The sequence below is a fragment of the Alosa pseudoharengus genome, unplaced genomic scaffold, assembly GCF_046254945.1.
Source record: "Alosa pseudoharengus isolate Yale_2024_CS ecotype anadromous, Long Island Sound unplaced genomic scaffold, YU_APseudo_1.1 YU_APseudo_1.1_scf_3, whole genome shotgun sequence".
In the NCBI taxonomy this organism is placed as follows: Eukaryota; Metazoa; Chordata; class Actinopteri; order Clupeiformes; family Clupeidae; genus Alosa; species Alosa pseudoharengus.
This window is the reverse complement of record NW_027468718.1, coordinates 34205309-34268087: the sequence shown is the minus strand read 5'-3', so window position 1 is coordinate 34268087 and position 62779 is coordinate 34205309. Positions and strand designations below refer to the sequence as shown.

The window sequence follows — 62779 nt, the reverse complement described above, 5'->3', positions numbered from 1 at the left end:
TTTTGTTTGACCCAACTACCAAACACTGCTCTTTTACTCTTAGTATTTCCAGAATTTCTGAATTTCCAGATCAAATTTGGAACTGGATAGATGTATTTGGTGTACTTCACCATGTGAAGGAAAAAAAAAAGTCTGCAATGTACAGGTATGGTCTTATGCGGTATGTTTGGGCAGTATATTCTCTATGTATACGTACTCTAAATTATCCTCTAATCCTTCGCAAAAATATTAGGTTACTATAGCATACCAGTTAGAATACTATTAGGTTACTATAGCATACTGCAGCGGCCTGTAAGGCCAGGGGTGTAAAACGCAGGACGCAAATGCAGACGCCGAGATGGGAAATGGATATACGGTTAGAATGTTAAGATTAGTCAGCAGCACAAAGCGGTAGGTAAATCTCAGTAGTCAGGTTCAATACCAGTAGTCAGGTTCAATACAGATGAAACAGACAAAAATAATAATCAATAAGAATCCAAAAATTCAAGAGTTTTTGAAAAGAGACGTGACACGGAACGACAGGGCTGAAACATTTAGAAAACTAGATGTACCGCAGAGCGGTACAAAATATGACCGCCGCCCAGTCCAGCACATGTTTTCCACAAAAATAAGTCACGCTGAAAGGCATATATGATTCTAACTGTCTCACTGAATTGTATTATGCACACTCAATTCTCACTGGTATCTGCTAGACAACAAGTACCAAAACATGATTAGTTCATAGATTTCACATGCAATATACATTTTATACAACCCCACCCCCATCTTGCCTGTTCATAATTCTGAGAAATTCTTGAATTGTGTGCATGTGTGCGTGTACATGTTTATGTTTATGTGTGTGTGGGTGCTTGTGTGTTTGCCTGTTTATGTGCCTGTGTGTGTGCATGTGCATGCATGCGTATATATGTCTACTGTGTGAGTATGTGTCATACGTAGGATTACTGTGAATGTATGTGTGTGCGTGTGTATCTGTTTATGCACATGTGTGCATATGGAATGGGTTTACATGACCCCTGGAGGCAAACATACGCAAAAATAATTGGTCATCCTAGGCCCTACGGTTCTCAAGATATTCACAGAAAACTGTGTCTGCCCTACCCTCCTTTCGGGGGGTCCAGTCCAGCAGGGGGGATACAGATCAAAACGAGGAGGTAAGGAGGTTCCATGCTATCCATGTGGGGTTACATGCCCACCAAGTTTCGTGTACCCCGGTCTTACAGTGTCCCGGGAATCCTTGACATCATCATGACACCTCCTCATAATAAGTCAGAAAAGACCCAGAAACAAAAGACAACAGGGTGATTGAGTAACTTAGAACAGGATGCAGGACTCAATCAACAGAAAGCCAGGAAGTGCAGTAACAGGCCAAAACTTGGCGTGGACAGAGGGACCTAGTACACATGACCAACACGGTATGACAAGGAACAGGAAACATACTGTAGAGATTCCTCGGATCCTGGACCAGACTGTGACTCATACACTATATCCTAGGGGAAAACATTTTTACATATGTGTAGGACATTGAGTAGCCTACAGTACATTAGTGTGTAACTGGTTCAAACATTATCAGATCATATGATGGCTGGATGGATGGATGTGTTATGACAATGTGATATGTGATATGGTTTTGAAAGATCTGAGGTGTAGTGTTTTTTTTTTAGAAAAAGAAAAGAGAAAACATCAAAATTGAGGGAATTGCCAGCAATTTAATATGTTGCAACTATTGAGGTTTAAACATGGAAAAGTACAGATTTTTTGTAAAATGCTGCGACATTTAGAAATTCAATTAGCAGTACACTTACCGGTAGTTACATTTCTAACCATCTGGTCCTGGATCTTATAAAGTCTCCTTTAGTCAAATCCAGTGTTGGGAGTAATGCGTTGCAAAAGTAATGACATTACTGTAATATATTGCTGTTTGCGGTAACGCGGTAATGTAAGGCATTACAAAAAAAACATTGGGTAATATTTACTCGGTACAAACTTCAGTAACGCGCGTTACAATGCAGTTTAACCCAAAATTAAGCGCTTGTTTTGTTTTGATACATATTCGCAAACACCACGCGAGAACAACAGAGGAGAAAAAATCTGCGCAAAATAGTAGAACGTTATCTCCTGATACTGGTTGAATATGACTGTGGCTGCAGCAGACTCGCAGGCGTACTCTATTTGCGGGATGGACATAAGCCTACTCTCATTATTTTCAGCTTGTCAGAGACAAGGCTATGAAGAACATAATAGTTAGTACACTTTGTGTGCGAAACCGAAAGATCTCTCAGCTCACGAAATAGCACAAGTAAATTAATGAAACATCTAAAGTAGTGCCACGCTAATCTTTTTGATTCTTGATAAAACACAAACCATGCTGTTGTGCATGTCAGCTTTGGGCTGTGAACTTAAATTGAAGAGAATAAAGGGATAGAAATGCAGAAAAAGATTTTGTTTTTTGTTTTTTTTTTAAACGGCGACGAAATTGTGAATTTCCAGAGCGTGTTACAACACACCCAGCAATAAGACTCCTACAGCAAAGATGCCAACATTTCCGGAAAGGTACTGGCTTGATGAAATTCATTCTGGACTCTCTATTCGACCACATAAAGACCTCGGGATACTTCGGTTTGGCTTAAGGGACCCTCTACTCACTACCACGTAAGTGTTATGTTGTTTGGAACTGTAGAAGAGGTATAAAAATAGCGTTTTGTAGGCGAAATTGAAATGCCCTGCTCACTTCCAGGCTACGAGTTGTGTGACTGAAAACGGTACAATCGAACTTTCTCAAAACACATCCGAATGACATGATTTTGATGTCAACTCAACGAATGTACCCCCAATCATCCGTAAATCGATCTAAAGTGCATTTTACTCCGGATAATTCCTTTAAGCCTAGCTCAGTCATTATGCTATACCACATCTCCCTCCATTGGAAGAGCAAGCTGCATTGAGCGTAATAAACTGCATTTAGAATGGCAAATCCATATTTCTAGATATTTTGGTGAAAGTAACTTAAAAGTAATGCAATAGTAGTGTAATGCCTTACAATTCAGAGACAGTAATATTATAATGTAACAAATTACTTTGAAATGACAGTAATAAGTAATGCATAGTACATTACGATTTTGAAGTAACTTGCCCAACACTGGTCAAATCCCAATAAATGTTCAATCATCAAGTTTGTAAGGTGATATTTCCAACTTTTCTTCTTCACTCATCTCTTTTGTCAGCTCATTTATTGTCTTTAGTAGTTTCATCTCTAACTGTTTCTTTCTTCTCATTAGGCTATTGGTCATGGATATTGCATATTGTTTATTATTGCTTTTTTCCTTTACATAGTCTTAACCTCATTTTAAAGTCATTTTCATCTGTAAGTCGCTTTGGATACAATCGTCTGCTAAATCCATAATTGTTCTTTTGGTGGCATTATAAGGGCAAAATATCTGGTCATATCCTTAACAAAAACAAACTTTTTTTGAAAGTAAAATGCATCGTTCAGCGGTCAAAGTGTATGAGTAGATGCTTACTTTATTCTGAGGAGGAGTTCAAGGGTGGCTAAAGTATAAAAAAGACAGGATCCCTCACCTTTTAATTAAAAAGGTCTGTTTCTAACTCCTCCTTTTCCTACTCTGCTCTTAAGAAATACAATGCAGGAAAACCAACGTGATTCAGTACCCAGGTAAAAAAAAAAACTATTAAAAGTATACTTTTTGAAAGTATACTAAGTACAGTTTGTACTTTTTTCGTCAAATCCAAGTGTAATGAAGTGTATTGAATTATGTATTAAGTTCAACTTAATACCAACTTGACTATACTTTGAGTGTAATTAGTGTGCTAAAATGGAACAACTTTTTTCAAACTTAAAGTGTTCTTAAGTACATTATACAAAAAGAGATTTTATGAGCATTGGAAACACAGTCGCAGTACAATTTTGTAACATCCCAAGTGTATTGGAAATGTACTTAAAAGGCATTACAGTATAACTAATAATAGTGTAGTAGTGTACTTTGAATACACTCTTATCCTCATTTCTATTCATTTGGCATGCTTCTGTAATATTTTAAATTAACTTCAAATGTACTTCCTGACTACAATAAGTGCCTTGAAAGTTTGCAGTTATGTTAATAAAAGTATAGTCTTAAGATACTTTAAGCATTATAAAGGCATGCAATTTAAGTATAATATTAGTGTGATTTAAAATTGTACTATTAGTACTCTCCTACCTATTCTGTTACATGACAAATTACACTTTGATTATGAGAAAAACATTTTATTGACATGAATGAAAACAAAACATAATATTCATCCATAACAAAAGTAAAATTTTTTTCTGAAAGTTATGGATCTCTTGAGCATATCTTTTCAAGTTAGAGTCGTAACGCGATAAAACATGCATTTGGGCGTATTATATTATTTCACACACGTAGATATTAAATGTGTGCGCGCAAATTCTCTCTGCGCGTGCACACTCAGAGGAAACTGCTCCCCAAGCATGGAAGAAAATGCTGCGAGCGAGGAGGAATCTGACCAGCGCTCCAAACAGCCACTCGAAAAATCTATGCATGTGAAATAATATAATACGCCCAAATGCATGTTTTATCGCGTTACCACTCTAACTTGAAAAGATATGCTCAAGAGATCCATAACTTTCAGAAATTTTTTTTACTTTTGTTATGGATGAATATTATGTTTTGTTTTCATTCATGTCAATAAAATGTTTTTCTTATAATCAAAGTGTAATTTGTCATGTAACAGAATAGGTAGGAGAGTACTAAAAGTACAAGTTTAAATCACACTAATATTATACTTAAATTGCATGCCTTTATAATGCTTAAAGTATCTTAAGACTATACTTTTATTAACATAACTGCAAACTTTCAAGGCACTTATTGTAGTCAGGAAGTACATTTGAAGTTAATTTAAAATATTACAGAAGCATGCCAAATGAATAGAAATGAGGATAAGAGTGTATTCAAAGTACACTACTACACTATTATTAGTTATACTGTAATGCCTTTTAAGTACATTTCCAATACACTTGGGATGTTACAAAATTGTACTGCGACTGTGTTTCCAATGCTCATAAAATCTCTTTTTGTATAATGTACTTAAGAACACTTAAAGTTTGAAAAAAGTTGTTCCATTTTAGCACACTAATTACACTCAAAGTATAGTCAAGTTGGTATTAAGTTGAACTTAATACATAATTCAATACACTTCATTACACTTGGATGTGACGAAAAAAGTACAAACTGTACTTAGTACACTTTCAAAAAGTATACTTTTAATAGTTTTTTTTTTTACCTGGGTACTGAATCACGTTGGTTTTCCTGCATTGTATTTCTTAAGAGCAGAGTAGGAAAAGGAGGAGTTAGAAACAGACCTTTTTAATTAAAAGGTGAGGGATCCTGTCTTTTTTATATTTTAGCCACCCTTGAACTCCTCCTCAGAATAAAGTAAGCATCTACTCATACACTTTGACCGCTGAACGATGCATTTTACTTTCAAAAAAAAGTTTGTTTTTGTTAAGGATATGACCAGATATTTTGCCCTTATAATGCCACCAAAAGAACAATTATGGATTTAGCAGACGATTGTATCCAAAGCGACTTACAGATGAAAATGACTTTAAAATGAGGTTAAGACTATGTAAAGGAAAAAAGCAATAATAAACAATATGCAATATCCATGACCAATAGCCTAATGAGAAGAAAGAAACAGTTAAAGATTAAACTACTAAAGACAATAAATGAGCTGACAAAAGAGATGAGTGAAGAAGAAAAGTTGGAAATATCACCTTACAAACTTGATGATTGAACATTTATTGGGATTTGACTGAAGGAGACTTTATAAGATCCAGGACCAGATGGTTAGAAATGTAACTACCGGTAAGTGTACTGCTAATTGAATTTCTAAATGTCGCAGCATTTTACAAAAAATCTGTACTTTTCCATGTTTAAACCTCAATAGTTGCAACATATTAAATTGCTGGCAATTCCCTCAATTTTGATGTTTTCTCTTTTCTTTTTCTAAAAAGAAAACTCTACACCTCAGATCTTTCAAAACCATATCACATATCACATTGTCATAACACATCCATCCATCCAGCCATCATATGATCTGATAATGTTTGAACCAGTTACACACTAATGTACTGTAGGCTACTCAATGTCCTACACATATGTAAAAATGTTTTCCCCTAGGATATAGTGTATGAGTCACAGTCTGGTCCAGGATCCGAGGAATCTCTACAGTATGTTTCCTGTTCCTTGTCATACCGTGTTGGTCATGTGTACTAGGTCCCTCTGTCCACGCCAAGTTTTGGCCTGTTACTGCACTTCCTGGCTTTCTGTTGATTGAGTAGTCCTGCATCCTGTTCTAAGTTACTCAATCACCCTGTTGTCTTTTGTTTCTGGGTCTTTTCTGACTTATTATGAGGAGGTGTCATGATGATGTCAAGGATTCCCGGGACACTGTAAGACCGGGGTACACGAAACTTGGTGGGCATGTAACCCCACATGGATAGCATGGAACCTCCTTACCTCCTCGTTTTGATCTGTAGCCCCCCTGCTGGACTGGACCCCCCGAAAGGAGGGTAGGGCAGACACAGTTTTCTGTGAATATCTTGAGAACCCTAGGGCCTAGGATGACCAATTATTTTTGCGTATGTTTGCCTCCAGGGGTCATGTAAACCCATTCCATATGCACACATGTGCATAAACAGATACACACGCACACACATACATTCACAGTAATCCTACGTATGACACATACTCACACAGTAGACATATATACGCATGCATGCACATGCACACACACAGGCACATAAACAGGCAAACACACAAGCACATGCACATGCACGCACACACAAGCACCCACACACACATAAACATAAACATGTACACGCACACATGCACACAATTCAAGAATTTCTCAGAATTATGAACAGGCAAGATGGGGGTGGGGTTGTATAAAATGTATATTGCATGTGAAATCTATGAACTAATCATGTTTTGGTACTTGTTGTCTAGCAGATACCAGTGAGAATTGAGTGTGCATAATACAATTCAGTGAGACAGTTAGAATCATATATGCCTTTCAGCGTGACTTATTTTTGTGGAAAACATGTGCTGGACTGGGCGGCGGTCATATTTTGTACCGCTCTGCGGTACATCTAGTGTTCTAAATGTTTCAGCCCTGTCGTTCCGTGTCACGTCTCTTTTCAAAAACTCTTGAATTTTTGGATTCTTATTGATTATTATTTTTGTCTGTTTCATCTGTATTGAACCTGACTACTGGTATTGAACCTGACTACTGAGATTTACCTACCGCTTTGTGCTGCTGACTAATCTTAACATTCTAACCGTATATCCATTTCCCATCTCGGCGTCTGCATTTGCGTCCTGCGTTTTACACCCCTGGCCTTACAGGCCGCTGCAGTATGCTATAGTAACCTAATAGTATTCTAACTGGTATGCTATAGTAACCTAATATTTTTGCGAAGGATTAGAGGATAATTTAGAGTACGTATACATAGAGAATATACTGCCCAAACATACCGCATAAGACCATACCTGTACATTGCAGACTTTTTTTTTTCCTTCACATGGTGAAGTACACCAAATACATCTATCCAGTTCCAAATTTGATCTGGAAATTCAGAAATTCTGGAAATACTAAGAGTAAAAGAGCAGTGTTTGGTAGTTGGGTCAAACAAAAACACACAAAGGTCAAACAAACAAACCAAAAAAGCTGACATATGTTACGTGGCTCGACCCAATCTTCACAAGCAATGTTGCTCAAATCTCATCTGATAAATACATATGGTCCTTGTCTTTCTTCACATGTGCCTACAGTTATCTCTTCCTCAGTCCTATATTGCCTTCATTTTCTGTTGCTGACTAGGGCTCGACTGTTGCCCTGTGTTTAGGCCTTGTTGAGTTGACAGTTATGCAGCTAGGTGGCTTTACACCTTATCATTGTGTTTGATCAATTGGGGGTTCTGGTGGTAGTATTTTGGAAGTATTTTGGTAAATATGTGATTTCTACATCACAGAAGTAGGGAGATGTTTAGTGTTTTGTAAATCAATGTTTGTAGCCTTTTGAAAAAGTGTAATCACTGTAAAAAGGAAAAGTCATATTATTGTAACATTACATAAAACAGTCTAGTTTTGAATGAAACACCAACGTATGGCCTTCAGCTAGTCTAGTCAGTTCAATTGAGCATTCCATTTACCTAATTGTTTTTTACTACTGTGAAAAAAGGAAAACAGGGTTTGTCGCAGTTAGTGATCCATGGAATTATGTTGAACTGATATATTTTACCTCTTCAATGAATTTATCTGACAGAATCATGTGTACTGAATCATGTGTGCTAAGTACTGAACCAGGCATGCAAAGGATCTTATGGCAAGTTTTGGTGTCACCGTTTCATGGTGTTCCCATGAGTCTTTTGCCAGAATACATGGGTTTTTATAAATACAGTTATGCTAAGAGAACAGTAGAATTTGATGCAAGATTGTGTCTTATGTTATGCTTTGAGAAGAACCCTGTTTTGTTCCGTGACATACAATATAATGGAAGTGAATAAGTGAATGAGGAGGCCTGACCTATTCATGTGGTTTGTCAAGGCTAAGACAATTTTGTCTTTGTCTATTTTGTCTCGGAAAAAACGTATATTTTACCTTGCCGTAGTAAATACTTTTCAAGGCTTTTCAATACTTTTCAGCCAAATAGCAAGAGACTGGTTATTATAAAATGTTACTATTAGTTTATCTCATGATATCCTATCAGAGACACAATCTGACTATGAAAAAATCTGCATATAACAATTATATAATCTGACCCAGTACAGGCAGACCCTCAATTTACTTGCCTTTGGTGCCTCTTTTGTTGATATAATTGACTTTCTCATTTGGTATACCCCTCCCTCTCTTCATTTATTAATGATAAAACGGTAAAAGATCATTCAAAATTATCATAAAACTTACAAAAAATTACACTGAAACCTACAAATCTGTCAAATTCAGTGTCTCCACACAGACACACACCCACCCACACACACACACACCCTGGCCTTTGATCCTGCTCCTACCCTCTCTCCCTCCACTGCTGTCTGATACATTTTTATTCTTATCACTGTCTTGTTTCTGTGTCTTTTCTGACTTTTTTTTTGTTTTTTTTTAAACTCATGTTGTAACAAACTCTCTGGTTGCAGCAAACACATCTTTTTTTTTTTTTTTATCCAAACATTTTTGATCCGCTTCGACTCAAAGAAAAACCCAATAAAGTAAAACCCAAACTTTGATAATTGTCTAGGCATGACAATCCCATGAGAACACCCACCCATGACACAGACCCTCACGCCGACACACAGGAGTCACACACCTTTGTTGAGCACATGAATAATACAAAACCCCCCTCAGACCAATTCCAAAAATAGACACACTCAATTGATAGCAAGTTCAACAACAGATAGGCATAGGCATAGTTGTACAGGGTCTGGTTCCTGTATGCGAGAAAGCCTATAGCTTTCAGAGCTTTTTCTCTTAGGGGGCCCCCACTTAGCCGCTCGCTACTAGACCCTGCATTTTCAGGAGTTGTCAGACTAGCCATGCTTACTTTGCTATCTTCACCCATACTTTTACACCGCTTTTATACTCCCTAACAACACCGCTCATAATTGCTCACGCATGACATTCCCATGACAACCCCCCACCATGACACAACTCCCAAAATAAAAAACACACAAAGCAATATTTGATTTCCCCTAAAAAAGTAAATAAAAAACCTATGGACCATGCATTACATAGTAATAGTATTTTGATAAATGCTTGAATCATATTATATTTAGACTAGTTCCTTCCACTCAGTTTGTGCTGTGCTTTTGTACACATTTCCCCCTGTTCTGTGATTTGTTTAAAGAGAGTTCATTTAAAAATAGGTTTGAATGAATTAAAAAAATGCCACATTTGACCATTTCATTGAATTATCATGACCTCAAGATGAATTCTACCTGGGCCATGGCTCCAGAAACAGTGCTTATTATGTGGCTTGCTCTGCCTGCAAGCTCTTCAAATCATTTACAAATAGTCAGAAGCCTAAGACAATGGAGATGGTGAACAGGTGTGTGAACACCACACACACCAGGACTACATGGCCTTGAAACAGCACTAACTGCAGGGGCTTGCCCTGACTACCTTGTCTTCAATTCATTTAGATATAGTCAGAACCCCAAAGACAATGGAGATGGTGACCAGTGTATCTCAGTCTTGGTCACACAACCCACTGAAAAAATGGTGTTATAATTAACAAAAAAGGCTGTGGAGGATATTTTGGTTAACTGAAATAATAATAATAATAAAAACACAAAGAAAATATCTGATACCCCCTCAAAAACTAAATAAAAACCTATGGACCATGTAGAACATGACATAGTAATAGTAATTTGATTAAGGGTAGATTCATGTTATATTTAGACTAGTTCCTTCCACTCAGTTTGTGCTGTGCTTTTTGTACACATTTCTTCTGTTCTGTGATTTCTTTAAAGAGAGTTAATTTAAAAAATGGTTTGAATGAATGAAATATACCCTCATTTGACCCTTTCATAGCTCTATCCCTGACAAGACAAAGAAACACACACACCCTCAGGTTTGTGGAATGCACAATGATAAGAAGGGGACAACGTCCAGGGTTGGACACATCCAGGTATCACTGACTGGTGAGAGAAAGGTAACCAAAACCATTTGATATACGAATGACACTTAGTTGCAACATGGTCAGACAATTAATCAATTTTGACCAAAACCATTTGATATACGAATGACACTTAGTTACAACATGGTCGGACGATTAATTAACTTTGACATGCACACCATAAATCAGCAACAATACGTCCAGGGTTTGACATATGGATCATCAATCCAATTTTGACACATCGGTCATCAATCAAATTATGGCATGTGTCATCAATCAATCAAATTTTGACAGGTGGGTCATTAATCATTTTTTTGACATAAGGTACAGCTTAGATACTACTGTCCACTAAGCATGCCATGCAGGGGCGGAGTGGCAATCGGGACAGTGGGCCGGCCGAGATGCGGGCCGGCCCATAGAACTTTTAACGTGGCCGTAAATTGTATGAGAACTATATAGAGAATTCTCCGCGAAAATCTCCGAGATGTAGGACTTCATTGTTCAAAGAAGTCCAGGGCAGTTCCAGCGTTATGGATGTCACAATTGGACTCATATTGGAAAACAAAATGCCTTAGAGTGGGGGCAAAATTAGTATCAGTGAATTAATTTGCATAACTTTTAATGTAACCTCTGTCCTCTGAATACTGAGAAATCTTCAAATTTCATATAATCAATTTCATCTTAAGAATACAAGGCATTTTATCAGCATTATGGATGTGACATGAAATGGACACACTTTTGTGAGAGATTACAGGTTTTCTACAAACTCTGTGAATTTTGAAGGAAACTGCCGAAACTATGATATATGTAGCATGAAGGAGACTTGAATGAACACAAAAAGTGTGTTTTTGAAACTATGCGTCATTTTCGTAATGCATTATGTAGGAAAAACTGGCGTTATGGATGTGACGGTTTCACGTTATGGATGTGACGTGTCTGAACCAGTCCTCGACAAACTACATAAAACACATAATGAAGTAGTGAATTTTGAAATGAAACAATTGAAATAGTAATCATGAAAAACTAGCGATGAATTTATTGCTTCCTCAGTGCCCACTAAGATCCACAGGAAGAATCAGGACAACAAGTCATTTAAAATATAATATATATATATATTAGGGGTGTAAAGATTAACCGATACGTATCGGTATCCGTTTTTAACGTGTAAGATACGGCTACATCGATACGTGAAGCCCCGTATCGGAAAAAAACTGAAATGAACCGGTCGTTATATCGATTTACTTGTTATGAATCGTTGCACAACCTTTTCTGTTCGCTCAGACTCATTTACGTTCCAAGCAGCGCGTTCATCCCACTTCCGGTTTTGAAACTATACGTGGCACGAATTGTGGGTAATGCAGTTCGTTTTTGGTTACATTCATTGCCCAAAGTTGTCAAATGACCTCATTACCCATACATCTATTGCAACTTAACCATGTGACAACTTGCACTCGGTCGGCTTTTGTTTTTCGAAATCCAGCGCGAAATTAAGCATTCCTAAACAGCAACGATAGTCTGTAGAGTAGCCTTACTTTGATGAAGGGATTTCCTTAATGTTAAATAATAATTTGGCCCTTGCTGCTAAAACGATGCATAAATTATTAGCCAATGATTTTGTTCATATTCACTCTTTTTAGTTTTTTTATTTTAGGTTTCTGCATTAGGTCTACTGTTGGAACAAAATAAGCCCAGAGAGTTCATTGATTTGTAGGCCTATTTTATTCTTGTAGGGTAGGCTAGGCCTATATGAGAAAAGGCCAAGAGTGTCTTAAGCAGTGTTTTATTTTATGTCGGTATTGTCTTACCTCAACAAGGCTACAGCTCCATGAAAACAATCAGATACTATAAAATCTATAAAGTCTATAAAAATGTATTTTTATGTTGTATTTGGCTGCTGTGCTTGACTGAAATGTAGACTATTCTTTTTTCATTTCAATACAGTATATGAAACAAACCTCAGTTTAGATAATCATATTCACACATTTTGTTGCCTAATTGACAACCATGACCATGATAATTGATAATATAAAATGAATGTGCACCTTGAGCAAATTATAAAAAATCTTTCAGAATGCTTTCCATTCTTGAACTGCATCGAATTGCATCGAATCGCATCGCATCGAATCGTACTGAATCGTTTTTTATAAACATCTTTTCTTGTATCGAATCGTGCCCATGTATCTAGATGCGAATCGTATTGTCTTTTACATGAGAGATTCACACCCCTAATATATATATATATATATATATTTTTTTTTTTTACCGTCATCAATTTTGGTCAGTGATTCCAGGGTTACTGATTCACCAGGGAACATGAAACTTGGTGGCCACTCCCCTAAATAACTAGCCCTACCTGAACCACCCAAGATGACAAAATATTTATGGTATGTTAGTCTCAAGAGCCCACATCAACCTAACCCATACCCACTCATTTGTGATTTGCACACATGAAGTACATGCACGCGCGCACCTGCACACCAGTGGAGGCTCCTTCATTGAGGAAAGGGAGGAACACCCTCCCTGAAATTTCAGAGAAAAATAAAAAATATATAAAGTGAATTACTAATCTGATAAATTACTGTTAATATTACTATTTTTAACACTTTGAATGAACAAAATCGTTCCCCTAGGTCAAAATGCCAACAGCACCCCCTCTTTGAAGTCCATTATAAACGGCTCTGACCCCAGCGGCTCGTGAATCACGTCGTTTTCAATGGCCAAGGGAGGAAGCTCCTCCGTACAGTAATTTTCAATTGCGATAGGGGGTGCTGTTTTTAGCGGCAACGGTGCAAGAACGTTATATGCAGTCATACAGCTAAGAATCTTGTGTTGAACGGAAAGCTTGTTTTTTGCTCGTGAAATAAACAGTACAATGGAATCAGAGGACAATATCCATCTTTTATACATTCAAATACAGTGCGAAAGTTAGGATCAAAGCAGGAAGACCAGTTCCAAAAATTCCTATTCCAAAAAGAAATGGTAAGGCTAGTTTAGGCTTCTGAATGCTACATAGTATGACAAATGGCTAACTGGTAACGTTAGCACAGAAAACAATCAGCTATAGCCTCTATAGCCTGCTGCTGTCCTGTCACAAACGTGGACAGTTCATTTGGTGATAGGTTAAAACATTTTTGGATAGTTATGCGTTGCTATAATCATCCAAGTTATGCCTTAACTAAACAATTGTTAAATAATGTTCTTGTTGTTAATATGTTATTGTTACTAACTGTATCTTTGGATGGTAACATTGTTAATGAATGTTTCAGACCATGATGCATTCCTGTAATGACGTCTTCAGTAACATTTGCCTTTTGAGTATAAATTCTCACTTAGCTTAACCTGTCTTTAAATTATAGCGATTTGGCTTTAAAAACAATAGCATGTTACAAATAACCACATTTAAGGTCTATTTTATTATAATCTACATTTATTTACATTTACATTTATTAATTTAGCACTATTATCCAAAGTGACTTATTGCACAACATTGCCAGTTAAAATGCTACATAGTACTGCTGCTATAAATGTGTCGGGGTAGGTGGCCTACATCTATTCACATATTGCCACTAACACCAATCAAGCGGACATTCCTTCCTCCGTTATTTTTTTAACCACCGGCCGCCACTGCTGCACACACGCACACACACATAATCCAGTTACTGTACAACAACAGTATGACACTTACAGGAAGATAATCGCTCAGATTTTCAATATTAGGCCACTTGAAAATAGGCTATGGATAGGCTAATCACTGGAGGTATTTTAATATTATGTTTGTTTTGCTAATAGTTAGGCAAGGCCTCCTTGTGGTTTTGATCAACCTGATAATCTTTGAAATGTCAATTATAGGCCTAAACACTAAGGTGAAATGCGTTGAAACTGACATGCCACTGGAACAGACGTTTTATCGGCTTTGAGGTATAACAAAGTCTCCAGTCTTGTAAATTCACATTATGTAACATCCATAATGTCACATCCATAACGCACCATTGAAGGTTTTAAAAGTAAGAAAGGGGCACAATTTGGTCATCACACTTTACATTGATATAAATCAGCTTTGCACAGACACTATGGACATTGTCGCATCAACACTGTATGTGTAGCATAAACTTTTCCTATAAAACGTTATGGATGTGACATGGCCATGGAACTTGCTGACTTAAAAACAAAAGCCTTACAAATGTAAGGAGTTGTGCTCTTAAAGGCAAGCTGAGCATAGACATTACTCTTCCCTTGCCAATCTGAAATTTGTCAAATGACACAATTTGTTTGAACCTTGGGTCCATTTATCCACTTTTTAAATATGTATAATATTACCATGTGAAAAATGTTGTTTCTGTATGGTTGCACACCATATTTATGACGTAAAAAGAGTGTAATTCTCCATCAAATTCAATCAGATCAGTTATAAACAATAAAATATAGACCTAAATGAAGATTTTAACAACAGTTCTATTTGCGTATGCACAACTTTTTTTTCCCATGTTAAGGATGACCTTTGCATGGAATTGCCCTCCAACCAACATTAATCCACTCGCTCACTTTCTATATGTCATTCATGGTTACCTGCACACTCATCTCTCCCATGCTGATTTTTGTGAAGGCTAGCCTTAATTTTTTATCTTAATTCATTTTTGTCTTATTCAGGCGTTACAGAACTTTCATGGTCACAAATAATAATAAAAAAATTACAATTTAATTTGTTTGTTTTCTCTTAAAGGACAGGTTCGGTATTTTACACTTAAAGCCCTGTTTTAGTTTATGATTAAATAGAACATTTAAGATTGAAATTTGGACACATGCTGCCCTGAGAATTTTCGGTTTCTGTGGTAGCGCCCCCCCCTCCTCCAGAACGATGCATAGGTGCACTGGAACAATCCTTCCTAAAACACATTAAATTTCAGTGTTTCACACAGAATTGGATTCAATTTGTGGCGGTAGCTGACTTGGACAGCTGACTTGGGGGGGGGCCTGTCACAGACGTTCGTGAGGGAACCCTTGCAAATTGCAATTGTAACACAGTTTAAAGGCTGCTGATGTGTGGATGCAATTCATAATGTTTTCTAAATAGTTAAAATAAAGGTTCGTACTTCTCCTTGGGACAAGCACTTTTGAATTTTGGAAAACACTTTTCCACTTCCATTTACATCGGGATTTTGCAAACATTCAGAGTCAATAAAATGAGCCCTTCAACGAATTGACAAGCAGCTGTAAGTAGGCTAAGCATGCTAAATTCGACATCCAAACAGTAGCCTATTCTAACGTTAGCTTTGAGATACTGCTTGATTGCATAACTTAACTTAGTTTAGTCTCTTCAATGTAGCCTACTATGCTGTGATAAGACCTTAGAGTTAACTTCAATGCAACAGTTTGCGTAGCATGGTCACGATAAGCAGATTTAATAGCAATTTAGCCAGACGTCTTCTATGCAATGCTTCTATGTGGCAACAACAATCCTTCAACAATCGTGAATATTTTGTTAAATGCACATGCAGAGGAGTGGCAGCGGGCTACGAGAGAGAGCGAGGCGGGGCAAGGAAAGGCTGCGTGCGTAAAAAGCGCAGCTCAATGGCAATGCAAGGATTTGATCTTATATTTAATTTAAATTAAATTACATTAAATTAAACATAAAATATTTGTATGTGACGGCCGATTTTTATTGTGTGGCGCCCCGCCACAGATTAGTTAATGTATGGGAAACACTGAACTTTCGTTTACAAAGACGTGAAACTCACCGAGTGGTCAGGGGTGTTCGCTGATATGCTCACACAAAAATCGCTGCAAAAGATGCTTTCCAACAGGTGTTTACCATGCGTTGTAAAACTGTGGAGCTATTTTTCCAAACGCCTCACACCCGTGCATTCTTCCGTTGAGAGCTTGAATAATAGACACTCCAGCCCAGTTGGTGGCGATAATGCACCTTACACCGTTTTGCCAATTACAAGCAAACCACTGGCATTTCATTGAATACACAGAAGAAGCAGAATATCGCTGTCTTGAAGTATTTTGCAACAGACAGCTAAAAATGAGGCGATTTTGTGCAGTTCCGAATTGCGGGAAAATTCGTAGCAAAAAAAAGTTGTCACAGACTTCCTTTCAACGATCCAGAAAGGCTAAAGTTGTGGCTGGAATTTCTGGGGTTGGATGTGAGCACACCTGTTGAGAATCTGCAGAAAGCTGCATTTTACTGAACTTCGCTGGAGGTCGAAAGAAATCGCCCAAAAAGCTCTTTCGCCTGAGAAATACAGCGGTTCCCACATTACCTCCTGGGACGACAGAGTTGGAAGAACTTGGGGTAAGAACTTATTTGTTATGTCCATAACCTGTCATGTTCACATCATAAGCCTAACACTAACCCTAGCCTACATGAATAATTTGGCTACATGATTTTGTACGTTTACTATTTTTTTGGCTGTGGAACTTTCATGATGAAAACGCAATGATTCATGTAGGCTATCATTCACATCGTGCAAGTTCCAAGACATTTTAGCATTAGCCATGGTTGGACGCGACAATAATTTGGATAGCGTAGTAGCCTACGATACCGCGACTGCATAAGACTACAGAAAGAATACAAACAACCCCATATCCGTTTCCGGCAGCGGAGTAATACCTCACAGCACATCCAATACAAGTCAATGGAGTTGGACAAAAACTAAGATAAAACCTGTTGGAAAGAATCTTTTGCAGCGATTTTTGTGTGAGCATATCAGTGAACACCCCTGACCACTCGGTGAGTTTCACGTCTTTGTAAACGAAAGTTTAATGCGTTTTAGGAAGGATTGTTCCAGTGCACCTATGCAGCGTTCTGGAGGAGGGGGGGCGCTACCACAGAAACTGAAAATTCTCAGGACAGCAGTATGTGTCCAAATTTCAATCTTAAACGTTCTATTTAATCATAAACTATCTGAAAACAGGGCTTTAAGTGTAAAATACCGAACTTGTCCTTTAAATGAACGCAGGCCTAGGCTAGAATGGAGCAATGCCTCCTGGGAATGGGAAATGTGTTTCTGGTTTATCCAATGAACCGATTGCAGGTCAAGTCTATTTACAGAAATGTAAGGGGATAAATGAGCGGCCCCTGGTCTAATGGCATGACCCTACAAGCGATCAAGTTCGAGGAAAACTCTTACTGTCTACAGTATGGGAAAACTACAGAATTTTCCCGGTGGATTTTAGTGCCCCACTCCGCCCCTGATGCCATGCTTATTTCGACCCTCTGCCCAACATAGCTGGAGGTGGCAGTGGTAATCGTGATGATAGTGTCCGTAATGGACGTGGTACAGACAGCAGGGGTAGTAAAAATAGGCTCAGAGTCTGAAGAACTACAAAGTCACCCATGATAGGAACTGATTTGAGCAGGCTACATTATTGTAGGCCTATAATAACGGTTTGTGGTTATAGGCTAGTAATAGTTTACTGTTGTTGGTTTACATCTTAGGCCTACTTTTTTCCTGTTAATTTGTTATATGGGTAATATGACAAAAAAGAAAGTAAACCTGCTCAAATATGTTCAACATCCAGTATTCACTGAAAGGTGCATGGTGCTTGCTATCCAGTGGCAAATTAGATGGGTAAATTTACCCCCTTCATCAACTTTTGTTTATACTCAAAGATTTTTATATTTACAGTAGGACTTTATCTCTGACCACTTTCAAACCTTTTGAAATTTGATGTCAAAATCCAATGGTGTTGTTTTCTTAACCCTGGCACCTAAAGTTTGCCATGCAGGTTTAAATAAGTGGAAAGAGAAAAATATTTTTATTTGGTGTAAAACACACACATAACTTTTTTATGCTTTTTGTTTGTTTTTATAATATGTATTAATATTTATTTTATCATTATTTTATTTATAAGCTAAGGTTGCAGGCACAGGTGTCTAAAAAGAGATAAAAACAACTTCTGTTTGCAGTTTCGTGCGGTGTTTGAAAAAAAAAAAACATTGCATTTTCAGCCGGCCCTCCAATCAGATGACGTTGGCAGAAGTGGCCCCCAGCTCATTTGAGTTTGAGACCCCTGGCCTAAAGGTTTCTGATTGGACAGCTCTTCATCACTTTGTATGGCAGTTCAGTCAATTAACCCTTTCTTCATCCACGTCTTGCCTTTGTGGGACAAAACAGGCTCCATCATTTCTGACCAAGTATTTGTTTTGACCAGAGGTGTCAAAGTAGAAAGTACAAACAGTACAGGTGATTTCACTAATTACATTAGATTAGATTAGATTCAACTTTATTGTGCAGAGTACAAGTACAGAGACAACGAAATGCAGTTTGTGTCTAACCAGAAGTGCAAAAAAGCAGACAAAGTGCAATGTGATATAGTGAGAAGGTGGTGCATAGACAGGACAAAAGATATAGTGCAGTGTAGACAGTAGTATACAGTTGTTTTCAGAAGGTGGTCTAGGGTAGGCCTAGTATAAATTAAATATAATTTTTTACACGGCACTTCACAAGGCAAGTAGAAGTTCTACGGTAAAATATTTTCATGTAATTACCGCTGCAAACATATAATTACCGCTGTCAATGGCAACGGGTTGGTGCTTCTGATACGTCTTTCATATCACTACACAAGGACTGGAACTTCATTCAAAAGTGAAAGCAGACGGTTGATCAGCTAAAGAATATTTGATTCAAGTTCAGCGTGTGTTCAGCGAACTATTTGTTTCTCAGCAAATGCCACGATGAACGGTAACAAATAGGCTAGGCTATGTAGGCTAAAGCCATATCGTGGGAAGTTTATTCTTTCGTTTTGGCAGATAGCCGTGTAATAAGCGGGATAATGTATAGAACGCCGGTCATTATTGGGAAAATAAGTCCCTTCAGGGCGGAACAAGACCCCTCTGCTGCACGTCGGGGTCCGGTTCGCCTTGTCGGGACTTATTTTCCCAATAATGACCGGCGTTCTATACATTATCCCTTACGTATGTGCAGTGTATTAACAGTAACCTTACAAAATAAATATGATTATGTAATATGAACAATGTATGAACAACATGTACAGATATGTGCAATGTAGTGGCAGTACGTAGTAAAAAAAATATAAATATATGCAGTTTAACAGTATACTACAGAAAAACTGAATAAATATGGTTATTTAGATTGAACCATATAAACAGATACAGTATGTACAGTGTACAGCTATACAGTGTGGTAACAGTACCATTGTACCAATGTTACTGTTTCTGCACTACTTTTACCACACTGCACATAGCTGTATATACTGTACATATCATAGAGTTTAGTAGGGTGACAGCCGCAGGAAAGAAGCTTCCTCTGAACCTGCTGGTTCGGGTGAGGAGAGACCTGTTACGCCTCCCGGAGGGGAGTGGGTTACAGTCTGTGGTTGGGGTGAGAACAGTCTTTGATGATGCTGCGCGCCTTGCACAAGCATTGCTTGTTCTGGATGGCTTTGATGGAGGGGAGTGAGGAACCGGTGATGCGTCTGCAGTGCTTTCCGGTCATGGGCAGAGCAGTTGCCATACCAAACTGTGACACAGATGGTGAGGATGCTCTCTATGGTGCACCGGTAGAAGTTCACCAGGATCTGAGGAGACCATGGAGGTATTATATATAACTGGAGAGAGTGATTAAGTCCCGCCCTCCATACAAATGAATGGCGGAGGCTAGGCTAGTAAATCCGGCCAATTCATAGTCAACGCCATATTGAACACTGGGACTCGGATCCAGCGCCAGTCGGCTCTGACCATGCGCTAAGTTCCAAAGCTGGAAATGATGCATGGACCAACGTCGATTTTTATTGGATATTCTATAAAAAGAGAGTCATCCTCCAGTAAGAGGGTGGCGATAATGTACATACATTGCTTGCCACGTAACAAGAAAAAGAAAAAGTCGCTGGGGAACGCACGTGGAGTCCGAGTGGAGTCGCCCTGAAGCGCAACTGAATTTCATTGGATAACAGCAGCTCTTATAAAGAGTGGTCTGCCTGCCGTCCTGCTGCTGCAAATATGCATTCGAACATGATGTGAAATATCCGTAGTCAAACTATAAATAAACTATTTGGTTTTTAGTGCCATGTGTAGCGCATTTTTACGATTTTTATGATTAGTTTTTTATTTTATTTTATTGTTTGCCATCTCATAGCGGGTGCTCTAAACTTATTCTAGCGTTGGCCCATGACCCATCAAGCCAATAATAGCTAGTAGCCTAGCCACAATAATGACTGGAGCCAGAGCCCTCAAAAGCCAGCCTGTTTCGAAAATGAAAGATAACGCACAGAATGGCTTGCCTGAGTGGACAATTACGTCCCCAACTCATCTAAAATGTGGTGTCTGGAAATACTTTTGTACACCGCAGATGGTAAAGTAACCGTTAAAGAGAATGTAGTCTGCGGACTCAGCAAAAAACAGTTTACTTACGCATCGACGACATCCAATCTTCGCGCTCACCTGTCGAGTTACCATTCAAATGAGGCATTGGAGTCAGAGGCACAGTAGACGGCCAGAGCATCGCCAGGCGTCCAACATCGTATGATTGCATACTCTTCATACAAGAAAAAACAGCAACAGCAATTGGAAAACACATTGGAACAAAACATCAAACATTTAACAAATTAAATATCCCACCACCCCAGTGAACCAAAACAAAAATAATTTTAAAAAAACTCTTGCTTTTTAAAAAAACAACTTGACGATATCATACAGAAAAAAGCACAATTCCAAATATAATGGTTTTCAATACAGCAATAAAGTAAACAGTAAATATTTGGCAAATCTACTCCAACACAACAAAGAGAAATCAATCATCCCTTCCATTTTGGACTCCGCAGGAAACATTAATCAAGACCCACAGGATATAAACAACATTTTTTTGAATTTTTACATCAACCTCTATTCCCCCACCCACCAACAAACCCAACTGGAAATAGATACCTTCCTAGACAATGTGACTTAACCCAAATTAACTAAAGAACAAACCAACATTCTAGACGCACTTCTTGATGATTCTTGATTGGGTGAGTTCTCAATGAACTCACTGAAGAAGCAGTCAATAAAATTCCAATAAATCACCCGGGCCAGATGGACTCCCAGCCGAATTCTACAGACACTTTTGGAACATATTAGCACCACTATTCAACAAAGTATAGAAATTAAATCCTCTTCCACCATACCCACACACATGAATACAGCAGCCATGACTTTACTGTTAAAACCAAACAAAGATCCATCCCATCCCTCTAGCTACCGACCTCTCTCACTATTGAACACTGACTTGAAAATTATCACCAAAGCACTAGCCACAAGAATAGAAACAGTCACTCCCATACTCAGTCATCAGACAGGCTTCGTAAAAAATAGACACGCAACAGATAATGTCCGCAGACTGTTCAACCTATTCAATATATCACAAGAAACACAACAGAAAACCATTATCATTTCACTTGATGCAGAAAAAGCTTTTGATAAGGTAAACTGGTCATTTTTATTCAACACTCACATCACCAAGGGCCACAATTACCACTAACGGAATCACTTCACAGAGTTTCACACTGCACCAGGGCACCAGACAGGGATGCCCTCTCTCACCTTCCCTCTTTGCCATTTTCATTGAACCTCTTGCAGCAGCAATACAACAAAACAGCATAATCAAAGGAATTCAGGTAGCAAACGTACAACACAAAGTCAGTTTATATGCAGATGACCTCTTACTTTACATACAGAACCCACAGGTGTCCCTTAAAGAAACTTTCAATATCATCAATAGATTTTCTCATGTCTCACATTACACTATCAACTGGAACAAATCAATCATACTGCCCCTCTCCGATAATGCATGGGATTCTGGAGCTCGGGATACTTCCCCCCACTTTCAAATTGGCAACATCAAATACCTAGGGATTCATATTTTCCCCAGGCTGTCAGAGCTTTTTAGCCTCAACTATACTCCTCTCCTCAGGAAAATTGAAGACGATTTCAAACGCTGGTCAAAACACCCTCTTACATTCATCAGAAGAATAGCTGCTGTCAAAATGAAAACTCACCCTCAGATTAACTACCTCTTCTTCTGACCCCCACTACTCCCACAGCCAATTGGTTCAAAACTCTCAATTCATTAACAACACAATTCTATTGGAAAAGTAAAAAACCCAGAATATCACTCTCAACACTGGATCAACATACAAAATCACAATTACCCATGGCTGGAACTAGAAAAAAACTAATGTACAAATATCACAATAGCAGACCTCCGCTTCCACCCAGAATCAATCAACGCCATTACCATCAATTCAACTCTGACAGCCTGGTGGAAAACAAACCAAATCACAAAATCATCACTAGCACTAAACAAGTACACCCCACTCTGGCACAATACAGTGTTCACACTACAGAATAAACCTGTTCACTTCTCCACATGGGCACGAAAAGGAATCTCACATCTTCACCACGTTTGACAACCACCAATTCATGTCATTCAATACACTGACACAGAAATATGGGGTTGGGAGAGAACAGTTCCTTCAATATCAACAGCTTCACCAACAACACATCACAACCATCTGAACTTGTAGAAAAACTTATGAAAATTAATAACTTCAAAAAATTAACCTCCCAGCTATATACACTGATCATACAATCAACAATAACACTCCCAATAACCAAGTGGGGAAATGACTTGGCGTTCTCTCCCAACCCTGATTATTGGAAACAAATCTGCAATAACACATTTTCCATGACCACTAACACAGCTTATACAGTATAAAGTCATTCATAGATCTCACATCACTCAAAGTAAAATGTTTAAAATGGGCTTAACCAACACATATATTTCTTCATAATGCACTTTAGGTATCATCTCCAACACTCTAACTACTAAGAAAGTAGTCCTCCAAAACTGGAAATCAAAGAAATCATGCCATATCAAACATGGGAAAAACTTAATCACAGAATATATTACAATAGAATTTTTTTTAATTCAACACAACCATAACCCCAAGCCCCCCCCCCCTTTCATGTCTTTATTTATTTGTTTGTTTGTTTGTTTGTTTGATTGGTTGATTGTTTGATTAATTAATCAATTGATTAAACTTAATTTATTTATTTAACTTTATTTCCTCCTTTCCCCCCTACATTCACCATTCTACATACACACTAGCAACACCCAAACATAGCATGTTACCAAAGCCCTTTCCCATAACCCGATCATGACCACTCACAGACCTGTCAGTTCTGTCATCGTCCTGTCCCACTGTCTGTCTGCGTGTCTGTCTGTCTGTCTATCTCTCCGTCTCACTTGTCTATCTGTTACCTTGTTGCGTTTCATGTGTTTGATGTTGCACTTGTCTTTTCTCATTAAATTCATCTCCTGCTTGCAAGGAAGTTGATCCTCAGTGTTACTATTGGTCTGAGTCTTTAATCACACATACCAGTCTCCATCAAAAAGGACGATGATCACCCACAACAGCCCAATGGACAAAGCCCTCAGAAAGACAGCAACAGTGCAGCAGTCAAAAAAACTGCTTGTTTTACTTTCTATAGGTTGCAATAAAACCTGCAGCACCTGTGACATCTCACCTGTGAATCTTTACTGCTCGATGGTTTCATGTGTTCAAATGTTCGCGTATGATGTCTGATGAAGGCAAGTTTATTTTACATTACATTACATTACATTACATTACATTTAGCAGACACTTCTTGACCAAAGTGACTTACATATGTCAGCTATTACAAGGGATCACATTGTCCCCGGAGCAACTTGGGGTTAAGTGCCTTGCTCAAGGGCACAACGGTGGAAGCCGGGAATTGAACCAACAACTTGCAGGCTACTGCACGCTAGCCCAGCTCCTTAACCAATACAATACCACATTTCATACACAAAGGAAACTCAGTGTGTTTTACATAAGGGCAATTCCATGCAAAGGTCATCCTTACCATGGAAAAAAAAAGTTGTGCATACGCAAATAGAACTGTTGTTAAAATCTTCATTTAGGTCTATATTTTATTGTTTGTAACTGATCTGATTGAATTTGATGGAGAATGACACTCTTTTTACATCATAAATATGGTGTGCAACCATACAGAAACAACATATTTCACATGGTAATATTATACATATTTCAAAAAAAAATAAATGGACCCAATGTTCAAACAAATTGTGTCATTTGACAAATTCCAGATTGACAAGGGAATGGTAGAGTAATGTCTATGCTCAGCTTGCCTTTAAGAGCACAACTCCTTACATTTGTAAGGCTTTTGTTTTTAAGTCAGCAAGTTCCATGGCCATGTCACATCCATAACGTTTTATAGGAAAAGTTTATGCTACACATACAGTGTTGATGCGACAATGTCCATAGTGTCTGTGCAAAGCTGATTTATATCAATGTAAAGTGTGATGACCAAATAGTGCCCCTTTCTTACTTTTAAAACCTTTAATGGTGCGTTATGGATGTGACGTTATGGATGTTACATAATGTGAATTTACAAGACCGGGGACTTTATTATACCTCAAAGCCGATAAAACGTCTGTTCTGGTGGCATGTCAGTTTCAACGCATTTCAACTTAGTGTTTACAATTGACCTTTCAAAGATTATTAGGTTGATCAAAACCACAGGGAGGCCTTGCCTAACCATTAGCAAAACAAACATAATATTAAAATACCTCCAGTGATTAGCCTAGCCATAGCCTATTTTCAAGTGGCCTAATAACGAAAATCTGAGCGATTATCTTCCTGTAACTGTCATACTAATGTTGTACAGTAACTGGATTATCGTGTTAGCTGGTGAAGATGGCTGACTTTGCAGCTGGAGTTAACATAGCAACCTCCTTCTGTTGCAGATCTGTTCAGCCTGCCGTTCACGTCTGCTTAACACAGTTTAATTTTAAATGTGACGCCATATGACAGCATTTGAAGTGGCAGGTCCTCTGTAGCTAATACCCACAGAGTAACATAAGTAAGGGCAGCAATGTACCGCATAGCGGTACAAAATATGACCGCCTCTCAGTCCTGCATATTCTCTTCGCAAAAATAAATCACGCTTGTCAATTTGTCTCCATCTCCTACTCCTGCAACTCATGTGCATGTAAATGTGTGCATATGTGAGTTTGCTTTTGTTTATAAGTGTGTGTGTGTGTGTGTGTGTGTGTGTGTGTGTGTGTCTGTGCCAGTGCGTATGCGTGCCTGTGTTTGTGTGTTTATGTGTGTGTGTGTGTGTGTTTGCATGCCCACATGCGTATACGTGCCTGTGTGTGTGTGTTTATGTATCTGCATTCATGTGGGTGGGTGTTTGTGCATGTGTGTGTGTGTGTGTGTGTGTGTGTGTGTGCTTGCCTGTCTGTATGTGTTTATGTGTGTGTGTGTGCTTGCCTGTCTGTATGTGTGCGACTGTGTGTGCGTGCGTGCGTGTGTGTGCGCATGTGCGTGCATGTGCGTGTGTGCACGTGCGCGTGCATGTACTTTATGTGTGCAAATCACAAATGAGTGGGTATGGGTTAGGTTCATGCGGGCTCTTGAGACTAACATACCATAAATATTTTGTCATCTTGGGTGCAACGGTTCAGGTAGGGCTAGTTATTTAGGGGAGTGGCCACCAAGTTTCATGTTCCCTGGTGTTTCAGTAACCCGGGAATCACTGACCAAAATTGATGACGGTAAAAGAAAAAAAAAAAGAAAATTTATATTTTAAATGACTTATGTCCTGATTATTCCTGTCGATCTTAGTGGGCACTGAGGAAGCAATAATTTCATCACTAGTTTTTTATGATTACTATTTCAATTCTTTCATATCAAAATTCACTACTTAATTACAGTATGTGTTTTATGTAGTTTGTCAAGGACTGGTTCAGACACGTCACATCCATAACGTGAAACCGTCACATCCATAACGCCAGTTTTTCCTACATAATGCATTACGAAAATGACGCATAGTTTCAAAAACACACTTTTTGTGTTCATTCAAGTCTCCTTCATGCTACATATATCATAGTTTCGGCAGTTTAGTTCAAAATTCACAGAGTTTGTAGAAAACCTGTAATCTCTCACAAAAGTGTGTCCATTTCATGTCACATCCATAACGCTGATGAAATGCCTTGTATTCTTAGGATGAAATTGATTATATGAAATTTGAGGATTTCTCAGTATTCAGAGGACAGAGGTTGCATTAAAAGTTATGCAAATTAATTCACTGATACTAATTTTGCCCCCACTCTAAGGCATTTTGTTTACCAATATGAGTCCAATTGTCACATCCATAACGCTGGAACTGCCCATAAATTAAAATAATATAGAAATGAAAATGGTTGGCATGTGTTAAAATATGATAAGGCATCATTGGATTTTAAATATCAGGGAGAACACAGATGTGGTCGGATGGAGGTTAACTGTGATAAAGAAAAAGCATAAAAAACAGTGTCCTTGCCAAGCTCTTAGACAATGTGAGAGGGACAATTGATGCACACAGTAAAGATATAATTTTCAGTGTTCAGTGAGCTGAGGTTATTCAGTCTAGTGAAGTTTCAGTTTATATAGTGAAGAATTACAACTTTAGCTGAAATGAAAGTAGTCTTTCCCTAGTGTTACCTCAGGATGAGGTGGCAAGTTTGGTCCATTTTTTTTTTTATGGGGGAGATAACAATTTTAGCAGTTTTCACTCTGAACCAATTAATTAAATTCTCAGATGACATCTAGCCTTAAATAAATGATTCTCATTAAATAAATGATTCTCATTCACTTAATTCATTCACTAAATTGATAACTTTTCTGCATTCATTTCTTGAATTTCACCTTGGGGATCAATAAAGTATCTATATATCTATCTATCTATCAATGGGTTGGAGTCACTTGGTCACATGGCTTTTTTTTTAAAGGACACCATTCCATATAGGGAATCATGGATTTTTAAAAAAAAATATTCACATAAAATAGAGAATGCAAAAAGCCCCATTAAATTAGGTGTGTCTGATTAGTCCCATATAGTGGTATGATATTCTGCACTGGTTTGGAGTCTTTTGGTCACATGACTCGGGAGGTATTGAAAAAAGAGACTGATCTATATAGGAAATCATGGGGCTTTCTTATTTTTCTAAAATATTCATATAAATCTGTGTGTGTGTGTGTGTGTGTGTGCGTGCGTGTGCGTGCGTGTGTGTGTGCATATAAAAAACTATAAAAAGAGTTGTGTCTGATTAGTCCCATACAGGATAACGATCCTGCATTGATTTGGATTCAATAGGTCACGTGATGTCAAAGCTATTGACCAAAAAAACACTTTTCCATACAAAAAATGTGAAGGTAATTCAAATTCAGAAGGTAGTTTATAGACAGTCCTTAGGTAAAACCCGGTCTGTTGAGAGCGAGGAGTCAGCTTTCTGTCTGTACACTGCCTGCCAACACGAGTTGAAACCGTTTACAATAAATATGAATATCTGTTGAATATCCAACATCAAACTAACTTCACTGCTGTCTTTCAACATTCTTGAGCTCTGGTTTGGTGTCAATGTGGTAGCCTATGACCTCACATACTTTATAGTTCATGGGGCCGTGACTCTATAGGCAGAAAGATCAGGAAGATATTGCCACAAAAAGAAGTCTATGTCATCTAGGGCTATGGTTGTCTGAGGGTGGTGCTTTACTGCAACTGCACCACTGGACTGTACAATGCATAGCATTCTTGTGCATTTATAGCTGGCCATCCTGTAGTATACCATTTTTTGATGGTCATATTACCATCTGTGTGAAATGTAGGTGACAAGTTTAGCTTTTAACAAAAGTGGAGATAGAGATCATCCACCTAAATTTGATCACTGTCTTAATTGTTAGTTGTTGTTTATGGTGCTGTTTGGAACCACACATCAAACTGTTCAGGCTGGTTTATTGTGCCCTCTTGTGATGGTGATATGAAATGTCATCGTGAGTTTGAAGCAGGGCACAGACATAGACCTGTGGGGTTCTCCTACAAAAACGCTGCCATCTTCCGGTATCTTGCAAGTTTTTCTATGGGAAAATAACATTTTTGGGGGATTTTATCGCACCTGTAAGTCTGAAATGCAGACGTTTGCTCTACAAATTTTTGTCCTCTGCCTTTGACAGGCTCCTGTGATCTTCGGTGCATTAAGATGGCAAACTTTGTTTGAGTTTTGCTACCCCAGAGCTAACTTGCAATGCAACTTGCCATAGGTAGGTTAGTTAGCTTCGACTAAAGGGGAACTTGGCAACTATTTCAACGTAATAAACCCGTTTAGAAATCATTTGGTTAGTTAAATTACCTGTTCAGGTGAAAATGGTGACTTTCCCTGCTGCCCCTAGCATCCCCAGGCGGAAAACCAACCTTGCAACATTGAGACTACCGTCCCAGAAAGAGAAGTGAGAAACAAGAAACTCGTTTTAAATCGTGTTTCTTACCTTGTAACATCCACATTGTTCTGCTGAACTTATGCTTACCAGCACATTATAGCTTGAAATGTAGTGGTAATGACGACTGTGTTGGTGATGACATTTTTGCAGATACATTTAAAGTACTCTTTTTAAAAGTCACAAAAAAAAAAAAAAGTTCACAAAGTCAGTTCAACTTGGGTTTCTAAATTATAAACATTTAATTGCAATAGATTACGATCAGTGATTCGTCATCACTGCAACAAATGTCATTATCAGAACTGCAATGTCATCATCATCACCATGCATATTTTTGCCAATAGATTATGTATAAATTACAATAAATGACATTAATTAGATATTTTTGACAATGTTGGACAGTCTAAATTGCCACTGGATGAAAACAGATATGATATATGGCATTTATTTCAGATAAATGAAATTCCAAGCCAGGGTCGAGTGAAAAAAAAAGATACTTAAACGACTATAATGTTGTAAGTAAAATTCAACAATTCTAATAAGTTTAAGATAAAATAGACTTCATGTGAAACCATAATTGATCATTGATTGATCATTGATTGATCATTTCATCTTTAAAATGTACATATTAAATGATGTGATGGTAATGATAATTACCTGAAAAATTCAAAAAAATCATAAATTCCCTCATATTGTGGTCTCAACCAAGCTCACAAGGTTACTCCTATCAAAATGACTGATAATTTGATGCATACCAATTAGTCAAATTTTGAATTTTATGCTTCAAAATTTCAGTAACCCAAATAGGCCCGAAATCTGAGAAATACCCTACTACTACTACTGCTGCTGCTGCTACTACTACTACTACTACTACTACTACTACAACTACTACTAAACTAAAAACTACATGCAGCTGACAAACAAACAAGTACTGTACATAACGTAAGCATAAAATAAGACAAACACATGGGCATACCGTAATCAGGATGAGTAGACCTAGTGATGTAAACCTGCTACAACAAGCTAAACTAAGCTAAAACATCCCGGTCCAAGCTAAAATCCCTGATGAAACAGATAATAAGCCATTTAATCTACAATGGACTCTTTGTTGTCTTGTGGTGTTTCAAGCTTTGGTTTGAAATGAACGGTTCTTCAGTATCTGGTCCTTCTGTATCAGATTTTAACCATGATGCTTTTGGTTTCAGTGCAGCTGATTGTGATTTTGTGAGTGCATGTTTTCCTGTAGTTGTTTTTGGTGGTATTGCTGATGAAGGTGGCTTTGGTGGTACTGCTGGTGGAGGAGCTGGCCTTCCATCTATTTCCATCTTTAATGGGTTTGATGTACTTTGACTAGTTTGGATTGATGTATTTGGTTCTGTTGACTGTGGTATATCTAGATGAGCAGATATTGATTTTGCTTGTTCTTGTTCTTCTGCTGGTCCTACTGGCAGGTCTGCTGATTCTAATGGAGAGTCTGCTGGTTCTAATGGAGAGTCTGGTGTCTGTTGTTGTTTATTATGAAGTGACTGGTGCACTAATATGTCAGAGATCGTGCACCAAGGATCATCTGCTACATTTATCTGATTTATCTCTTGTTGGTGGATTTCCTCAAGGGCTTTTCTGCTAATGAGCCGGGCTTTCGCTTGGGCTAGTTTCTTCAGCTCTTCTGTGAGATAGGCTTCCGTTTCTTGTGAGAGATGAAACTGGTACAGCCTTTTGTAGTATGATTTTGAACACTTACATCTGATCTTACAGCAAGTGCACAGTGCCCACACAGCAACAAAGCTCCCCATTATAATTAAGCCATATGCCTGCATGGAAATTAAAACACACATTCAATGCCATGTAAAATTCATTCATTTTTACTGTAATGCCCACTATATGATATTAGTGCCATGTTTGGAAGATTGACATATGCCTTTTGCCTTGCTCTCTAAAGTTTGAATAGCTCATTATATTTCACCGCTCAGTCAAGAATCATCCTCTCAATTTGCCATTACCATGCATTGTCAACAGTAAGGCAGTTTATAAAGGCAAATAAATTAATCAAAATATATTCAGTCAAACTGTATAAACAAATACATTGTATATCTATCTCCAATTTCAGTACTATTTATTTAAATTCTAGTGGATTTTGCATTTGGCAAGTCAATGTCAATTTGGTCATTCAGTCTGGAAATTTTTTTTCTGCTTACCATAGAGTCTTTTTTAGCATTCTTTTGGAATTGAGTGTCTTCATATGAAAGCGTCTCCTTATTTTTGCAGGGAAGATCCATTGTCATGTTGCCATGGTTTGCTTTGTAACATGCATACCAGTCACCATCTAGAAATATAGCTGCCATCCAAAATGCCCAGGCAAACATTAAACGCAGCAATTGCTTATTAAAGAAGAAACACTGACACCTTTTGCGGTTCAAACCATTTTGTTTGCCCAAGTTAAAAAAGACTCGAACCAGATGTTTCTCGACAATGTATCCCAAAAACACAATTACCATTGGTGGTACAAACATGTAGACAAAGTCATAAAGATGGAATCCTTGTGAACAGGAAAAATTGAAATCCAGCTCAAGTATGAACTTCAGGATTAAGAATATGACCAAGGCCACAAACGCGTTGGCGGTTTTAGTCAAAAGTGCGAAAAAAGCTTCAGGAGGAGTATAAACCATTATGGATATATAGGCGAAGTTAAAGTGGCTTTAATCCACCAAGGACGATTCTCAGTCGGTTATGATGTCGTCTCTGCAGATGCACAGCTTGGTTTTGTTGCTCCCAGACAGGAAAACAGCTGAGATTGACAGCCAATCAAGTTGCCAGATCATATTTAAAATACATGAAAGACATGTAAAGGTAAACAAAAACAGCAAAATCTTAATTAACTGTCATGCAATGTCCAATAGCATCTCTTGCTCTCATAGACACACATGAGCTCGCAATTCACTGTTGAATGCCTTCGAACATCATTGACTTCTTGTTATTGTATTATGTGCTGAACATCATTGACTTCTCGTTATTGTATTATGTGCTGAACATCATTGACTTCTCGTTATTGTATTATGTGCTGAACATCATTGACTTCTCGTTATTGTATTATGTGCTGAACATCATTGACTTCTCGTTATTGTATTATGTGCTGAACATCATTGACTTCTCGTTATTGTATTATGTGCTGAACATCAAAGTGTGTCATGTGCCCCCCTCCAATCCACCCACATGTTTCTGTCAACAGGTTGGTGCAGTTGCACATACCGTATGCTATTGCAATGTGCAGTGAGGATGCGATGGTCTGCATAAGCTCGACTTGAGCCCCATCAGGTGCGGCCTGTGGTTATGTCTGTGTCTGTCTTGTCTTAACTTTGCCCCAGTTGATGTGTGAATGGCACTTCTGTTCTGTTTTCACTCTTTATTTGTCAAGGTGAAAGCAGAGATGAGAGGTGATATTGATTGATATAATACATTTTGCATGAGCAAAGGATCAGAGTTGAGCTCAGGTGTGTCTTTGTAAAGCAAATTGTCTGAAGATATCTTAAAAAGTAAATCAGGTATTGAAACGGATGTGCAGCTTTGAACAGTTGTGTACCTGTAGTTGTGCCAGCTTGATGTACCAGTTCTAAGCAAGCCTTGTTTTTTACACTGATTAATGTACCACTTTCCTCTACAGTGTTTTAGAATGTAAATATACTTTTGCTACTGAACAGAAACTGTTCAGTCAGGATAGGCCTACTTTAAAGCAGTGAATGTCAGTGAAAGTAAAAAATGCATACAAAAAAGGAATTCATAATCATAATTATATGGTGCATAATCATTTTAACATAGGCAAACTGTGGTGTTTTGTGAGGATTTTCAGGGAAATCACACCTATGTTTAGAGTAAGAAGTATGTTTATGTAAGAAAAAGCCTGCAACCACCCCTCAAGACACCTATCTCACCCATCATCACCCAGGAAATGTGGTTTGTGTACTTCTTCAAAGACTGCATGTGAGAACGCGACTGTGTACATAATCACCAGTCGTGCGTGTGTTTTCTGTGTGCTTGTTTATCTCTCCACATTTTTATTGTGAGAGAAATTGTCTCTCTTTGTGACTATTTAAAGATTTATTTTTCATGAACATGTCATTTCCTCCTCTGTGCCGTATGTTGTATGCTGCATGCAGACAGACAATGATGTGCAGTATAGCCTACTGTACCTTACACCCATTTATTACAGTTAGTGTTTTCATGTTTGTCGGAGCCCTGCACTCTAAAGGAGAGTTGATAGCAATAATTTTAGTTGTGTTTCAAGACTAGTTTTAGCAATGTGGCCCCTCTTGGCATTAAAACAAAGGCACCCTCCCCTCCCCCAATGAAATGCTAATGTACTGGTTCCAAGTGCTATCAGATCCACAAGACAAAGGATGTACCTTGATATAATGTATCCATGTGTCATGAAATGTAAATATATTCATGTTTGGTATCATTGTAATAGTCTCAGTACAAGGATTGTAATGATTCGATTGTGAGAATGTTTGGAACAGTCTATTAGTGATATTTCTGATATATAAGATATCTCTCCTCATGTTCTTCAGATAGGTGTGAAGTAGGTGTGAGTAGGTGTGTCTGATGCCAAGTGGAGAACCAACCACGTGGGATTGTTTTGCCGCCAATTCTTCCTTTGTTTAACCCATACAAAAGTAACTAAACTGCAATGTTTGTCAGACTAAGAAGAACTAGAAGATGGGGAACTGAAGGAGAGAGAGAGAGTGCCATGGCCTAGGCCTACATAGACCATAGACCATTTTTTACCCTCTCTGCTTGTAACAGAATAAACCTGATTCCTGAGTGTTCCTGAAGTTTGCCAGTCTAAGTTAATATTAAGTAATTATTCACCACAATTACTTTCAGAGTTCATGTACCATCAATCTCTTCCATCTTGCATTTTCTCTTTTTAGACATAATCTACAGCAGGGGTTCTCAAATTGTGTGGTTCCAAGGACCCCTTGTATGACGCCCTGGGCGACCATGCACTTCACTTATACCCACCAATTGACATTAGCTCTTCATTCATGACATGGATACCGTAATCATAAAAAGAGCACATAGTTGCATACCTTGCATATCTTTTGCTTGTTTCTCCACTTCTCTTTTTTTCCTAATTTGGGCACCGGATGGCTTTGACCTTTTCCTCTCCATCTCTGTGTTCAGACCAGAATTGGTTTAGCCATGACCAGAAGTCAAGACTAAACCAATTCACCTTGGTGACCACATAATCATTTTGTATTACCTATTTTTATTAGCCATTTCACACGATTCAGAAAAACAAAAATGTTTCATTTGGGAGATCCAGAGGTAAACTGCCCCCCCCCCCCCTTTCCCCCTCTGTGCACGGCACCTTCTCAAGCAGGAGCACCTGCAGCTGCAGGAGGCACCAATTTGCCAATTCCCCACACAGTGAAATGACAGATAATAGAAACCGCTTTGTGGCTCAGAGGATTTTTATTTTTTAAGTGCTCATGCCGCCCCACATGTGTCATGTCCCCCTGTAGGGGAGAAAATATTCCGAGGACCCCCTCATAATCGTAAAAATGAAGCATATGCCATTTGTATTCTCTGAAGTTGTGGCCAGGTTCACTATCCTGTGTTTTCTGGCAAGTGTGTGACTTGATCTTTTTTTTGTCAACTTTAGATTATGCATCACTTGACAACATGATCTGACTCAAACATGTATCCACGTTCATCAGCAAGCTAGTTGGCTAATAAAGCAACAAATCTAAGCAGCAGCAGGAATGGTTTGTTAACTGATTCAAGATAAATTTTAATGTGGGTGGGAACAAATAGATACAATTTGAAAAGAGTCAAAATCTATGAATTTTTAAAATGATAAACCACAACTTCATCATTTAAAGCAAATTATTTTCCGGAGCCCTTGACTATAGGTTTGCGCCTGCGGACCCCACTTTGAGAACCACTGGTCTAGAGAGAGAGTCATAGTACCTAGTCATGCTAGAGAAATGCAAGAACATGAAATGCAGTAGGCAAAGTGCAAAGCGAAATTCATCTTTTGAGTTATTCTTCATTTTTGTTCTTGGCCAAGATATGTGCGAAAATGGCTCACATAGGGTCTGATTTCCTAAAGGTTTGCATATGAAGATGTATCAGCTCGACATCACCTGCAAATAAATGTAGCAGCACACATTGAGAATCGCTTCTTTCAAATGAGCAATAGAACACTTATTGTCTGTTTAAAACATGTGTCAATGTTTTTCTAGTCCACAAAATACTAGGTGAATATGCAAAGTTTTCAGGATTTGTGGTTGTGATTTAAATTGTATTCTCGTTTAAACTGGTCAGTCTCTGAATTGACTTAATAATTTTAGTTTAGTATAGTGACTTTAGTTTTGTAGCCCAGGCTTGGTTACAGATATAGTCCAGTCATTTTAGGAGAAAGGGTTGAACAAATTGCAACACAAGCAAACTTAACTGATTTTGTATCCTCAATATGTCCTGAGTAAGGGGAAAAAAGCCCCGAAGAATCCCAATAGGGGAAAGTTGAAAAAAAGACCTAAATATACCCTATTCATGCGCCTATACAGTATTTTTCTCACGCAAATAGGGGGAAAAAATTAACCTTCACATATCACCATGAAAATTACTGAGTTGATTACTTACATCAAGACAAACAAAAAATGTATTATAAGTTTTTTGAAATTGTTTGTTAACATGGGCAAACAGGGCATAATGTAATTATGTATAGCATAGTGACCCAAAACTAATTGCAACATTTGACAAACAAATTGTCCAAGGCATGGAGGAAGATAATACATGTCTTAACTGGTTATATATCTCATCTAGAGGATATATGCTTATAGAAAATATCTAGTTTATGGTGTTTAATGTGTTTTCCCTGGACAGTATAGGCCAAAATGTGTCCACTTTACACTAGATTCGCCTTTACAGAATAGAGGGCAATGTATTGTGCATGGCATAGAGGAAGATGGGAAATGTCTTAAATGGTGTTATATCTCCTCTAGGGTATATGCTTTCAGAAAATATATAGTTTATGGTGTTTAATTTGTTTTCCCTGGACAGTATAGGCCAAAATGTATCCACTTTACACTAGATTCGCCTTTACAGAATAGAGGGCAATGTATTGTGCATGGCATAGAGGAAGATGGGAAATATCTTAAATGGTGTTATATCTCCTCCGGAGGGTATATGCTTTCAGAAAATATATAGTTTAGGGTGTTTAATTTGTTTCCCTTAATAGTGCAGGCCAAAATGTATCAGCTGTTCACTTGAATCGCCTATACAGAATAGAGGAGTATATGTTATGCATGGTATGGAGGAAGATGGGACATAATTTGATTGATGCTATATTTCATGTACAGTGCATATACTTTTAGAATATGTATAGTTTTGACTGTTCTATGACTTTGGTAAAACCATGACCCATGCATAGGCATGCATTGTTAATTATTAATCTTAAACTATATTTATTAGTATAGCATTTTTGCCAGATGTCACAACAATAGAGTCACTTGGAGGCTAACTGCAGTTGTCCCATCTGCACCCTTCTGTCGAATTAGGACATGATCATGTCCATCTTCAACTTTGCCTTCACAATTTTCTTGCATTCACTAACATAAACATACTGTGCTGTCCGATTATTGTTTTACACAAAACTTGTGCAAAGTAAAGGGGCATCATACAGGCCCCTCTGATTGGACAGACAGTATATCAGTCAACCCCTGGGCTAGAGGTCAATTACTATAAGACTTGCAAAATGATGGACTGATACTATCACTAGTGTGATATACTGTATGTTTCAGTGACCTCTAAATCAGATTACGTAAACACCAAAACCACTTTCCTAGGCTGAATAATGCCTAACTATGTGTTTGTACAGATTACACATTGTGGAACACTTACGTGCAAAAACCCACTTGGCTCTATTTAAAGATTCAACAACCATTTCCATTGATTCAAAGGGCCACAATGTAAAAATAGACACCAATTTTGCAACAAACCAGTCTGAAATAAGCCAAAGGAATTCACTCTTTGAAAATAAAAGAATGTTCCTCAACAATGCAAGATTCTAAAATTCCATGTTAAGTTAGATGGGGTCAGATATTCTTTAGAATGTGTATTCTACAACATTCTAATTACAGTTTTGTCAGTATTTGCTGAAGAATAATGCATAAAACAACCCTCATTTTAACATATTTCCACCAACTGGATTTTCATGGTATTTTACTATGGTGTAAAGATCGGCAATTGAAATATAATAATGTGAAAATAAATTCTGTTGCAATTAGTTTTGGGTCAGACCTTTGCCTGGACTATTAGCTCCGTTGTGGTATTTATACAAATTAACTATACGTAATTACATTATGCCCTGTTTGCCCATGTTAACAAACAATTTCAAAAAACGTATAATACATTTTTTTGTTTGTCTTAATGTAAGTAATCAACTCAGTAATTTTCATGGTGATATGTGTAGGTTAATTTTTTCCCCCTATTCACCTGAAAAATACTGTATCAGGGTATATTTGGGTCTTTTTCGAAACTTTCCCCTATCGGGATTCTTCGGGGCTTTTTTTCCCCTACTCAGGACATATTGAGGATTCAAAATCAGTTAAGTTTGCTTGTGTTGCAAGTTGTTCAACCTTGACCCCTATTTTGGCTTAAAATGACTGGACTAATACACCGAATGACTGATTACACTGTTACTGTCACTTGAGATGTTCTTTCGAGTTTAGCCACTAGAGGACAGTATTTGCATTGTTATGTTTTTACTAGAATATGACGTGCGGAAGAAGTCTCTTTACTGCATCATGCTAAACGAACATACCGCAACAAGTGCAGGAAGCTAAGCTCTGCAAAATTACAGAAGTTTCTCACGAAGTTGCATTGGGCTGCTCTGAAACAAGAGAGCTTTCACATATTTCTGGTAAGGATACTTTCGTTTTTCAAAACATTTTCATTGTTGCGCGTCGACTGATTGACAGTAGGCTAGCCTATGTCCATTGTTTTGTTATGACTAATCATGAGGGGGGGTGTTACCATGACAGGACCAGGAAACTGTAAAAGTGCGGATGTGGAATGGGCTACTCTTAAACAATCGAGCTTTTTCCAATTTGTCTCTGTAAGGATAATCGTGTTTTTGTTGATTGTTTGATTCCTGTAGACTACAGCGTTCTGCGATAGGTCTACTTGTGAAAGAGAAAGTTGTCGATTAGGTTCTAGAGGAGCAGGTAAATTGGTCCCGAGTTCATTACATTCACAGCTGTTGTATTATTTTGACTATCGCACATCGCAGAACAGAACTATGCCAGTTTTCGCCAACTGTGTTGTGGTCTTAGAACTGAAGGATTTGCCTTTCAAGGAGAAAAAGAAAGTTCGTTTGGCCATTACAGACAACGGAGGCAGCCTCTCCTTTGTGGTCAACAAGCAGGTTTGTTCTTTCTTTGGTCATGCCACTATGAGCTCTCAGAACCTCTAGCACGCTGACTCCCCGTCGTAACAGGGACATAAACATGTCGTGGTGGTGAATTGTGAACACGTTTGTAGCCTATGCAAAGTGCGGCCTTTTTTCTTCCTTGTGGCGTGGTGGCGGTGCCATATTCATCTACTATTGTCATTATCCATTTAATCCTTTTCATGGATTGGATACAGTATGTCACATAACATATTTAACATTTTCAATATAGGTCTATAGCCTAATTCATAATACTTTCACTGTTTGCAATGTAAATGTGTCATCTGTCTATAACTTATAATGTCCTTGTCTGATTGCACCTGCCTGTTCCATCCCTCCCTCCCCCCACAGTGTAGCTTCATAGTGGTGAGCAGCCTGGGGAGTCTGAGCAACAACCGGCAGCGGAGCGCATGGAAGCACCAGGTGCCGGTGGTGGGGCTGGAGTACGTGCAGGCCTGCCTGGAGCAGAAGGCCCTCCTGCCGGCCCTAGAGCACGTCCTGGTCCCTGTGACCCCCACACCCCACCCAGCACCAACCATTCAACCAGGTATGGGGTCAGCACAGTGCAGTGTGTGAGTGGTCTCATGTGGAAAAGGAGTATGGGAGAGTTTGTTTGAGAACACAAGCTTTTAAGTGAAAAAGGGCTATTAAGTAACTTGTAAGATAAGCTTGTAAGATAAAGCATGTAGAATAGGCCTTTATACAGGGTTGTATGTCTCATTGTTGTATGTCTCATTCACACCTCGAGCTGTAAACTGATCCTTTGGGCCAGCTTTCCATAACTGTTTGAATCCAATAGTAGCTTTATACTCCTAGAGACAATTACAAATGCAGTTAATGTGAAATGGCAGAGGGCTGTGCCATGAAAGGAAATGCCAGTCAGTCAGGCTAAACATTCCAGCATAAAGGGCTGTTCACACCAAGAGAGAGAGAGAGAGAAATTATAGGTTTATTATAATGTATACAGTATATTCATGCATAATTCACATTTACTGTTGTGTTCCATCTGTAGTGAGACTGCTGACTGCTGAGGAGAAGTTCAAAGGTCAAGATCCCCCCCAGATAAAGATAGTAAAAAGTCAAGTCAAGAATGACTCCAAGTATGTTTACAACCATCGGTAAGTGCTGCCTTTTTTGGTAAGTAAAGTAAAGAATGAGAATAAAAAAAGTAATTAAAGGGAAAAATGCAAAGACTTAAAAACAGGATTTTTGACATATGATTCTTTTGTCAGAGGGCAGGGTATGGGTTATAATTATAACACAAAATGTTAATTATGAAAGAGAGAAAAATACAGTTAAAATAAAATGATTTGCTGAAGTAATTTCCTCATGAAAGTGAAGACTAAGTGTGATTGTTCATCCGCCTGCACATAACTGCTTCCTCTGAGCAGAATCTACTGTGAGCGTGACAGAGACCTCCCCCCGTACCCCTCTCACTTCCTGGTGGCCAAGTACTCCATCCATAGCACTGCTGCTGGGGTGAGTCAGTGGACATCTGGGACAGAGTTTTGTCAATCTGACAACTGTTTCAAATGTTCAAAGTTTCATATTCCTAATTTAGGGTGTGTGTTCCTCTGTGTGTGTGTGTGTGTGTGTGTGCGTGTGTGTGCGACTGTGTGTGGGCGTGTGTGTGTGTGTGTGTGTGTGTGTGTGCGACTGTGTGTGGGCGTGTGTGTGTGTGTGTGTGTGTGTGTGTGTGTGTGTGTGTGTGTGTGTGTGTGTGTGTGTGTGTGTGAGAGTGTGTGTGTGTGTTTAGGGCGGTTGGTGTGTCCTGGAGCTGCAGAGTGCCATAGGTGAGAAGGGTCATGTGTTCCGGGTTGTGCGCTACATGAAACAGGTCAGATCAAAAGCCACCACTGACCATCAACACTGTTATTAGACTCACTGTGGATATCTTTGTTTCCGTTCTCATAGTAACATGTTGTAAAATGCCTGTTTGCCTGTCTGTCTGTCTGTTGGTCTCTCTGTCTGCCTGTCTGTCTGTCATTCTACCTGCCTGTCTGTCTGCCTGTCTGTCTGTCATTCTACCTGTCTGCCTGCTGCCTGCCTGCCTGTCTGTCTTTATGTTTGTTTGCCTGCTTCTCTGTCTGCCTTCCTGTCTGCCTTCCTGTCTGCCATGTGTCCACCAGAGGGTGCTGGAGCGAGACCAGCTGGTGTTGTGCTCCTGCTCTGAGGATGCTCTGGAGGTGTATGGGCAGCTGCAGGACAGACTCAGAGCTGACAGCTTCCAGCTGCAGAGACGCCTGCCTCCACAGCATGAGGACATGGGCTCTCCCAGCCTGAAGCAGGTGAGCTGCACTAGGCCACAGCCCTGACCTATACTCAAGTCAAGCGGCATCAGATATGGTTGACAAAGTTAGACTAAAGTCTCTTTTGGGGCAAACTTGGACAGTTCATAGTTGTAACTCTTGCAAAATCATTATCATTCTGTAATATCCTGTTTCTGCTTTTAGAATTTATAGTACCATCTATAAATGTCCTCTCATCCTTGGGATAAATGCACCTGAAAATAACATGTTGTATATTGTATACCTGAAATCCCTTTGTGTGTGTGTGTGTGTGTGTGTGTGTGTGTGTGTGTGTGTGTGTGTGTGTGTGTGTGTGTGTTTGTTTTTGTGTGATTGGCAGCTGCTGCTGGAGGAGGAGCTGAACTGCAGCACGCTGTCACAGGAAGTGGGCGTGTTTGTGGAGCTGGTGTGGACTGAAGCACTGGGGAGTCTGACCAAAGTCCTCAAAGTGCCGGCCCTCAGCATCAGCCCCAATGATGTAAGACTGACACTACAGATGAGTGTGTGTGTGTGTGTGTGTGTGTGTGTGTGTGTGTGTGTGTGTGTGTGTGTGTGTGTGTGTTCCTGTTTGTGTGTGTGTGTGTGTGTGTGCCTAAAAGTGCCGGCCCTCAGCATCAGCCCCAAGGATGTAAGACACTATGACAGGATATATAGATGGCAGGCCTATTTAAGAGAAAATTCAATCAGCTGGCAAAATTCTGCCCACGAATGTCAAAGCTGTGTTTAAGATATTTGAATCCATTCTGTGAGAATCCATTCTGTCAGCTTTGAGCATCAGTCCCATTGACTGACACTGCCGGCTATGGCCATTGTGTGGTTAGGGGTGTGCTCTTATATTTACTGTATGTTAAAGTGTGTTCGCAATGTATATGTCCCTTGTGTGCTGGGGTGTGACAATACAGTGTGTGTGTGTGTGTTGGTGTGGGTGTGTATGTGCGTAAGAGAGAGACTGTATTAGGGCTGGGCGATAAAACGATAGCGATATATATCGCAATAGACATGTAATCAATATCAATAAAAAATAAGTTCGATAGAACATTCGATAATTAAAAGCAACACACACCTCCCGCCTTACGTTGTCCATAAATAATAGGCTAAATATATCTTGCATTGTAGCTATTTGCAACTCGACCAGAGTAGCCTAGGCGATAGAAGTAGGCCTACCTCAACACAGACTCTCAATGAGTCCTTGCCCCTTGCGCACTCTCTCTCTCTCTCTCTCTCTCTCTCCCTCTCAACAGGCGCATCCCTCCTCAGCATGCACATGTAATCCAAACATTCACAATCGTGCAATCCGGTTAGCATCATTAGTACGCTGCACGAATTTGTTCAAAACTGTTGTATTCAAATTGACTGCTAAATTCTAATCATCTCAATCCCGATGCAAATGGAAAAGTATTTTCCCAGATTCAAACGGGCCTGTCCCAAGGAGAAAAAGTATTCATTTGAAACATAAACACACGTGGGGAAACTGAACAGTCTAACCAGTAGACTATGATAAACTAGCAAATTAAGCTACTTTGTTTACAATATTTCCAGGCTTCAACCAGTGCTGCTTTTCATTCAGACTTATGTGCACATTTATTTATTTGAGTGTTTTTCATCATTGTATTGCTATTTTTTCCCCTGTTTGCTTTGATTGATAACTGAGGTGATTAAAATCAGAGGAATTGGTTAAGTTTAAAATAAGTGTTTAAATTGAACTTTTTTTTCTCCCTTCTGGTCCTTATCTGAAATAGATTTTTTTTTAAAAATCAATAATTATCGATATCGACTGATATGAAATACTTATATCGTGATAGAGTTTTCAGCCATATCGCCCAGCCCTAAACTGTATGTTCATTACCTGTGTAACCACATACCAGTACACATGCACACCCTTTGTCTCTAGGCCATTAATGTAGGGGGACATTCTGTGTGCTTATGTATCTTTGCATTCTGCCTTTTGTTTGATTTTGTGTGTAGGGATGAACATGCATGGGGGTGTATTTGTATGAGGGATGAGTGTCTGGGGTTGGGATGTGTCTTTATATTTTGTGTGTGTGTTTGCTTGTCTATGCATGTGTGCAAGTGTGTGTGTCCTCACTGCTGTGCTGTCCCTGCAGGTGAGCCGTGCGGAGGGTTTGCTGCTGCAGGTGCGGAGGTCAGAGGGGGCGGCTGAGAGGAAAGTCCTGCTGGAGGAGCTCCAGTCTGTGCTGCCCCACACACTGCCCCATACCCTCCCTACTGCCAAGCTCACCTCTCAGGCACTGGACCTGTGTCAGGTACACACACACACACACACACACACACACACACACACACACACACACACACACACACACACACAAACACACACACACACACACACACTGCCCCATACCCTCCCTACTGCCAAGCTCACCTCTCAGGCACTGGACCTGTGTCAGGTACACACACACACACACACACACAAACACATGCACACACACACACACACACTCACACACACACACACACACACACACACACTTCCTGATACCCTCCCTACTGTGTGCAGGTGCTGAGGGACACGCTGTCTGTGAATGAGGCGGTGATGAGGAGCTCCAGTCCCTCCAGTGTGGGGAAGTACAGAGCCCTGGGCTGCAGCATCGAGAGCCTCCCCCCTCAGAGCCCCGACTATCAGACCGCCACTCAACTGCTGCAGCACCACGACAAGCAGGGGTGTGTGTGTGTGTGTGTGTGTGTGTGTGTGTGCATGTGTTTGTGTTTGTGTATATTTGTGTGTATGTGGGTATATTTGGTTTGTGTGTGTGTGTGTGTGTGTGCGTGTGTGTGTGCGTGCGTGCGTGTGTGTGTGTGTCTCTGACTCCCTGTGTTTCTCTTGCAGGGAGATTAAGATTCACCATGTGTTCCATGTGCGGCGTGGGGCGGAGCTTCAGATGTTTAGGGAGGAGCTTGGGAACATTAAGCCCCTCCTCCACTCCACCAGTCCTGCCAGCTTTGTTGGAATCCTCTCTCGGTTAGAAATCTCCAATGCACGTACTACACACACTACATTACAAACTTACTGCATACCTTAAAAATACTAGTATAGACAGAACAAAATCTACCTGTAATTTAAAGATTATACAAAAATTATCATAACTAAAAAATAATAATAGCTATACAGGTATGCCTATGCCCGTATAACTAGTGTTACTAGTGTTCCTAATTTGAGTGTTGTCCATGCTGTAATAACAATAGCTATATAGATGAGTAGGTGGATAGGTGATATAGCTATATAGATGAGTAGGTATATAGGTGACTATGCGACTACGCCCTCCTAGCTAGTATAACAAGTGTTCTAGTTCTAGTGTTACTAGTGTTACTAGTGTGAGTGTTGTCCACGCTTGTGTTACTAGTGTTACTGATGTGAGTGTTGTCCATGCTAGTGTTGCTTGTGTTCTTAATGTGAGTGTTGTCCATGCTAGTGTTACTAGTGTTACTGATGTGAGTGTTGTCCATGCTAGAGTTACTAGTGTGAGTGTTGTCCATGCTAGTGTTGCTTGTGTTCTTAATGTGAGTGTTGTCCATGCTAGTGTAACTAGTGTTACTGATGTGAGTGTTGTCCATGCTAGAGTTACTAGTGTTACTGATGTGAGTGTTGTCCATGCTAGTGTTGCTTGTGTTCTTAATGTGAGTGTTGTCCATGCTAGTGTTACTAGTGTTACTGATGTGAGTGTTGTCCATGCTAGTGTTCCTAATGTGAGTGTTGTCCATGCTAGAGTTAGTAGTGTGAGTGTTACTGCTAGTGTTACTACATGCTAGAGTTACTACATCCATGCTAGTGTTACTAGTGTTCCTAATGTGAGTGTTGTCCATGCTAGTGTTACTAGTGTTCCTAATGTGAGTGTTGTCCATGCTAGTGTTACTACATCAGTGTTACTGCTACTGTTACTACATGCTAGTGTAACTACATCCATGCTAGTGTTACTAGTGTTCCTAATGTGAGTGTTGTCCATGCTAGTGTTACAACATCAGTGTTACTGCTAGTGTTATGCTAGTGTTACTACATCCACGCTAGTGTTCCTGATGTGAGTGTTGTCCATGCTAGTGTTACTACATCAGTGTTACTGCTAGTGTTATGCTAGTGTTACTACATCCATGCTAGTGTTGTCCATGCTAGTGTTAGTCCATGCTAGTGTTAGTGTTCCTGATGTGAGTGTTGTCCATGCTAGAGTTACTAGTGTTCCTAATGTGAGTGTTGTCCATGCTAGAGTTACCAGTGTTGTCCATGCTAGTGTTACTAGTGATACTGATGTGAGTGTTGTCCATGCTAGTGTTTTCTGGAAGACCGATTATGCGTATATTAGAACGACGTGAGCGGTTCTCCAGGTCATCGTTCTTCTCAGTGAGTAGTTTCACCTTAGTTTCAAGCTCAGTTACTTTAGCTGTGAATTGTGCTGTTAAGTCCTCCGCGTCACTGATACGGCTTTCAGCAGTGGTTAGCCTCCCCTTGATAGTTTCTATGTCAGATCTGATGTTAGCTATGCCGTCAATAACTTCTCTGTGTCGTGCCAGACCTTCAGCCCTAAGGCTTATGGCTTCGAGAATAGCATCCTGCCGCGTAGTTTCTGCAGTATCTGCTTCCATCGTCTCACACATGTCGTTATCACTGGTTAGCAAGCTCGATGCTGCTAAGTCGGAGCTAGGCTGTGCTTTGTTGCTAGCCGAAGCTACTCTTGTAACTGATTGCCTGGTGTTTGATGAATTTTCAGGTTTTGTTCTTGCCTTCTTGGCTTTCTCCATTTCCGGATTTTCTTTTAACTTCAAGCCTTTCCTAATTTAGAACAATATTGTGGACTTTCTAAGGGTTTATTTCTTGTTCACTAGTCAGAGATTAGCAGGGTACGTCTGTCTACCTCGTTGCCATAACCGGAAGTCGTCCATGCTAGTGTTACTAGTGTTCCTGATGTGAGTGTTGTCTATGCTAGAGTTACTAGTGTTCCTAATGTGAGTGTTGTCCATGCTAGAGTTACTAGTGTTGTCCATGCTAGTGTTACTAGTGTTGTCCATGCTAGTGTTACTAGTGTTACTGATGTGAGTGTTGTCCATGCTAGTGTTACTAGTGTTACTGATGTGAGTGTTGTCCATGCTAGTGTTCCTAATGTGAGTGTTATCCATGCTAGTGTTCCTAATGTGAGTGTTGTCCATGCTAGTGTTACCAGTGTGAGTGTTGTCCATGCTAGTGTTACTAGTGTTACTGATGTGAGTGTTGTCCATGCTAGTGTTACTAGTGTTCCTGATGTGAGTGTTGTCCATGCTAGAGTTACTAGTGTTGTCCATGCTAGTGTTACTAGTGTTGTCCATGCTAGTGTTACTAGTGTTACTGATGTGAGTGTTATCCATGCTAGTGTTCCTAATGTGAGTGTTGTCCATGCTAGTGTTACTGATGTGAGTGTTGTCCATGCTAGTGTTACTAGTGTTACTGATGTGAGTGTTGTCCATGCTAGTGTTACTAGTGTTACTGATGTGAGTGTTGTCCATGCTAGTGTTACTAGTGTTACTGATGTGAGTGTTGTCCATGCTAGTGTTACTAGTGTTACTGATGTGAGTGTTGTCCATGCTAGTGTTCCTAATGAGAGTGTTGTCCATGCTAGTGTTCCTAATGAGAGTGTTATCCATGCTGTATCTGCCCTGTCTCTGCAGGGGTCTCCTGCTGCCCCGTGTTGGAGTGGAGCATCATGGAGTCCAGCGCACAGATGTGGGGCACCTGGGAGGAGGCATCTACTTCAGCGACTCCTTCAGGTCAGTTGCCCTTGGCATTGGGGCATTAAATACGCAAGTTACGTTTTCTTCTTTCCTGCTTCTTATCTGCCAATGAGCCCCAGTGTGAAGAACTCCATATATATCTCACACTAACTGTTCCTTCTCTCCTCTCTCCCCCTTGTGGATCAGCACCAGTGTGTAGTACTCTGTATGTAAACATGTAGACCCTCTCAGCCTTACGGTTCCTTCTCTCCTCTTGTGGGTCAGCACCAGTGTGAAGTACTCCAGGCCCGGTGTGACGGACGGCTCACGCCTGCTGCTGGTGTGTGAGGTGGCGCTGGGATACTGTAGAGAGTTCCGGAAGAAGGACACCACCCTGACCAGCGCTCCTGAGGGCTACGACAGCGTCCATGGGGTCCGCAGCACCCCCAGACAACACTCAGAGTTTGAGGTACTCATGGGGGAGTCAAAGAATAACACATTGTAGAATGTTTAATGTCTTTCCACAGAAGTAATGTACAGGGGAGTTATGCAATGTACTTACTAAAACACTTATTTTGTAACAGCAGTTTACAATACATTTCATGAGCATGTGTCTTACTGTAATTGTTCTTATCATAATGTGGTTGTCCTGGTATCATATCTGTCACTGCCAGGATGTTGATGGCTCCTGTGTTTTCCCTGCAGGACGATGAGTACGTGGTGTTCAGCCCTGACCAGGTCCGGCTGAAGTATGTGATCCAGTACACACTGCCAGACGACCAGCTCAAGGACTTCCAGCCGTCTGTTGACACGTCTGTGGAAAACATCCCTCCAGCAGGAACTTCTGACACATGTGAGTCTCCACTGATGGCCTTTCTTGCCCCCTCACCCAACATATGAGACATTAAGGTTCACATACTGTAGAAAATAAACTAGATTTACAAGAAATGTACTTTTAAATAAACAAGTCTTTCCTATGCCTGTTGTTATTTCATTTGGATTAGGTTATATAGGTTTGATGCAGCGTAATGTAATAATGTTTCTAGAATGTGTTATTATATGTTATAACAACTGTGTAGTTATTACAATATAATAATAGTTTAGTAACATACCTAAGATAAAGTATTCTGTCATGATATATAACAACGTATTAGGTACTTAAGGCACTCTACACGTGTATTTTTAGTGGGCAGTGAGGACAGTGGAGGGTTTGAGGACGTTAAGAACCCCCTGGACAGCGTGACTGCTGGTCTCCTTGACAGCGCTGGACAGACACTCCCCCTGCAGGCCGTCCATGTGAAGTGCAAGCTGGTGGATCTGCTGTCTCAGGTATAGGGCTAACAGGCCACACTGACCTAGATATGTGAGTTCTAGTCAAAGACCAAATTCATTGGGTGTGTTTGGTCTCCTATATGCACTTATGTGTGAACATTTTCCTCAGAATACTGTCAACTTCTATAATATTTTACACCCATAGCGCATTTTGCTGTTTAGATGCAGATGCATCTTTGTCCATCTCTGGCCCTCAGACATCAAGACAGCAATCACTGAGATTACTTTTTAATTCTCTACTGACTGCTATTATCCTACTTCACTGCTTCTGATTGTCTCCCATCTCCTGTCTCCAGGTCATCATCTTCCAGACGTACTCCAACCCGAACCCCACCCCCATCGAGGCCAAGTATGTTTTCCCCCTGGAGGAGTCTGCCGCTGTGTGCGGCTTTGAGGCCTTCATCAACGGGAAGCACGTGATCGGAGAGGTACAGAACCTCCCTGCACTCTATCTACCCCCTGCCATAGGGCACCGACTCCATTCACCCATCTCCAGTCCTCTGGCTGTTCTGATGTATCTGTTCTTCATGCTGTTCTGGTGGCGTGCCCAGTCCTCTGGTTGACTGCAGTTGTGTTCTGCTGTGTTCCTCAGGTGAAGGAGAAGGAGCAGGCCCGTAAGGAGTACAAGCAGGCCATAGAGAAGGGCCACGGGGCTTACCTCATGGACCAGGAGGCTCCTGTACGTCAACACACACTTTACAAAACTCTACTCTGCATACAGAGATAGCAAAGATGTATTACCCAAACTGTATTTTAGATCAATCCATATGGAAATTATCCAACCTTGTTTCTTTACAATTTCTGAGTAAAACCAGCATAGTGGTATATACATAAGACCTTGTTTATGTTGCACAACACTTGTAATGATATATTGAGCCCCTTCAGTGGCACAAAAAAGTGGTCTTCAGTGGGGCACTTCGACGTTAGCTTCTTCACCGATAGGGTAGCTGCCTAGCCATTCTTCTTTATTTTTGCTCCTACCGACAGTAGACAGTACACAAAAAAAGACCTCCAACGACAGGGCTCTAGGTTGAACCATACGGGAGTTCTCTATTGCTGTTACATTTAGCTGATTATGGATTGAGGAGATCATTGGATGTCTGTTAGTGTAATCTGCCATTTTTGATGATGTCATAACTGTGCACCCCATCAGGATGTGTTCACCATCAGTGTGGGGAATCTTCCACCTGGTGCCACCGTCCTCATCAAGGTCACCTTCATCTCTGAGCTGCTGGTGAAGGCTGACTCCATCTTCTTCCAGTTGCCTGGCAGCGTGGCGCCCTGGCAACAGAGTGCTGCACTTAATGAAAGGACGCAGGTAGAGTCTAGGCTTGATTGACAGTTGTCAGTCAGTGTTTGATCTATTCAGTGGCAAACTTTTGCGTTTTATTAGTTTTTGTTAAATTACTCTTTGTGTGTTTGGCAGGGTACAGTGGAGAAGGTGTGTGTTGGTGAACTCAGTGGGTAAGGGTCTTCACCTGTTCATGTTCTCTACTTATCAGTGGAGTTGTTTTATTGATAATCTGATTGGTTATTACACAGTAATAATAATTATTAATGTGATTATATGTTAGATTGATTATATATGATGATATATCACTGATGATTTGAAGTAGACCTCTTTCTTATTGGCTCTTCACAGGGTCTTCTCTCTTAGTCTGTCCATTGAGATGCCTTATGAGATCATCAATCTGCGCTGTGATACACACCGTATTCAGACCAAGGTATGTAACAGTAAGTCCTCCTGTGCCACCACCACAGTGAGTAATATATGTCCCACTCTGCCTAGCAGGGAAAGAGGAGATCATTGTTACTCATGTGTTGGTTGAGTAAATGCTTACGGTCTATTGTTTGAAATAGTCCCGTTTGAAACTGCTGAATGAGCCTGCAGATTTTTGTCTTATTGCATGTGTTTTCTTGACCGATGAAGATGTTGTATTGATGTAAGAAAATGAAAAGGGTATGGTTTTCTGGTTTCATCAAGTGGGCTTCCAAATAATCAAAGAAAAAAAAAAAGCAGAAGAACTGAGGCTCTCCTGTATGAAAATATAAAGCTTTTATTAAACACTGATTACTGTACATGGCTACACACATTTCAACTAAACGTTTCATCAAGGCAAGGCAGGATATATTTTACATAGAAATATGTAAAATATATCCAGTTTACTACAATATATGTTGATATTTTAAATGGCTGTATATAGTTTTGACTGTTGAAGGTGTTGTGTTGACTAATAGATTATTGAATGACTGTATATAGTTTTGACTGTTGAAGGTGTTGTGTTGACTAATAGATTATTGAGTGAGAGTTGACCCGTGTTCTCTCCTGTTCTTCAGAGGACGGACTGTAAGGCGGTGGTTAGCACGTTGCCCGGGGAGACGCTTGGTTCTGACGGGTTCCACCTCTACATCACTCTGTCTGAGATGCACATGCCCCGCATGTGGGTGGAGAACCACCCCGACAAGGACAGCCAGGTCAGATCTCATACGCACACACGCACACACACACACGCGCACACACACACACACACACACACATACAGGTCACACACACACACACACACACAGGTCACACACACACACACACACACATACAAAAGCCCTCATACAGCAGACCTCACCCATCCAGACCGCTCCTCTCTCCCCAGGCCTGTATGCTGGTGTTCTACCCTGACTTCGGGGCCCTCCATGGGGCCGGAGAGGAGCCCAGCTCTGGTCCTGCTGGTCCTGGTGGCCGTGGGGTGCAGGAGGTGCTGCTCCTGCTGGACTGCTCTGAGTCCATGAGGGGGGAGACCCTGCTCAACGCACGGCACATCGCCCTGCACCTCCTGAGCAAACTGGACAAGAAACTCAAGATCAACATTGTGCTGTTTGGGACAGGTGGGCACTGGTAGTGTTGGGACAGGTGGGCACTGGTAGTGTTTGGGACAGGTGGGCACTGGTAGTGTTTGTGGAGGAAAGCCGCAGCTATGCAGATGTGGAAGACAACGTGACTTATTTTCAAAATGTTTTGTTTTTAACAAAAATAAATCTTAGTCTCGCTGAATAGTTACAGTCTATGAGCCACAAGGGGTCTCCACTGCTATTTCTGTAGTTCTGTACCCATTCAGAATACATCCCAGATGATGCATTACGCCACATTTAATGATGGTTTGTATGAATCATATCATGTGTGACGGAGAGTTGAGCATGCGCTCTGACTGCCATACTAATGAGCCTGGCTTTTTGGCGTTGTGGTCAAGCTGTAGGTTTAGTATCCCAGAGACCCGGGTTTGATGCCGGATGGGGTCACTGCTCTCTCTCCCTCCACTACATCATGTATGTAACTTATAAGGAGAGATCCCATACAGTAAAAAAACATCTAACATTTTTGGCCCTTGGCTCATATTTTTTTATGTATAGATCATAAGGATGCCTTCATGTTCTCCAAAGTTCTAGGGGATGCATATGAACCAGCCAAGAAGTTCATCAAGGTGAGTACTGACATGGTGAATAAATAAATTAGTTGAGCTAAGTTCAGTTATGCATCCTAACACATTAGGGTCCACCTTAGCCACAATACCGATACTTAACATAGCAACACCTTTGTGAGCATAATTAATAAATAGATGCCTTTGTGAGCACCCAGTCCTCTGTCCTCTGTTCCTTTGCTGTTTCAGTGAATCAGTTTGTTTTCTGCTGCTCTCGTTATTAGACCTCCCCACCAGTTGGGGGCAGCACTGAGCTGTGGCGGCCCCTGCGCAGCCTGAGTCTGCTGCCTCCATCCCGGGGCAGCAGGAGCCTGGTGCTGCTGTCTGACGGCCACGTGCAAAACCCCACCCTCACCCTGCAGCTGGTCCGCAACAACGCTGCACATACGCGTCTCTTCACCTGCGGCCTCAGGTGAGGTCTCTAGTACCTGTCCCACAGGTGGGCCTCCAGCCACCAAGGTCTTCAATGAACATGATTTAATGAGGATGTCTTCAATGAACTTGACGAGTATGTGTGTGTGTGTTTCCACAGTAAAACGGCCAACGGACACATGCTTCGTGCCCTTGCCCAGGCAGGTGGTGGAGCCTATGAGTTCTTTGACACAAAGACCCGACACACGTGGTCAGAGAAGGTAGTTTGTCTCCCCAGTGACGAACGCAAATTCAATCTCCCATAAACATGCACAGTGAAGGAACAGGGATACAGATCTAAACGGAAGCTAAATGGGACTTAAAGCTGCTGTATGCGATGCCACTTGTTTTTTAGGCTAAAACATTTTTTGTATCTTACAGCAAACATCACCTCACCATCCGCTAGCTACCTGTGTCCTGAATACACTGTAAAAAACGTGACCCAGGCTCCAAAAAAACGGCAACAAAAACAACCTGGGCAAACCTAGCCCATAAAAACATAACAAACTGTTCCAGCAAATCACAGATGAGATGCGCCTTTAGGAGAGTTTCAATTGCACGGGAGGGAGGAGGAGGAAGTAGCAAGCTAGCTCTCTGTTTTATTTGAACGTCAACAGAAGTGACGTTACCCAGCATCGCTTAGAGCACCTTTAACCTCCAATAGAAACATGTATTTGAGACAGATGTGTCCGATGTCAGGTGTGTAACTGGAGTATTGTGTCACCTGGCAGGTGGCGTCACAGGTGAGGCGCTTGGCGTCTCCAGGCTGCAGCTCGGTGGCGGTGAAGTGGCAGCTTTTCAGCCCAACAGCGCCCCCTCCTGTTCAGGCCCCTGCACAGGTCCACGCCCTCTTCAGCAACTGCCACACCTTGGTCTACGGCTTCGTACCCCACTGCACACAGGTAGAGTAACGGTACAAGAGAATGGGGTCGTGTCAGTATTTGTTTATGTTTGTCCATTTGTGTTTATTTTTCAGATTCTACTCAAGTGAAAGCTCTGTATTGTTCTGCCTGTCTATATGACAAGACTAAGTCTGATGAATATCTGGTAAATGTTTTGTTTGTAGGCCACTCTCTATGGGGAGCTGTGTGGGCAGGAGATTAAGACCATGGTGTCCACCACAGAACTGCAGAAGACTAAGGGCACGGTATGAACACCTACACCTCATGAACACAACACACTACAGAACCCTGTTCACATGACTTGCTCTACTAGACATCTGTTACAAATGTAATGCGACTGTTGAAATAAAATGTTAAGTGTTTATATTAATCCCCCCCCCCTGTGTGTGTGTGTGTGCGTGTGTGTGTTTGTGCGTGATCCCTAGTTTCTTCACAAGCTCACGGCAAGAGCAGTCATTAGAGATTATGAGGATGGTATTCTTCACCTGGATGAAGCCGAACATGAGGTATGTCAGTGTTTCTCTGTGCGTGCATGTGTGTTTGTGTGTGTGTGTGTGTGGATATATATTTTCTAGTTGTGTTGTGATGTGTTTTGTGTACATGTTGTTGCGTTGTGTTGTGTTGAGCTCTTCAGCTCCTCTGATAGCTTGTGTGTGTGTGTGTGTGTGTGTGTGTGTGTGTGTGTGTGTGTGTGTGAATGTTGTTCATGTGGCTGTTGAGTTGTGTTGTGTTGAGCTCTTCAGCTCCTCCAATAGCTGGTGTGTGTGTGTGTGCGTGCATATGTGGTTGTTAAGTTGTGTTGTGTTGTGTTGTGTTGAGCTCTTCAGCTCCTCTGATAGCTGCTGTATTCTAACTCTCAAAGGGGAAGAAAGCGCAGATGAAGTCCTTCATCGTGGAGCTCAGCAAAGAGTTCTCCGTCCTCTCCCAGTTCACCAGCTTTGTGGCCATCGAGGAGAGGGTACGTTCACTCCTGACCTCACAGACAAAGGTCAAGGGGTTTCTCTCATATCAACTGCAACAATAAATGTAGTTTGAATTAAAAACATTAGTTGTGTAGTCTTAGATTGTCGTTGTGTTTTAATAAATCATATACTATGATTTAATAAAACACATTAAATCAATCCCTATATGACTGCTACCTATGCTAGCAGCGGTCATAATAAAATAGTATAACAGAATTATACTTTGGAAATGTGCACATTTGTTTTCTCTTATATCAACTTCAACAATGAATATAGTTTGAAAGTGTATGTAGTCTAATAAAATGTGTGTTATGAAAGCATATACTGTAGGCGTGTTTCAAAACTGTGGGCTCCAAGTGAAGTCTTTTGTTTCCCTCCCTCATCCTCCACCAGGATGCACAGAAGTCTGATGAGGGCTTCACAGACATCCCCAAACTGATTGCAGAGGAGGACGTGGACCTGCTGCCCTATATGGGCTGGGAAGATGAAGAGGCGGTGACACTGAAGGAGTCAGGGATTGATGGTGATTATGAGGTTGGTACAGTTGGAGTGAATGGACAGAAATGTTTTCTAAGCTACACATATATAGATCAAAGCGAGGATAAAAATTAAGATTTAAAATTAAATTCAAATATTATTTGTGTCAGCAGCAACAATAGATATTCTTTTACATGACTTGAATTCAAGTTCAAACGTGTAGACTTGAATCGACAATCTAGATTTTTATATGAAGCTATAATGTAGGCATGTTTCTGTGGTCTTTGATAAATAAAGTTGGAATGAAATACATTAAATGTATGTTGCTTAGATGGATAAAATGTGTGTTATTAAATCATATACTGTAGGCGTGTAGGCTCCAAATTGAGTATTTTGCCCCCCCTCCACCCACCAGGATGCACAGAAGCCTGATGAGGGCTTCACAGACATCCCCAAGCTGATTGCAGAGGAGGACGTGGACCTGCTGCCCTATATGGGCTGGGAAGATGAAGAGGCGGCGACACTGAAGGAGGAAGAGGAGGATCTTGGTTATTTGGTATATGACTATTTATGATGATCCTGCGTTATGTGTAGTGGGACTGAATGGACAGAAATGTTTTCCAAGCTGCTGAACACATAAAGGTCAAAGAGAGGATAAAATACTTTGATAAATTTAAAATTAAATTCAAATCTCTGTCTTCAGTGGAGCAGTCTTCTTCCAATATTACCTATATTTTTTCAGCAAATTGAATTGACAGTACATTGCACAAAAAAGGGCTTCAGAAATTAAAATCTCCTTTTTTGTTTTTCAGTATGATGACGGCTCATTGAGTTCTGTAGAGGAAGATGTTCTAGTTGCTTTGCAGGTACTGTATGGCAGTGAAAATTCTTTCATCGCTGCTGAACACATACAGATCTGCACAGAGGATAAGGCAGTTTGTTAGTGGGTGCTATGCAGTTTGTTAATTCAGCAATATCCAATAGTTGTTGCAGTTTGATCCACGACTATTCAGGAGCACATTTTTACAGCTTACAATTTAAAATGCAATTCAAACATGTTTGACATGTCTTCTCAGGGCTCTGTTTTTGATGTAGAGGAACAGTCTCATTCCATTCTGGGCTCTGGGCTTTTTAATGCTGAAAAGATTCACGGTGATGCTCTGGTAGGTGTAGTTGGAGTGAACACGGACAGAAATGTTTTCTAAGCTGATGAACCCTTAAAGGTCAAAGAGAGGATAAAACACTTTGTTAGATTTAAAATGAAATTCCTACCTCTTTGTTCAGTGTTAGCATACAGGGGTCAACTTTGTCAACAAAAAAATGATCTGCAGCAGTGTCTTTCCAACATTACCTATAATTTTATAATCAGCTCATTGAATAGACAGTATACTTGCACAGAAAACGTTCTTCAGCGATTCAAATCTCCTTTCATGTTTTTCAGTGCATGGATATATTTGCAGCTGAATTAGTCCCCTTATCTGAACCTGAACCGTTTGAGGAGGACCTGGGCGAACTGATTTCTTTAGAGTCTAAGCTTGATGTTGATTTGATGGTAGGTATGTAGGTACAGATTCAGATTTTCACATGATAGTGAAAACTCACAACAGAAGAACAGAAATGATTTCATAGCTGCTGAAGACTGTTTGTTAGCAGATGTTATCATAGACGGTTTATTAATTTAGCAATATCCAAACATCAGTTTGGTCCATGTCTACTCAGGAGCATATTTTAATTTTTGTGACAACAATTACAACAATCACAACAATTTATACCTATCAAGTTGTTAACACAGCATTTTATTTATTTTTTTGCTGTTTTCCTGATAAATGACATCTCTTGGAACAAAAATAGGCTATATTGAATTGAAGAATAGACTAGTAAGGATTTGATTTGTTAGACATGAAGATGTTCCGAAATCAAAGCAAAACAGAAAAAAAGGATTTTTAGGTGTGCATTTCAGTTTGGCAGTTTCTCAGGTGACAAGCAGTAAGTGTTTAATCACCAGTGTGTTCAGTATAATTGGTTACAAGGATCAAATTTGTCTAGATTACAGAATGTCTAGATCAGCCTAAAACTCAGATTATCTATGACATTCAATTAAAATCAATTCAGTCTAATTTACAAGTAGCCTACTTTACCTGAAGTCAAACTGTATCAGTGTGTTTAGAGTTAGCATCCAGGGGTTAATGCTGTAAACTGTATCAGTGTGTTTAGAGTTAGCATCCAGGGGTTAATACTGTAAACTGTTGCACAAATGATCTGCTGCCCATATTACTTATGATTTTTTTTCAGTTCATTGAGTAGTCAGTATACAAAACAGGGTAACACTTTATTTTAATGTGTCGCTATTACAGTGTACCTACCTAATTAGGTACAGTGGTACAACCTGTGTAACAACATGTACTATCAGGTACTATCATTGTATACATTATGTATTTGTGGGTACCTACATATAGTTGTTACATTGTAATACTGAGTGCTTTTACAAAACTTTGCCAATTTGCCTAAATTTTCATCAGAGGCAAAGAGCAGACCTGAGACCTGCTGGATGGGGTAAATCTGGCCATGATAGATTTGATATACAAACCATTCTTAGCTCCAGTCAAGGCCTCATTGTCTTCAGTGTACATGTAACAGCTGTGCTGCTACAACCTTGCTACTCTTTGATACAGTGGAATAAACCTATTAAGTGTACCAGTTAATTACTTACATGTACATATGACATGTATGTTATGTCTTCGATGTCTTGGAACAGGTCTACTAATTGTCCACATGTACTGTGTGGTGTAACAGCAGACACGTTTCAACACATCAATTACAGGATGCATGACATCATTGACAGGATGTATATTATATGTACATGTAACTACTTAACTGGTACACTTTATTTTAATGGGTTTATTCCACTGTATCAAAAGAGTAATAAATGTGTACCAACACAGTTGATACATGTACTACAGTATGTAGGGTAATGGCAGACATGTTCCAAGACACCAATGACACAACATACATGTAATATGTAATTGTAAGTACTGAACTGGTACACTTCATTTTAATGGGTTTATGCCACTGTATCAACGAGCAATAAGTGTGTACCAACACAGCTGATATATGTACTATGTAGTGAATTAGTAGACCTGTTCCAAGACATCGAAGACACAACATACATGTCACATGTAAGTAATTAACTGGTACACTTAATAGGTTTATTCCACTGTATCAAAGAGTAACAAGGTTGTAGCAGCACAGCTGTTACATGTACACTGAAGACAATGAAGCCTTGACTGGAGCTAAGAATGGTTTGTATATCAAATCTATCATGGGCAGATTTACCCCATCCAGCAGGTCTCAGGTCAGCTCTTTGCCTCTGATGAAAATGTAGGCAAATTGGCAAAGTTTTGTAAAAGCACTCAGTATTACAATGTAACAACTAAATGTAGGTACCCACAAATACATAATGCAAGTACAATGATAGTACCTGATAGTACATGTTGTTACACAGGTTGTACCACTGTACCTAATTAGGTAGGTACACTGTAACAGCGACACATTAAAATAAAGTGTTACCACAAAACAGTCTTTCTAGAAATTTAAATCTGCATTCTTTTCTTTCCAGAACTTGAACGAAATTGAAAGTTGTACCCGTCCTCCTCCTCCTCCTCCTGTCTTTGAGGGTCTTATCTGTCGATCTTCCTCTCAACGCTCTGGTATTAGAGCTTTAAGCATGAGCTCCGGTCCTGCTCCTCCCCTTCCTAGGGCCTTCCGGTCCTGCTTCCCTCCTGGGGCCTTCCGGTCCTGCTTCCTACCCCCTCCTGGGGCCTTCACCACTGCTGTTCAAGGCTCAGCTGGCTTCACTGTGTCTGGGACTCCAATCTTTGCCCCAACTATGTTATCACATAGTTCTCAACTATCTTCTCACATCCCTAAAAGAAAGGGGAAAAGGGGGGAAGGGGAAATGGAAGCTGCCCCTCTTGCCTCAGGAGAACACTCTAGCGTAGCGAGACCCAGTGCACAGGCCCCAGACCATCCCCCTGTCTCTGTTCCTTCTCCTACTCGTCAAGGCTCAGTTCAAATGTTTGACCATCCCCCTGTCTCTGTTCCTTCTCCTACTCCTGTTCCTACTCGTCAAGGCTCAGTTCAAATGTTTGGCCGTGCCCCTTTTTCTTCTCCTGCGCCTATGTCTTCTCCCATCCCTGAAAGAAAAAAGAAAATAAAAGCTGTCCCTTATGCCTGTGGAGAGAACTCTGCCATACAGAGACTAAGTGCACAGGCCCCAGACACAGTGCACCTTGCCCCTGTCTGTGCTCCTACTCCAAGCCCAGCCCCTTCAGGTGTTGCCTCCCGTCGCTTGGCATCTGAGGCACGCTCAGTTGATGTCACGAGATCCACTCTGCCTCCTCCCGTTGATCGTGCCAGTAAAAGAGTTAGCAAGGGCTATGAGGCTCCTCGTCCCCAAACCTATAGGCACCTCTCTGCTGCTGCCTTGGACTCCTTCTCACTGCCGCTTGGTGGCCGTGCTGTTTCCTCCACCCAATCAGCTTCAGACCGCCCCCCGGCTGCCTCGGATGTCATGTCGGCTCCTTTACCTCCTCTACCCCTACGGGAACGCTGTCCTTTACCTCCTCTACCCCTACGTGAACGCTGTCCGCTCCCTGCTCCTGTTGTCTATGGGGCTGCTTATTCTGCCCCACCTGTCACTGTAGGCGATGGCGATGATTCTGACTATATTGGCATTCTCGAGGGCTCCTCTCCTGTCTATAAGGCTCAAGCATTGGCCTTAGACCACCCCCCTGCTCCCTCTCCTCTGCTCCCTCCTCCTGTTGCTTGCGGTCCTCAGCCTGTCCTGGCTCAGAGACACAGAAGTGCTGCTCTGGGGAGCCCCCTCAGAAGAACCAAAGGTCTGGCCTATCCCTCTAACATGGTCTTGGAGAAAGGCTCTGGGATGTCTGTCCCTCTGCTCCCACCAGTAGAAGCCCAAGAACATGGTTCCTCTTTTACTCCTGGTCCACGACAGTCCCGAGTCCAGAAACGCTGCTCGCTGAGAAGGTATGCTGTCATCGATTTTTCTTTCATTTCCATAGGTCTTTGCCTGTGCACAATAAAACATATTTGACATGCAATAGTTTTATTCAATAGACGTTGAATAGAAGCTACTTCACAAGGACGGGATTGTTTGTAATGTTTTTATGAGGCCGTGGTGTCGTGGTTTGATTGCAAGAGCACATGTAATGAACTATGTGAGAACTCTAGGGAGTCTACTGTGGAAGTAATGTTGAGTTCACCATTACAGGAAGGGCGCAGGCTTGAGATCACATTTTGAGATCAAACCCAGTGCATCATGGGAACAGCTGGCATGTCTTCAGAGACCAGTAAGATTCCTGCTCTTCAAACTTCTTCTGCTAGTCATAGAACAGACAGTATACCTATGACCCAATACGAATTGGCCACTGATTTATATTTCTATCATCTTCAATTTCATTTCAGTATGTTAAGTTTTGTATGCCTATTTTGTAAACAGGAGGGTTACTGGGAATGCACAGAGGAAGTGGGATTGCTCCTGGGTGTGGATCTGAACTTCTTTGCCAACGTTTTCCTGAAAGAAAAAGGCATCTCATCTCTGGGTAAGAAATGATCTCGGTCATATACACTCATCTACACTACACAGAAAAGTTCCAATCATATTTAGTTTAGGCTAATTTTGACTGATACTAATAGCAACCTACCAATATGTTTTTTTTCTACTCTTTAAATTATTTTGTGTGTGTGTGTGTTTGTGTGTGCGTGTGCATGTGTGCATGCGTGCATGTGTGTGTGTGTTGTCTATCAGGCCCCAAGGCCCAGGCTGATATCCTGAGGCTGGTGTCCACCCTGCTGGTCCTGCAGCTGGTGCGTGTCAGGAAGCTGGTCCAGGGAGAGCTGCTGCAGTCTCTGTTCCGCCTCAGAGACCCTCCTCAACACAGGTGTGTGTGCGTGGGTGTGTGTGTGTGTGTGTGTGTGTGTGTAAGAAAGAAAGATGGAGAGAAAGAAAGAAAGCTATTATGGCAGAAAAGGTGAGTGAGAGGAGAATTAAAAACATGAGTTGTGTGAGATACAGAGAACACAAATGAAACAAAAGAAAGAATGAAATAAAAACTCTTACTGTGTGTGTTTCTGTGTTTGTTATTTTTGTGTTTTGACCGCAGCTCTTCCGAGTGGGAGGCCCTGAAGCGGGCGGTGGACTGGGTGCGCTGGGCAGACAGGCAGTACCCGTGCGTGTGCAGCCGGCTGGAGTTCGGCCGCGACTGGGAGTCGTCCACACGACAGCTACTGGGATTCGACCGCCCGCACCCCCTCTCTCCCCTCAACCCTCTGCTGGAAAGGAGCAGAACCATACTAGCCTGCTAGAAACACAGACACACACACACACACACACACACACATTTAAATTCTTTATTTGGATTAGAACAGGGATTCCCAAACTGTGGTACGCGTACCCCTGGTGGTACGCGAGCTGCCACTAGGGGGTACACAAGATGAAAAGGGCAATGGCGGAAAGGAGTTAAAAATGATTTATTAATTAATACTCTAATTAAATTAATGAATAAATAATACACAATTTCGAATCGGGTTATAATGATATGAAAACGTGAAATTAAAGGAAATCATTTGTAAACTCTATAATAGGCTATGTTTTCATTAAAAAAAATAAGCTACACAAAATACACGTGATTTCCTGCGGGCACCCAGAATATCTGGCGCGTTAGTTTCGTTGATGTATAGGCTAGGTAGAACGCTGCGTAAACATGGAAAAGTGGCTAAAAACAGGGACACTGTCCAAAAGGTCTAATTAAAGCGATCGAAGAGGAGAAGCGAGAGAAACAGAGCAGGACACAGGTAACAATGGGATGGGGGCAGACTAATGAAGGTGGAGATGGAGCGAAGGGGGATAAAAGAAAGAACGAGACAGAAAGACTGTGCGAAGAAAACAAAAGTATGATGAGGCATATAGCCCTAGGCTTCACGTGGATTGGGAGACAGACTGCCCAAAGCCACAGTGCGTGGTCAGCAGTGAGGTGCTATCTAATCATTCTAATGTGGTTCTCCACACTGTTTTTTTTTAACGTGAGAGCTCATAGACCAGTTGTACATTTTGATTATGTTATCATGTAGGGCGGCTAATTAAACAACGATGCCTGGAATGCGTCAATAGAATGTGTTACTTTTTTATGTGTTGGATGGTGGGGGTACGCGAGCCGAGTCAGGATGTAGAAGGTGGTCCGCGGGGAAAAAAGTTTGGGAACCGCTGGATTAGAAGATAAGCATATATCATGGCATAATCCAAATGTGATTGAAAGGTGTACAACAGCAGCCAATATCCAGTCCATTATGCACATTAGGGGTAAAGGTGGCACCTACGCCTCCATATGTAGAGGCTACCAATTACTGCTGATACAGAGCAATATCTTGTCAGTTTCTTGGCCTTGTTCTTATGTAGTCCGCAGATCTGCAGGCCTCTTACACACATCTTGTGCACATGGCCTAAACTACACACACACACACACACACACACACACACACACACACCGTCCATACTGGCCTGTTGTCTGTTTGATTTTAATCAGTCTTCTAAATCGTCTGTTTACCACTCGGGAGTGTCTGAAATTGTTGAATATTCAAAAGCCAATGTTGCAGTTAAAGTGTGATACAAGATATAATTTTATTCCAAGTTTTACATCGACAGTATCTTAAAAAATATTATAATAAGGGGTTATAATATGGCTAATAGATTTCTTCCCCTGCTGCCTGCTTTCACTGGGGATATAGAAATGCAAAAAAAATCAAATAGGCAATCATACAAATACAACAAACTATTGTATTTGCATTATTTATTATTTGAACATTTATTATCTTGATCACTTAAGTGCAAATTCTTCAGCAGACAATTTTATCTAAATGACTATATAGCAAAGATATTCTACTTTGTTGAAGATGGCTGTACTTTGCTTGAAGAATGCTCCCTTTGAAGACATGCCGTGACCTCTGTCTGTACGTCTGTGCTGAACAGTGATGTATCATTAGATCAGTGTATATCAGACTGATGGAAAACCATGCCAATTTCCACCGAATAGTTTATCAAGTAGAAGTATGTCTTTAGTATGATATGTATTAATCATGATCAAAGCCTGTGAGCCGATTCAAAAATATACATTTACATTTTATTAATGTGCAAAAGTCAAAGCTCTTTCCTTGAATATAAGTAAATAAACAACTGTCAGTAATTATGTGATCAATGTATTTGTTTTGACTTGAATTTGTAAACCAGTAGGCTAACTTTCTGTCAATGAAGCCGGAATACATATGACGTAGCAGCACATAGAGCCTTGTTTACGTTTTTAACCAATGATATCTGCTCAGATATTTATCTGACACCACTCTTAGTCAATCATTTGTTAGACTAGATATGTTACTGCATTGGACGTGCTACGTCCCAACAAAGATTCTAGAACTCCGCTCTTCAAGCCGGTCTCAAAAAGCAGGACAAACACGCATCCTGCTTGATGTTGTGCAGGACACAGGACAGGACATTGAAAATCAGGACTGTCCTTCCTAGAGCAGGACGTCTGGCCACCCTAATGATAAGGGATCAGATTCCAAAAATAATTCCGTGGAAATGCATGGATTCCAGTTGCTGCTACTGGAAGCAACTGGAATCCATGCATTTCCACGGAATTATTAGATAGATAGAGAGATAGATAGATAGATAGATAGATAGATAGATAGATAGATACTTTATTGATCCTCAAGGGGAAATTCAAGGGTCTCAGTAGCA

General features: G+C 40.3%; 1 protein-coding gene and 1 long non-coding RNA gene across 3 annotated transcripts; one reads left to right on the top strand and one right to left on the bottom strand.

Annotated features, from left to right (window-relative positions):
• Positions 1–29204: 29204 nt before the first annotated feature.
• On the bottom strand, positions 29205–31993 carry LOC143100704 (uncharacterized). Its single transcript, XR_012981922.1, has 2 exons — positions 31182–31993; positions 29205–30797 (listed from the first exon to the last, which is right to left on the bottom strand). It is a non-coding gene; the product is annotated as an uncharacterized LOC143100704 (long non-coding RNA).
• Positions 31994–37944: 5951 nt separating this feature from the next.
• On the top strand, positions 37945–62240 carry LOC143100703 (protein mono-ADP-ribosyltransferase PARP4-like). Of its 2 annotated transcripts, XM_076264113.1 has the most exons (39): positions 37945–38104; positions 38279–38413; positions 38789–38984; positions 39450–39555; positions 39829–39916; positions 40194–40274; positions 40567–40725; positions 41066–41203; positions 42831–42989; positions 43244–43407; positions 43574–43705; positions 46375–46473; positions 46702–46885; positions 47122–47269; positions 47603–47745; positions 48045–48176; positions 48341–48427; positions 48902–49066; positions 49175–49212; positions 49391–49472; positions 50086–50223; positions 50397–50628; positions 51151–51221; positions 51443–51630; positions 51751–51850; positions 52361–52531; positions 52696–52776; positions 52957–53037; positions 53394–53489; positions 53887–54027; positions 54386–54526; positions 54783–54836; positions 55047–55133; positions 55412–55522; positions 57587–59016; positions 59261–59339; positions 59489–59591; positions 59798–59930; positions 60153–62240. In XM_076264113.1, the coding sequence occupies exons 1-39, from the start codon at positions 38006–38008 to the stop codon at positions 60352–60354; spliced, it is 6174 nt and encodes a 2057-aa protein (XP_076120228.1). In that variant the 5' UTR covers positions 37945–38005; the 3' UTR covers positions 60355–62240. The 2 variants fall into 2 exon arrangements, with proteins under 2 accessions (XP_076120228.1, XP_076120229.1); XM_076264114.1 differs by lacking the exons at positions 37945–38104; positions 38279–38413; positions 38789–38984; ... (4 more) ...; positions 41066–41203; positions 42831–42989 and adding an exon at positions 43049–43133.
• Positions 62241–62779: the final 539 nt, after the last annotated feature.

Excerpts from the sequence above, each read along its gene's own strand:
- LOC143100703 (XM_076264113.1), top strand. The coding sequence starts at position 38,006 with ATGAGGGGGGGTGTTACCATGACAGGACCAGGAAACTGTAAAAGTGCG. Across the intron at positions 38,105-38,278 it reads GCTTTTTCCAATTTGTCTCT|AACAGAACTATGCCAGTTTT; the intron begins GTAAGGATAATC and ends CGCACATCGCAG. Across the intron at positions 39,917-40,193 it reads TCCATAGCACTGCTGCTGGG|GGCGGTTGGTGTGTCCTGGA; the intron begins GTGAGTCAGTGG and ends GTGTGTGTTTAG.